This window comes from Ranitomeya imitator, chromosome 2 (genome assembly GCF_032444005.1).
Source record: "Ranitomeya imitator isolate aRanImi1 chromosome 2, aRanImi1.pri, whole genome shotgun sequence".
NCBI classification, from domain to species: domain Eukaryota; kingdom Metazoa; phylum Chordata; class Amphibia; order Anura; family Dendrobatidae; genus Ranitomeya; species Ranitomeya imitator.
Window position 1 is genome coordinate 662,498,829 of NC_091283.1, and position 72,089 is coordinate 662,570,917.

Consider the following 72,089-nt stretch of genomic DNA (forward strand, 5'->3'; position numbering starts at 1 on the left):
CATAACTTATTTATTTTTCCATCCACATCGCCGTTGGGAATTTTTTTTGTTTTGGCGGGATGTTCTTATGCCATTTTGGCGTGGATACCATGTTTTGATCACCTTTTATTTCATTTTATTGCAATGTTGCGGCGACCAAAAAAAGTTATTATGGTGTTTCGAGTTTTTTTCTCGTTATGCCGTTTACCAATCAGATTATTTTACATTTTGTTTGGTCAGACCTTTCTGAACACGTCAATTCCAAATTTGTGTATTTTTTTTTAATTGCGCAAAAGCAATATTTTTTTTCTTATATTTCTATGATATATGACGTAACTGCATCATGCGTTGTGAAGGGGTTAATACTATAATTATTGGCCAAATGGACCAGGTCCTTCTGCCAACTTGGATTTAGCCTTCTCTCTGTGAGAAAGCTAAATCACGGTCGGCTAATGGACCAGGTCCCTGTGAGTGTTTTAATACTAGATCTAGCAGGCTAAAGGACCAGGTCAGGGGCTGACTGGCAAATTTTGGCCTGGGGGGCAAGCACACAGCAGTGGCCCATGAGTAGTGGCTCATCCTTAAAGGGGTTGTCGGATCTTATGCTACATGTCTACAGTCACTATGTGTGAATCCTCATATCGTGTGCACTGTGCGCTGTGAAGATTCTCTGGTGCCGTCAACAGGTGGTCTTGTGACCACAAGCATGCAATATATATATTACCAGACACATTTCGACTAGACTGTTTTGGCCTTGTTCAATACAGTTGCATTAGGCCATGCAAGTCTACTCGGCATGTGACCGCATGTATGCAAATCACAAACTTGCAGCCAGACACCCACCAAATAACCACAGCTCTGTGAGCAATGTGAGAAGCACAAGTCTGCAGTCACATAGAATGACACAGAGTGAATGCACCAATGACACACACACACACACGCACAGCCCCACTGTATAATGACACACACGCACAGCCCCACTGCATAATTACACACACGCACAGCCCCACTGCATAATTACACACACGCACAGTTCCACTGTATAATGACACACATGCACAGCCCCACTTTATAATGACACACACACACAGCCCCACTGCATAATTACACACACGCACAGCCCCACTGTATAATGACACACACGCACAGCCCCACTGTATAATGACACACACACGCACAGCCCCACTGTATAATGACAGGCACACACAGCCCCACTGTATAATGACACACACACGCACAGCCCCAATGTATAATGACATACACACACGCAGCTCACACACACGCACACAGCTCACACACACGCACACAGCTCACACGCCCACGCAGCTCACACGCACACGCAGCTCACACGCACACGCAGCTCACACACAAACACGCAGCTCACACACACACACGCAGCATCACACATACACATGCAGCATCACACACGTAGCTCACACACACATGCAGCTCTGACACAAATGCATCACACACACACACACGCAGCTCTGACACAAATGCATCACACACATGCAGCCATCACAGACATGCAGCCATCACACACACGCAGCCACCACGCACATGCAGCCATCACACACACGCAGCCATCACATACACACCAGATACCTCATACACACATGACACACATGCAGCATCACACACACACACACACACACCAGATACCTCATACACACATCACACAATCTCCTATGTGGTGCAGGGGCAGCTGATGTCCACATGCAGCTCTTCAGTTTCTCCTGCTCACAGCTCTGCACTGTCCTGGCACCTCCCCCGTCTCTCCTTCTCTGCCGGCATAACAGATAAGAGCAGGAGAAGCTGGAGCTCCATGCACACACAGGCCGGTATGCTGATCTTTCATCTTGATTACTGCTGGCTCTGTCCCTCAGAGTGGCAGTGCCGCACAGGAGCCTGCTCATCACATACTGCTGCAGCCTACATATCGAGGCTGCTGGCGAGATGATGCCGACCCGCGCACTACAGGTGCGCTATGTATTACAATCACTGCTAGTCCTCCAGCGGCCCTGTGCAGCTGCTTAGGCACCGGCCCGGGGGGCATGTGCATTCCTGCCACCCAGCCCAGTCCGCCCCTGGACCAGGTCCTTCTGCCAACTTGGATTTAGCCTGCTCTCTGTGAGAAAGCTAAATCCCAGTTGGTTAATGGACCAGGTCCCTGTGAGTGTTTTAATACTAGATCTAGCAAGCTAAAGGACCAGGTTCTTCTGCCAACTTGGATTTAGCCTGCTCTCTGTGAGAAAGCTAAATCCCAGTCACATAAAGGACCAGGTCCTTCTGCCAACTTGGATTTAGCTTGCTCTCTGTGAGAAAGCTAAATCCCAGTTGGCTAAAGGACCAGGTCCCTGTGAGTGTTTTAATACTAGACCTAGCAGGCTGAAGGACCAGGTCCTTCTTTCAACATGGATTTATCCTGGTCTCTGTGAGAAAGCTAAATCCTAGTTGGCTAACGGACCAGGTCCTTCTGCCAACTTGGATTTAGCTTGCTTTCTGTGAGAAAGCTAAATCCGAGTTGGCTAAAGGACCAGGTCCCTGTGAGTGTTTTAATACTAGATCTAGCAGGCTAAAGGACCAGGTCCTTCTGCCAACTTGGATTTAGCCTGCTCTCTGTGAGAAAGCTAAATCCCAGTCACCTAAAGGACCAGGTCCTTCTGCCAACTTGGATTTAGCTTGCTCTCTGTGAGAAAGCTAAATCCCATTTGGCTAAGGCCTCTTTCACACTTCCTTTTCTTGCAATCCGTCGCAATCCGTCGTTTTGGGCAAAAAACGGATCCTGCAAATGTGCTCGCAGGATATGTTTTTTTGCCCATAAACTTGTATTAGCGATGGATCGCGACGGATTGCCACACGTCGCGTCCGTCGTTCGATGGAGCCATCGTGTTTTGGCAGACCGTCGTCACAAAAAAAGTTCAATGTAACGTTTTTTTGGACGTCGCGGCCGAAACTCCGTCCCCTCCTCCTCGGACTGCAGAATGGGCAGTGGATGCGTCGAAAAACTGCATCCGCTGCCCACGTCGTGCAAAACTTTCACAACGTCCGTCGGTACGTCTGCCCGACGCATTGCGACGAAAGATGATCTACTAGATCTAGCAGGCTAAAGGACCAGGTCCTTCTGCCAACTTGGATTTAGCCTGCTCACTGTGAGAAAGCTAAATCCAAGTGGGATAAAGGACCAGGTCCCTTGAAGTGATTTAATACCAGACTTAGTAAGCCAAAAACTCCAGGTCCTTCTGCCCACTTAGATTTAGCTTGCTGTATATAACAAATTCTAGATGAATGAAACTTGGCACTCAATTTTTGAGAAGAAAAGCTTCTTAGTTTATTGATGCATCCAGACAAACAAAACCGCTAAACGTTTTCGGTCCACACCGGACCTTCGTCAGAGCGTTTCTTAGACATTGACTGGATGAGGAAGCTAATAAGCCTGAATGAGCGTCAGCCAGAGCACGGGATATAGGAGCTGCAGTCTGCTGCAGGATCACAAAGGAATGTGAAGCGCCAGAGGAGAGGCACAAAGCCTGGCGGGAGTAACGGCGCTGGATCCTGAGCGCTAGTAGTGCAGAGCAGAGGAGAGCGACGCTCATTCAGGCTTATTAGCTTCCTCATCCAGTCAATGTCTAAGAAACGCTCTGACGAAGGTCCGGTGTGGACCGAAAACGTTTAGCGGTTTTGTTTGTCTGGATGCATCAATAAACTAAGAAGCTTTTCTTCTCAAAAATTGAGTGCCAAGTTTCATTCATCTTTAATATACGGGGTGGACACCCTACTTGAGCACCGCCAACCCTCATATCTACTGAGTACCGTGTTTCCTTACCATATAACAAATTCTAGTGGGCAATTCCAGTCCAACAGTGATTCATCAATCTGATGCACTGTAATGATTCCACTGGTTCACTGTCGGACTTCCGTACTGTAGTGCCCGTGTGTCACGCAGGGGGCAGTCCGGCAATCCAACCTACTACATTTTTTCCGCCAGGTTATGTGTATTGCCGGTCAGTGTGCTCCTTGAGTTCACCTCAAGTGACAGTTGACAGCTCAGAGGGTACTGTGAAAACCGCAAACTGTAATCTCCAGTGACCTCACAGGTGGCGGCTTCCATGCCACCCTTAGTGTGTGTATGGCGGACACGGGGAGGGGTCACGTTTTATGATGTCACTGTGGCTTCTGTATGTCTTGGAGCAGGGGATCGTCTTGGGACCTCGATGTGGATTACGTTGGACCTTGTGGATCTCTTTGAACCTGCAGGTGTTTTTTTTTTGGTAAATGGGTGAAAGAGGGTGTCTGTTTTTATATTTTAATTACATGTTTTTAATCTGTGTTTCTTTATTTTTACTTACAGTGTTAGTAAACAGGGTGTTTCATAGGCACTTCTCTATTACTAACCCTGGGCTTGATGTCAGCTGTGATTTTTGACAAATCACAGTTGTAATTATACTTACAGCCCTGGCAAAAATTAAGAGACCACTGCAAAATGTCCAGGTTGTCTGATTTTTCTCTTTATAGGTATATTTTTGAGTAAAATGTAAATTGTTCTTCTATTCTATAAACTTCTGACATGTCTCAGAAAAATATACTAAATTTATTGCTTGAAAATTCTAACAAAGAAAAATGGTCAAAATAAAACCCCCCAGTGCTTTCAGACCTCAAATAATGCAAAGAAAACAAGTTCATAATCATTTAGAAACAACAGTACTAATTTTTTAACTTAGGAAGAGTTCAGAAATAGTGATCAGTGAACATGCTTGCCACTACTTGTTATTCGCTTGAGTATCGGGGTACTCGGCGAGCAGCGAGCATTTCTGGGATTATTCGGCAGTAACTGCCTTCTCCACCCAGAAGTTTTGTCGGACTTTAGAGACCCAATCACGATGCAGGGATTGTCTGCTAGGCCATGAAACGTGGCAGCCATCTTTGTTGTGTCTTGCAGTGATTGGCTGGGCCGTACAGCATCATACCGAGTATAAGAGTAGGGAGAGCTGCTGCCGAAATAGGGTCACAATCGTGGTTTTTAGAGTTAGTGTAGGTCTGCAACTCTTACATCCACAACTCCTCAGAAACCAAAAGTCCTTTTTAGGGCTAATTTGTGGGTCCTGATATTGCAGCGCTAGGTAGGCAGGGCACAGCATATTCACATCAGTGCAAGGCCTGCAGGCACTGTATGTGCGTCCATTGCTCCCACTCCATCCCTCCCAAAGCTACATAACTGCCTGCTGCTGCAGCAGCTTATTTACTGTCTATGTACCTATTTTTCCTTCTTTTTTTTCCAAAAATCCCCCCTCCCCCCCCCCCAAAAAAAATACAGTCTGTTCTGTCAGACTGAGGCCTGTTGAAAAGTTATAGTTTGTCCGGCATACGTAGCATAGCGTGTGCGACCCTTGTGCCCCTTTTTTTTTTGGTGTTTTAAATTCACCGAAAAAGGCCTCATATATCTGCGTGCTCCATGTTTGATCATTGGAGGCCGGTGTACTTATTTTTTGGCTGTGTGATAGTCAAATTCTATACAGCATTATTTCGCATAAAAAATTTCAAAGGCCACAGATTTGCCAGTGTGGTATTTCCGTTACAGCCGTCATATATCTCTGTGCTCCCAGTTTGGGCATTGGAGGCCGGTGTACTTATTTTTTGGCTGTGTGATACTCAAATTCTATACAGCACTATTTTGCATAAATTAACTTAAAAAAATTGAATACAGTCTGTTAGTTCAGGCTGAGGCCTGCCTGGTGTTTGGGTTTGAAAAATCGTAGATTTGCAGGCATACTGATCACATATTATTTCGCTACTAATAAAGACATTTGTGTTGAGCATTTGAAATAGTGCAGTGGTCCATTTAAAATGGTTAAGGCAAGGGATGGGGAAGTGGACGTGATGCTGATGGTGCATCCAGAGGATGAGGCCGTGGGCAAGGTGAAAGTGGGCAACAACAAAGACCCACATCTTCTCGCTCGACATTCCTGTCCCAGTTTCTAGGGGACCGCAGCACACCACTATTGAAGCTAGAGCAGTGTGTAACGGTTGTTGGTTGGATAGTGGATAATGCTTCCAGTCACTTAGCCACCACCACCACCACCTTGTCTTCCACACGGTCAAGTCTGAGTAGCCATGAGTGTGGCCAGGATATTCCTCACCCTGATCCTCCTTCCTCCCACCATGCCGAGTGCCCTGAGACAACTGATCCCACACTTGGACACTCTGAAGAGCTGTTCAGTTTTCCATTTCAAGATTCAGAAATCTCTCCCAGTCAGCTTGAAGTGGAGAAAGATGAGATCGCATGTAGAGCTGCCTAAAGCTTTGACCAGCCCCAGTCACACGAAGGCAATGGTGGGAAAGTGTCACAAGAGGTGGACGATGATGAGACACAATTGCTAGAAAGTCAGGAGGAGGAGCAGGGTGCGGATGTGGAAGACGAGGTGGTGGATGACTTAGTAACTGACCCAACCTGGCAGGAGGACATGCGTAGCGAGGACAGCAGCACAAATGGGGAAGGAGGCATATCCCCCCAACAGGCAGGAAGAAGCAGTGTGGTGGCCACAGACAGAAGGCGTGCATCTTTTCCCCCGTAACACCAACATGAGTGAATTTGCCATTCCACCTGTGAGATCTTCCTGAGTCTGGTTATTTTTTAAAGACTCTGCCGATAACCCTAAACAGGCCATTTGCAGCACCTGCTGTGCCCGCTTCAGCAAGGGTAGCCAAACAACCAGTCTGACCACCAGCATGATCAGGCACATGCAAGCAAAGCACCCGACTTTGTTACCGTTGTTGACTACCAACATCAACAAGGCCGTCGAATTTCAGGTCAGACTCCACACATAAGACCTCAGGAGTGGACATGGATGTCAGACCTATGTAACATCCTCCAAAACTTTGAGGACTGCACTAAGATGGTGAGTGGCGATGATGCCATAATTAGCATCACTATCCCGCTTCTCAGCATTCTGAAAAACTCTCTGCTCACAATCAAAGAGGATGCATTGCAGGCGGAACACGAGGACATGGAGGAAGGAAACATACAGGGGGATTACACTCAGCCCAGCCTCATGTCTTCTTAACGTGGATTGGTAGGCAATGAGGAGGAGGAGGAAGAACAGGAACTACTTTCATGTGCTATAGATGGTACTACAAACACATCTGTATTAGCTTCTGTTCAGCGGGGATGACCTGAGGACAGGGAGGAGGAGGACAGCATCGTCAGTCGTCCTGTTGATGAGGACACGGAAGTCTTGCCTGTTAGCAGTCTGGCATGCATGGTTGGCTTTATGTTGCGCTGCTTTTCACGTGACCCTCGGATTATCAAAATTTTGGGTGACACTCATTACTGGTTGGTGACACTTCTAGACCCACGCTGCAAGGATAACTTTCAATCTCTTCTGCCTGAGGCAGAGAGGTGTACAAAAATGTTGCAGTACCACAGGGCCCTTGTAGCGGAATTACTTAGAAAATTCCCATGTGAGAACGCTGGCAGCAGACGTCAGAGTTTGTTGTACAACCAAGGACTCCAAGCAAGAGAGAGACAGAAGTACAATCCAGCTCAGACAGGAGAACAATGGCCAAGTTCTGGGACAGTTTTCTCAGAAACTCCCATCGTTGCGGCGCAGAGGCAAGGGGTGCTGTCACAAGAAGTGGAATGTTTGGGAAGATGGTGAGGGAGTACCTTGCAGATTGTACAAACGTCCTTCATGATTCCTCTGTGCCTTTGAATTATTTGGTATCCAAGCTGGACACATGGCATGAACTGGCTCTCTACGCCTTGGAGGTCCTGGTCTGCCCTGCTGCTAGCGTTCTGTCAGAGAGGGTTTTTCAGTGCCGCTGGTGGAATTATAACAAATAAGCGCATCCGCCTGTCAACTGAAAATGCTGACAGGCTGACTGTTATAAAAATGAACAAGGCCTGGATTGGCAAAGACTTCTGTACACCACCAAGTGAAAACAGCGAAACATAACTTCAAATACATTCTCTCTTTTGGGGAGGCATATTCTCATGCACCTCTTCACAACCCCACATGGGTATACGCTTCCAGATTGGGTCTGTTTGTTCTTATCTTCCTCCTTATCCTCATCCTCCTCATGCTGAACCAATATATCACCAGAGTGAACGTGATCTGTGCGGTGCATTTTGGCCAAGGGTGCTGTGATGGCACTCTTTTATTTTTTAAAAAAGGACAACACTTTGGGGAACTGGGCATGCCATTACATTGGGCCTATTTCTTAACTCGGACTCCTGCAAACTGTCCTGCACCTGCTATTAGATCACCAGGGTGAACGTGCTCTGTACAGTGCATTTTGGCTGAGGGGGCTGTTGATGGCATGCTTTTATTTTTTTAAAAAAGGATCCCACATTTGGGAAATTAGGCATGACATTCCATTGGGCCAACTTCTTAACTCCTGCACTCTAAAATGTTCCTGCCACTAGATCACCAGGGTAAACGTGCTCAGTACTGTTATAGGCCGTTGATATTTGGGCTAGGGGCATGCGATGGCACTAGTGTATTTTTAAAAAAGGTACCCCCATTGGGGAATTGTTTGGCAGATCATGCACTGCATTACAAGTCTCAGAGACCCACACCACTACATTGGCCCTAATTCTTAACTCTGTTTCCTGCAATGTCTCTTCCTTATCTACGACGACATGACCTGGGTGAACATGCTTTGTATTGTTATAGGCCCGTGAAGTTTGGGCAAGGGTGGCTGTGATGGCAATAGTATATTTTTTTAAAAGGTACCCCCATTGGTGAAACCACATCCTTGATGGCAAACACTTCACATTTGTGTACCTTAAAGAGCTCAATGGAAAAGCTCCTTTTTGTGTTGCCTGGTTGCTCAAATTGGACACAATACACTTCATATAAATTTGATAATGCAATGATGTTAGTTTGGCTCAGTAGTTTATTACAAATATTTATTTGTCCACTATATTAGTTTCTCTCCTTGAGAGCGATAACTTTGGCTGCCTCAAATGTACAAATGGCGAATATACAAATGGCGATTTGTAAACAAGATTGATATACTGTACACCGAATGCATTCAGACAATAACATAGCTGCATGTCTTGTAAAACATTTACAGATGTGACAGACAATGCTCATAGTGACAAAATCTTGATAAATGTTTGTTTTCTCACTTCATAAATAGTTCAAAGCCTCTATATGTTTGCTGTTTATCATTGTAAAACATTAAGGTTTACTGAACCTCTGCCTGTGGTGGTTTTATCTAAATCCTTGTGGCTTTTGTTTTCTAGTGGTTTATGGCCCCACGTCTGATGACTCCATGATATCTCAGTTTCATACAACCTTGAAAGCTGGCCACTTGAAGGTCTGGTTTAAACTAGAGTTACTACATAGTGTAGATCACTATATAAGACCAGAGAAACATGACTAAGACAGATGCCAAAACTGGGGTACCTGTACATGTACAGTGTGCTGATACCTGCATAATTGGGGACGCCCATGCAGTGTAGGTAATCTCCCAGGGGTTCTCTGTCTTGGTGTTGCTTCTAGGATATTCCAGACGGATGATATTTAAAAGTGTAACAACTCTGCTGGCATCACGGTATGGCCTCACATCTCTCACACAATCTTACCCACTGCTCCAGGCCATGATGTGGTTTCTGTTTCATGCCAGCTCCATGTTCTGTGTCTCTGCTCTGTGCATGCTTCATGGCTATGTGTATAGGGGGTCGGCGCCTGAACTCTCTGGTTCTTATAGGAATCAGGTGCATCTGTCTAATCAGTTCCTGACCAATTACCAAGAGGCCTCCTGTATATAGTGCAGCTCCACCCTGTGGTCTGGGCCTGTGCAATGTGTTTGCTCAGTTAGTGTTTAGCTTCTGAGTTTGCCAGGTCTTGCTCTGAGTTACTCCCTCTCTGGAGGCTTTTCTCTGTGCTATTGCCTTGATCTTGTCCGCCCTCCAGGAGGCAGTATATCCTGGTCCCTGTGTCTTTGTCCCTGTGTCTTTGTCCTTGTGTCTTGTTCCTTTGCCTTGTCTGTACTTAGTCTTATCTCGGTCTCCTTGTCTGTGGCTTCCTTCCCTGCTGTGTCTTTCCTTGTGTTCTCAGTCTGCTTACACTCCGCACTCTTGCGGCTCTGTCTGCTCTGTATCTTGGTGGCTTTACCGCTGCTCCGCACTCCTGCGGTTCTGCTCCGTCCTACTCTGCTCTGCTCCCGTTGCTGCAGAAACCTCTTTCTGCAGTTCCTCTCTGCAATTCTTGTGGTTCCACTCTGCTTAGCTTCTGCAGTATATCTTGCTGCAGCTTCTCTCCACATTCTTTGTGGCTCTGCTCAGCTTTTGTTGCTATGCTATCTCTTGCTGCTTTTCCACTCCTATCTGCAGTCTTTCACTCCTCTCCTGTGTGAACAGGTCCCAACCTGTTTCTTCATACCTCATTCCTTTCTGCTTGTTTCCTTCCCTGCACCTCCCGTGTGAACAGGTCCCTACCTGTTCCTTCATATTTCATATCTGTTCCCGCACCTCCAGTGTGAACAGGTCCCTACCTGTTCCTCCAAACTGTATATCTGTTCCTGCACCTCCAGTGTGAACAGGTCCCTACCTGTTCCTCCAAACTTTATATCTCTACCTGCACCTCCAGTGTGAACAGGTCCCTACCTGTTCCTCCAAACTACATATCTGTACCTGCACCTCCAGTGTGAACAGGCCCCTACCTGTTCCTTCATATACCACATCAACCAATCCTGTGTTCCTGCCAGTCCTGCCGTTCCTGCCCTGCCTTCCAGTCCTGTGTTCTCTGCAGTGCCTCCCAATCCTGTGTTCCTGCCAGTCCTGCCGTTCCTGCCCTGCCTTCCAGTCCTGTGTTCCTGCTGTCCTAGCCAGTCCTGTGTTCTCTGTCGTGTCTCTGCCAGCCTACTCATCTGAGTTCCAGCCATGCTCTTCTGCCAGTCCTGCCTAATGCCCGCACCAATCCTGGTGTTCCTGTCTCCCAAGTGGGATCAGCAGCTACAGCCAGATACCACCCTGGAGTAGCACCTGGCAGCTGCCTGCTGCACAAGCCTGACCTCACCATCAGAGGCTCCAGTGAAAACCCAGGCAGCTGTCATAGTCACGTCCCTTCCAGGGTAGTCTGGTTTGTGGCACTGTCACGATATGGTATGAAATATCATAAGTAGTTCTCTTGCTAGCCTGCGTGGGCTAAGCCCCCTTCTTGGAGTGATGCTGCAACAGTTTGTAGCTTCAAATTCCTTCCCTTTCACTCAGCCAAGAGCTGCTTTGCCAATGTAGATGGGGGAGGAAGAGTTTATTACCTCTAGCTGAGAGAGCCGAAGTATTTACAACCGGCATTCTTGCAGTGGAAAGTGACAGGCTAGAACTGGATTCTAACTTTCCAGAAATAATAATAATAATAATAATAATTTTATTTATATAGCGCCAACATATTCCGCAGCGCTTTACAAATTATAGAGGGGACTTGTACAGACAATAGACATTACAGCATAACAGAAATACAGTTCAAAACAGATACCAGGAGGAGTGAGGGCCCTGCTCGCAAGCTTACAAACTATGGGGAAAAGGGGAGACACGAGAGGTGGATGGTAACAATTGCTTTAGTTATTCGGACCAGCTATAGTGTAAGGCTCAGGTGTTCATGTAAAGCTGCATGAACCAGTTACCTGCCTAAGTATGTAGCAGTACAGACACAGAGGGCTAATACTGCATAAAGTGTATGAGAACATGATGCGAGGAACCTTTTTTTTTTTTTTTTTTTTTTATTATAAATAGGCCACACAGGGATCGTTAGGTTAATGCATTGAGGCGGTAGGCCAGTCTGAACAAATGAGTTTTTAGGGCACGCTTAAAACTGTGGGGATTGGGGATTAATCGTATTAACCTAGGTAGTGCATTCCAAAGAATCCATGCAGAAATGCATGGAAGTCCTTTGTCTTGTTTTGCTAAGACATTACACAACCCGTTTACGTAAAAAACACGAAAATATATATTCTTTACACCCCTCGGTGGATCTATTCACCACGTAAAACCGGAGCTTCTAACTCCATCTGGTAAAGAAGTAGGGATTTCTCTGTAAATATGTATCCCAGATAGGACATATTTGATCTCATTAGAATGCCCACGTTAATCCGAGATGAATGCTGGGTTTGTTATGACTATGACATGTTTTGTAGCGAAGTTATAGAAAGTAGATAGATTTAAGATTAAAGTTCTCAAAATGTAGAGAGAGGAGGGTCTGGATAAGCCAGCCTTTCTGTGATGTCACAGCCTTAAGGTTTTAAGTTTGTGGCAGGCTCCCCAGCTCAGTTTTCTGCTTGATTTCTTCTTCTGGACTTCTTGTCTTCTCTTGAAGCCAGCAGCACGTCCAAATGAGCTGGGACGTATGGTTGCCTGCCGTGCTTTGAACATGTGAGTGTTACATTTTCTCATTTAATCCCTGTTTATTTCATAATTACCCTTGTACATATTTGCAATTGTCTCATTTGTAACATCTTTATAAAATATTTTTGATAAAGCACTGCCTAATTTTTTATGGGATATGATATTATATATTAGTTCAATCTCCATGCTCTAAACCGTACCCTGTCTCTTGAAGGGAAATACGCTACTGTGTTGGGTTAGCTTCGGACCCGTTTAATCGAAGCTGGTGGCAGTGATACCGATAGTGTGCAGACTTTAGGGTTATGTTGTAGCGGCTGCGGCGTTGATAATTATTGTTCCTGCCTGAGTGGGAGTAGTTATCGCGTCGCTGCAGCGTGCCCAATAGCCAGTACATAGCAGGCAGCCTTTCTGGCGACTTATTACCCAGGGTGCAGTACCTAATCTGACCTGAGAGTAAGGGGGGCGCCAGAGAGCTGCAAGTGTTAAGTGGAACTGTAAGCGGGATATACATAAATCCCTGCAGTTTGTGGTATATTGAAAGCAGTGTGATACCTAGAATAAGCCCCTGCTGTAAACTAAGAGGTCTATAGCCTTGTGTGTGTTTTCTCATCACATTGTTAGCAGTGGAGGGTTAACTAAGATAAGCCCCCCTGCACATGTGATAGCCGTCTGTTGGCCTAAAGTCACCCCAACCCGTGACGTAGGGGTGACGGTCACGGTGTGAATCGTGACAAATTGGTGGCAGCGGTCAGGGGAATCCTGACAAATTGGTGGCATCGGTCAGGGGAATCCTGACAAATTGGTGGCAGCGGTCAGGGGAATCCTAACAAATTGGTGGCAAGGCGGTGGGATATCTTAGAGCATTAGTGATTTGGTTTGAGTAATCATTCCTCTCACTAAAAACTTGCAGAAAGTTCTTGCGAGGACTCTGCGCAAATAAGTTTGGAGAACGAACTCAGTGTTTTATTAGTCTTGAGACAATTGCGTACTGGTAATTATCCCCTCCCTTTCTCTTCGTTTTTCTATCCTATCTTTTATTTGGCAACCATGGCTGCAAAAGGGGAAGCCTGGTACAACCAGCAGAAGAAGGACATTCTTGCTGGGATATGCATGTACCATGGCCTGAACCCCCAGGACAAGTCCAAGGCTCAAATGGTCGCTGACCTGGTGCAATTCGAAGCCGACCAAGCCAGGTCCCAGAGGCCGCAGAAGCCAGCACCAGCGAACATGGTGCTGCAGCAGAGGTCCAACCACTGAATGCTGGCCCTGTTAGCGATCCGGGCGAATTGGACCCCCACCTGCAGGCGGCCTTGAAAGAATTCCCCACTGATGACCATGAGGGACGTCGGCAGCTGATTCAGCAATACCGGCAGGAGGCCCAGCAAGCCGAGAGAGAGGCCCGAGCTGAGAGAGAGGCCCAGCGAGCCGAGCGGCAAGCGGAGCGGGAGTACCAGCTGCAGTTAGCCCAACTGCAAATGCAGGGGTCGTCCCAGACCAACAGTGAGCCCAGCAGCGCTCAGATACCTAAGCCCCGGCCCAATCACTTCCCTGTTATGGAGAAGGACGGAGACTTGGACACGTTTCTGCGGGCCTTTGAGAAAGCCTGCAGACAGTACCGGCTGCCTACAGATGAATGGGCACGATACCTGACACCAGGGCTGAGAGGCAAAGCTCTGGAGGCGTTTGCTGCCCTCCCTCAAGAACAAGATGGTGACTATGAGGCCATCAAGCAGGCTCTGATAGCCAAGTACCAGCTTACACCCGAGGTGTACTGTAGAAAGTTCCGGACCCTCCAACGTGGCCCACACGACAGTTACAGTGATGTGGTGCATGGACTGGGGACCCACTTTGACCAGTGGACCCAAGGACTGTCAGTGACCACCTTTGCACAGCTGCGAGACCTGATGATCAAAGACCAGTTCTTTCATCTTTGCCCAGCTGAGGTGCGATAGTTCGTGATGGACAGAGAACCCAAAGACGTGACGAAAGTAGCGCAGATTGCCGATGCCTATGAGGCCAACCGTAGATCGGAAGTGCGGAAGCCAGTCACCACCAGCTGGAGAGGGGGTAAGCCTGCAACCAACGCCAGTATCCCTGCCAGCCAACACACCAGAGGTCCTGGCCCCGTGGCCAACAGCACCAGACCTACCACCGAACCTTGCAAGTGTTTCACCTGCCATCAGACTGGTCATATCAGTCCCTCCTGCCCAACCAAGCAGAAGAACACCCCAGCCAAGGCCCCAGGGCCTAATGCAGCAGTTCTTTTAGTGGGTGGTGTGGTTGGGAGGGTGTGTGACAATGTACAGCACGTCACTGTGGGAGGCCATGTTGCTACAGGCCTCAAGGACACCGGTGCTGAACGAACCCTCATCCGACCCGAACTGGCGGCCCCTGAAGAAATCATTCCGGGGAAAACCCTAACTGTCACAGGGATTGGGGGCATCAGCTGTCCCTTACCGATGGCCCGGGTTTATATTGATTGGGGTGCTGGGAGCGGGGTGAAAGAAGTGGGGCTGTCTGATAATTTGCCCACTGATGTTTTGTTGGGGACTGATTTGGGGAGGTTGGTTGCATACTACGTCCCTGACACCCCTCCCCAATCTACTAATAAGGGTAACGTTAACCCTGATGATGATGATGATGATGATGATTATGATGGGAAATTGCATGTGTTACCTGACCATGCTTTATCTTGTAATGATGCATCTAATAACCATTTTTTCCTAGGATTGATGGTGAAAATGTTGTACCTGTGCCAGCTGAACCTGATAATGATTTTTCTGTGAAGGTTAATGTGTCCATAGGTACAGGCGTGCCCAGCCACTTCGCTCTGTGGAGTGAGACGGCTGAGGAACCCCTAACAGGGGCAAGTGTCGGTGCTCCAGGAAATGGGGAGATGCATGGGAACCGTGAGGAAGGTGACGCCATGAAAGTGACCAGTACCACCGAGGAAGGTAACTGGCCCATAAGTAGCACTGCCCCTGGAGTGTTGGGGGTGGATGGGCAGGTAGAGCCCATAGCAGCGCCGGCTGATGGGTCTGTAGAAACCCCCGGGGAGACAGCCTACGTAGCTGCTGTCACCCGCAGTCAGAGTGCCCGGAACGCAGATAACTGTCAGCCTTCCGGACCCTCTTCAGTCATCACTGACTGAACCAGAGGTGGACTCAGAGCAAGTCCAAGAGGGTTCCCGTGGGGAAGGGACCCTGACGTCGCTTCTGGCTTCCCCTAGCCAGGAGTTTCAGGCCGCTCTGCACACAGATGCCAGCCTAGAGAGTTTGAGGCAACTCGCCGAGACGCCCACCTCCGAGACTGATAGGGAGAGGGTGTTCTGGGAACGAGGAAGGTTATACCGGGAGACAGTACCCGGAGAATCACAAAAGGAGTGGTTGAGGGAAAGACAGCTGGTCGTCCCGCAGCAATTCCGGGGTGAGTTGTTGCGGATTGCCCATGAGATTCCGCTAGCTGGACACTTGGGGATCAGCAAAACTAAGGCCCGGCTGTCTCAACACTTCTATTGGCCTAAGATGGAGACAGATGTGTCAAACTACTGCCGCTCCTGTATCACTTGTCAAAGAGTGGGGAAGGCGGGGCCTGCTCTTAAGGCTCCCCTGATCCCTTTGCCAGTGATAGAGGAGCCTTTCCAGAGGATCGCGGTGGACATTGTGGGCCCGCTGGCCGTCCCCAGCAGCTCTGGAAAGCAATACATCCTTACTGTGGTAGACTACGCTACCCGGTACCCAGAGGCAGTAGCTCTGTCGTCAACTAGGGCAGATAAGGTGGCGGATGCCCTGTTGGCTATCTTTTCACTTGTAGGGTTTCCCAGGGAAATGCTTACTGATCAAGGGACCCAATTTATGTCTCGCCTAATGGAGGCTCTCTGTAAGAGAATGCAGGTGAAGCACCTGGTATCGAGTGCGTATCACCCACAGACCAATGGCTTGTGTGAACGCTTCAATGGTACCCTCAAACAGATGCTACGCATGCTGGTTGAGACTCAAGGGCGCGACTGGGAGCGGTACCTCCCACACCTGCTGTTCGCTTACCAAGAGGTTCCGCAGGCCTCGACAGGGTTCTCCCCCTTCGAGCTCCTGTACGGCAGGCGAGTCCGGGGAACCCTTGGGTTGGTAAGAGAATCCTGGGAAGAGGAGCCGAACCCTTCTGAAGTGTCCATAGTGGAGTATGTCATGCGCTTCCGTGACAAGATGCAGACCTTGAAGCAGTTGGTGCACGACAACATGACGCAGGCTCAGGCTGACCAGAAGCACTGGTACGACCAGAACGCCCGGGAGCGGACCTACCACATGGGTCAAAAGGTGTGGGTGCTGGTCCCCGTACCAACGGATAAGCTTCAGGCAGCCTGGGAGGGCCCGTACGTCATCCATCAACAGCTCAACCCGGTCACGTACGTGGTAGGCGAAAGGCCTTTCACGTCAACATGATGAAGGCTCATCACGAACGTGAACCTTTCGTCCTACCGGTCTGCAGCTTGCCCGAAGATGGGGAGGAAGACACCCTCCTGGACATGCTGGCCCAAGCCAAGGCCAATGGGTCCATCGAGGACGTGGAGGTAAGCGACTGGTTAACTGAACCCCAGCGGTTGCAGTTGCAAACCACACTGGAACCCTTCCGGGTCGTGTTCTCCAACCGACCTGGGAGGACTGAGTTAGCCGTCCACGAGGTGGACACCGGGAATCACGCCTCACCATCAGAGGCTCCAGTGAAAACCCAGTCAGCTGTCATAGTCACGTCCCTTCCAGGGTAGTCTGGTTTGTGGCACAGTGGGGCCACAAAACCCCGAGCTCACGCCCACCAGTCAGGGCGCGAGCGTGACAAAAAGCCTCTTGGTGATGATCTAAGTAGACTGTATGAAGTTAATCTTCGTGTATACATAATCAGTATATTTATGCAATCCTTATATGTAATTATTAACCTTTGTATGTTATTCAAACAACAAAGAAGAATTGCAAATGCACTCACCAACTGCAGTTAAAGGTGTTTATTCAAACACAAAGCAGGACATCTTCACGGCACAGGGGAAAGGGAAATGACCAGAGGGAGTGCGGCAAACAAGACTTGGACCCGTAGAAGCGCTCTTGTGTAGCGCGAAACGGCTGTCGTCTCGTTTGCCGCACTCCCTCTGGTCATTTCCCTTTCCCCCGTGCCATGAAGATGTCCTGCTTTGTGTTTGAATAAACACCTTTAACTGCAGTTGGTGAGTGCATTTGCAATTCTTCTTTGTTGTTTGGATTCATATGGACTTTTTTTCATGCAAATAGCACCTCCTTCTCTTTCTCGGACTGCCATATTGGACCTAACGTGTTAATTTGGATTTTCTCTACGTTGATGTGGGGGGTTGTGCTGCTCCTTTCTTCTTTTGTTCTTTGTATGTTATTGTTAACATATACAAAAATGTACGCACTCACACTATTCAATCTTAATATTCCTTGAATTTTGTAGTTTGCAATGAAGTTGCTTTGTATTGCAAGGATTAGACTTTTTTAAAGCTGAACCTTTGTGTTAAAAACATGGCAAACTCAATTGCCAAATTCTCCTGTAAATAATTCTGCAAAGACGGAACCATCATACCATAAAAAATACGAGTGAATTTTCATGGGCACATCCAGTATGTGGGTTCCAAGGCCTAATGGGGTGCATATGACTATGCAGCAGGGCTGGCCTTGTCGCCAATGTGTAAAACAAAGGAGTATGGAGTACAAAATGCATATTGTGAAGTGGATTTTCATGGGCCCATCCACTATGTGGGTTCAAAGGCTTATTGGGGTGCATATGAATTGGTAGCAGGGCAGGCCTTGAATTCAATGCAACACTTTTTCAGGAGTCCCCCCTGGAAATCTTATGACAGGGGTATTGTGGTGCGTCGTAATTCTTGGCAGCCCATCCACTCACAGCATAGGCTACAACAGCTTAGGAGACCCACTGTTTCATAATGGCCCTTTAAGAAGATTAATGCCGCCTGATGCACCAGTAAAAATTGCCTCTGTGACTTTAAGAGTCCCTCCTTTGTAAATGAAACAAGATGGGTCTGCTTATGTGTCACACACCACATGGCCAGCTAGGGGTGTTGAATGTTACAATGAGATTTCCCAGTGAATGCATTTGTAGTGGTTGAAAGCAATGTTAAAGTTGAAAAACGCTGCGTCTGAACTAAGCCTAAGAGGGAGAGGAAATTTTCGGTCTGGGGTTAAATATTTGGCCTTAGAGGCAAGTCATTTACCTGCAAAGGATGTACCTTACCTACATATTTCCCAGCAAAACCCGTTTTGGTTTTGCTTTAATGTGTCTTTCGTGGCACCGGGAAAAATGGCATGAATCTTGGAAAAAAATGATTAAAGCTGTGAACTAGGAGTCAGGAATGCTTCCAGGGGCGATCTCCATGATGTTCCTGTGTCATTTGAGCAGTGTTTCTATCATTTTCAGATGTTTTTAGACATTAAAAGGACCCCCGGGGGGATCATGGCAAAAATACTCGGGTTTCTCATAGACTTACATTGGGTTCGTTGTTCTGGCCGAGTACCCGAGTATTTAACCCCTTAGCGACCGCCGATACGCCTTTTAACGGTGGCCGCTAAGGGTACTTAAACCACAGCGCCGTTAACGGCGCTGTGGAAAAAGTGAATAGCGCCCCCCAGAGGCCGATTTTCTCCGGGGTCTCGGCTGCCGGGGGTAGCCGAGACCCCAGAGAACATGATTCGGGGGGTTTTTAACCCACCCCGCATTTGCGATCGCCGGTAATTAACGGTTTACCGGCGATCGCAAAAAAAAAAAAAAAAGGCGATCTCTTTTTAATTTCTCTGTCCTTCGATGTGATCGCACATCGGAGGACAGAGAAAAGGGGTCCCAGGTGGCCCCCCAATACTCACCTATCTCCCCCGATGCTTCTCGTGTCTCCCGGTGGGCGCCGCCATCTTCAAAATGGCGGGCGCATGCGCAGTGCGCCCACCGGCCGGCACCGGGAGAATCTTTGGGGTCTCGGCTGCCGGGGGTAGCCGAGACCCCAAAGAACATGATCGGGGTCGGTTTTACCGACCCCTGTTTTGAGATCGCCGGTAATTAACTGTTTACCGGCGACCGCAAAAAAAACCGCGATCTCTTTTTAATTTCTCTGTCCTCCGATGTGATCGCACATCGGAGGACAGAGAAAAGGGGTCCCAGGTGGCCCCCCAATACTCACCTATCTCCCCCGATGCTTCTCGTGTCTCCCGGTGGGCGCAGCCTTCTTCAAAATGGCGGGCGCATGCGCAGTGCGCCCACCGGCCGGCACCGGGAGAATCTTTGGAGTCTCGGCTGCCGGGGGTAGCCGAGACCCCAAAGAACATGATCGGGGTCGGTTTTACCGACCCCTGTTTTGCGATTGCCGGTAATTAACTGTTTACCGGCGACCGCAAAAAAAAAAAGTAAAGTGTAATTCTCTGTCCTCTGATGTGATTGCACATCAGAGGACAGAGAAATAGGGGGATTCGGGGACCCTACAATACTCACCTGTGTCCCTGGATCCTCTTGCTGCTCCTCCTGGCCGCCGGCAGAAGAAAATGGCGGGCGCATGCGCAGTGCGCCCGCCATCTGTCTCCATCTGCCGGCCGGCAGGAGAACAGCAGTAGGGGCTAAAATTAGGGGTAGGGTTAGGGTTAGGGGAAGGGATAGGGTTAGGGGTAGGGTTAGGGGTAGGGTTAGGGGTAGGGTTAGGGCTAGGGGTAGGGCTAGGGGTAGGGCTAGGGTTAGGGCTATTGTTAGGGCTAGGGTTGGGGCTAAATTTAGGGTTAGGGTTGGGGCTAAATTTAGGGTTAGGCTTCTTTCACACTTACGTCGGTATGGGGCCGTCGCAATGCGTCGGCCCGACATACCGACGCACGTTGTGAAAATTGTGCACACCGTGGGCAGCAGCTGTAGTTTTTCAACGCATCCGCTGCCCAATCTATGTCCTGGGGGGAGGGGGCGGAGTTACGGCCACGCATGCGCGGTCAGAAATGGCGGATGCGACGTACAAAAAAACGTTTCACTGAACGTTTTTTTGTGCCGACGGTCCGCCAAAACACAACTGATCCAGTGCACGACGGACGCGACGTGTGGCCATCCGTCACAGTCCGTCGGCAATACAAGTCTATGGGCAAAAAAACGCATCCTGCGGGCACATTTGCAGGATCCGTTTCTTGTCCAAAACGACGGATTGCGACGGAATGCCAAACGACGCAAGTGTGAAAGTAGCCTTAGGGCTAGGGTTGGGGCTAAAGTTAGGGCTAGGGTTGGGGCTAAAGTTAGGGTTAGAGCTGGGATTAGGGTTAGGGTTTGGATTAGGGTTGGTATTAGGGTTAGGGTTGGCATTAGGGTTACGCTTGGGATTAGGGTTAGGTTTGGGATTAGGGTTAAGGTTAGGGTTGTGATTAGGGGTGTATTGGGATTAGGGTTAGGTTTGAGGTTAGGGTTGAGATTAGGATTAGGGGTGTGTTGGATTTAGGGTTTTGAGTAGGGTTATGGTTAGGGTTGACATTAGGGTTGTTTTGGGGTAAGGGTTGTAATTATGGTTAGGGTTAGTGATTAGGATTATGGATCAGGTTGGGATTAGGGTTAGGGGTGTGTTGGAGTTAGGGTTGGAGCTAGAATTGGGGGGTTTCCACTGTTTAGGTACATCAGGGGGTCTCCAAACACGACAGCCAATTTTGCGCTCAAAAAGTCAAATGGTGCTCCCTCCCTTCTGCGCTCTGCCGTGCGCCCAAACAGTGGGTTACCCCCACATATGGGGCATCAGCGTACTCGGGATAAATTGGACAACAACTTCTGGGGTCCAATTTCTCTTGTTACCCTTGTGAAAATAAAAACTTGGGAGCTACAATATCTTTTTTGTGAAAAAAAAATATTTTTTATTTTTACGACTCTGCATTCTAAACTTCTGTGAAGCACTTGGGCATTCAAAGTTCTCACCACACATCTAGATAAGTTCCTTGGGGGGTCTAGTTAACAAAATGGGGTCACTTGTGGAGGGTTTCTACTGGTTAGGTACATCTGGGGCTCTGCAAACGCAACATAATACCCGCAGACCATTCTATCAAAGTCTGCATTCCAAAACGGCGCTCCTTCCTTCCGAGCTCTGCTGTGCGCCCAAACAGTGGTTTACCCCCACATATGGGGTACCAGCATACTCAGGACAAATTGGACAACAACTTTTGGGGTCCAATTTCTCTCGTTACCCTTGAGAAAATAAAAACTTGGGGGCTAAAAAATCTTTTTTGTGGAAAAAAAAATATTTTTTATTTTCACGGCTCTGCATTATAAACTTCTGTGAAGCACTTGGGCATTCAAGGTTCTCACCACACATCTAGATAAGTTCCATGGGGGGTCTAGTTTCCAAAATGGGTTCACTTGTGGGGGATTTCTACTGTTTAGGCACATCAGGGGCTCTCCAAACGCGACATGGCGTCCGATCTCAATTCCAGCCAATTCTACATTGAAAAAGTAAAACGGCGCTCCTTCACTTCCAAGCTCTGCGGTGCGCCCTAACAGTGGTTTACCCCCACATATGGGGTATTGGCGTATTCAGGAGAAATTGCATAACAAAATTTATGGTTACATTTCTGTTTTTACACTTGTGAAAATAAAAAAATGGTTCTGAATTAAGATGTTTGCAAAAAAAAGTTAAATGTTCATTTTTTCCTTCCACATTGTTTCAGTTCCTGTGAAGCACGTAAAGGGTTAATAAACTTCTTGAATGTGGTTTTGAGAACCTTGAGGGGTGTAGTTTTTAGAATGGTGTCACACTTCATTATTTTCTATCATATAGACCCCTCAAAATGACTTCAAATGTGATGTGGTCCCTAAAAAAAATGGTGTTGTAAAAATGAGAAATTGCTGGTCAACTTTTAACCCTTATAACTCCCTAACAAAAAAAAAATTTGTTTCCAAAATTGTGCTGATGTAAAGTAGACATGTGGGAAATGTTATTTATTAACTATGTTTTGTGACATATCTCTCTGATTTAAGGGCATAAAAATACAAAGTTTGAAAATTGCAAAATTTAAAAATTTTCGCCATATTTCCGTTTTTTTCATAAATAATCGCAAGTAATATCGAAGAAATGTTACCACTAACATGAAGTACAATATGTCACGAAAAAACAATCTCAGAATCAGCAGGATCCGTTGAAGCGTTCCAGAGTTATAACCTCATAAAGTGACAGTGGTCAGAATTGCAAAAATTGGCCTGGTCATTAAGTACCAAATTGGCTCTGTCACTAAGGGGTTAAATTTGCTCGACCCGAGCAACGAGCACCCGAGCATTTTAGTGCTCGCCCATCACTATTCATAAATTAATATTTTGTGGAATAACCATGATTTTTAATCACAGCTTTCATGCATCTTGGCATGCTTTCCAGCAGTGTTTCACACTGCTTCTGGCGCAAAGATGTAAGCAGTTCTTCTTTGTTTGATGGCTTGTGACTATCCATCATCCTCTTGATTACATTCCAGAGGTTTCCAATGGGGTTCAGGTCTGGAGAATGGGCTGCCCATGACAGGGTTTTGATGTGGTGGTTTCTTAATTTTTGCCAGAGCTGTATATTATTACCCCAATTGCCACTGCACAAAAGCAATCAGGAAGAGTTGAGTCGATGCTCAAGAATTAGCGCTTCTAATAGATGCTCCATTTCTCATGCAGCTGAGGACTAGTCTTATTAGTGTTGGTAGGGGCCAATATCCATGGGCCTTCACAGCTTTTTAATATCAGCCATTAGCTGTCTGTTTTGCCTTAGCTGGTTATTAAAAATGGAGGGGGTCCCAATTAATTTTTTGGGTGAGTCCACCCATTTTTTAATAACCAGCAAAGAAAAAGCAGACAGCTGTCCACTGATTAATAGGCTGTAAAGGTAAATGTTTATTGGACGCTTCCCAGCATAATGAGACCAGCTCACAGCCAATGTGGTCTCGAACTTTCGTACTGTAAAATGGGGGTAGTAAGCGGTAAAGGTGAAAAATGGAACAAAAAGGGGGTAAGCAGGACAATAGCCCTGAAAACAAATGTGGATAGTAAGATCACTTAAAATAACAGAGAATAAAGAGTAATAAGAATAATCTTGAAAAAAGAGGCATAGGTCCAAATGTAGGAGGAGGTGTAGTAGGTGGATGAGCTTGAGGCGAATGTGGCGATAAAGGTGGAAGAGGCAGGGGGCGAGGTATCCAACTGTTGTTTTTTTTTTTTTTTTTTTGGGGGGGGGGGTTCTTGTTAATTTTTTTTTTTTTTTTTAGGGACAGCACTTAAAAGAACATAGTATAAAATAAAATAAAAAAGAACACTGTAGATACAGTAGTCGGATGTCCTAATGGAGGAGGAGGTGGTGTAGGTGGACTAGCAGTATGTGGACATTGCAGTGTAGATGGAAGAGACAGACCTGATGGTATCCAACATTATTTTTGTGGATTTTATTTCTCTTCCTTTTTGGTAAGGCCCCAAAATAAAACAAATGGCAAATAAAATATAACAATGTCTTGGTGCAGATGGTACATTTGTCTGGTCAGCCAAAGGTACAGACAAGTCCTGTGGACTCCACTCCTGGTTTCTTTTAATGAGTGTGAGAGTGCCCACGTTGGCTTTGGACAGGTGGATGCGTGTTGTGAATTCTGCTCTTGGGCTCCCTCCGGTGGTTGTTGATGGTAATGCAGTTATTCCTGAGCAGCAGTCTTGGACAGGTGTTTCTGCTAATTGCAATTCTGACTGGAGTATTTAACTGTGCAGGACTCATTAGTCCTTGCCAGTAGTCAATGTTCCTTTGGAAGTGTTGGTCCTCTGCCTGGCCTCTCCTGCTTGCTGCCATCTCAGCAAAGATAATAATAATAATAATCTTTATTTTTATATAGCGCTAACATATTCCGCAGCGCTTTACAGTTTGCACACATTATCTTCACTGTCCCCAATGGGGCTCACAATCTAAATTCCCTATCAGTATGTCTTTGGAATGTGGGAGGAAACCGGAGTGCCCGGAGAAAACCCACGCAAACACGGAGAGAACATGCAAACTCTTTGCAGATGATGTCCTGGGTGGGATTAGAACCCAGGACTCCAGCGCTGCAAGGCTGCAGTGCTAACCACTGCGCCACCGTGCTGCCCGGTGCTTGCTTCACTTTTTAGACACACGGCTGTGTTTATTTTTTTTGTGCTGATCTTGTTTCTATTTTGTTCCTGCTAGACTGTGCCAGTTGTTTTTCTCAGTCTAGTTGGACTGGCTGGAGTCGCAGATATACTCTCCACATCTTTAGTTAGGTGGTGGAGTTTTTGTATTTTTCTGCTGTGGATATTTTGTAGTGTTTTATGCTGACTGCATAGTATCCTGTACTTTCCGTTCCTATCTAGGTAGAAGTGGCCACCTTTGCTTATCCCTGTTTTCTGTCTGCGTGTGTCTTTTCCTCTCCTACTCACAGTCATTATTTGTGGGGGGCTACCTATCCTTTGGGGATCTACTCTGAGGCAAGAGAGTTTTTCCTATTTCCATCTTTAGGAATATTTAGTCCTTAGGCTATGTCGAGGTGTCTAGGTCTGGTTAGGCACACCCCACGGCTACTTCTATTTGCGGTGATAGGATCAGGGTTTGCGGTCAGTAAAGTTACCACTGCTCCAGCGAAGGTCATTTCATGCTGCTCCAAGGCCACCTGATCATAACAGTACTACTGGCCCACAATGAGTTAATTGCATCTCAGAAGAAGGGAGGAAAGATCTTGAGCCATTTTTTTTTCTCCAGTCTGTTTTGTCTTTTCCTCCCTCTTTATCTCTGGGTGGCTGAAGAGCCTCGTGTTAGCATGAATGTTCAGGAATTAGTTTCTCGTGTAGACCAGCTTGCTGCTAGAGTACAGGGTATTTCTGATCACATTGTTCAGACTCCTGTTTTAGAACCGAAGATACCTACTCCTGATTTGTTTTTTGGTAACAGGTCCAAATTTTTGAGTTTAAAAAACAACTGTAAACTGTTTTTTGCATTTAAACCTCGATCCTCCGGTGATTCCATTCAACAAGTTAAAATCATTATTTCCCTGCTGTGTGGTGATCCACAGGATTGGGCATTTTCCCTGGAATCTGGGGATCCTGCTTTGCTTAATGTAGACTCCTTCTTTCAGGCGTTAGGATTACTGTATGATGAACCTAATTCGGTGGATCAAGCTGAGAAGACCTTGTTGGCCCTGTCTCAGGGTCAAGAGGCGGCAGAATTGTATTGTCAGAAATTCAGAAAATGGTCTGTATTGACTAAATGGAATAATGATGCTTTGGCAGCAATTTTCAGAAAGGGGCTTTCTGAATCCGTTAAAGATGTTATGGTGGGGTTTCCCACACACTCCAGTCTGAGTGATTCTATGTCTCTGGCCATTCAGATTGATCGGCGCTTGCGTGAGCGCAGAACTGTGCGCGCTATGGCGTTATCCTCAGAGCAAATTCCTGAGCCAATGCAATGTGATAGCATTCTGTCTAGAACGGAACGACAAGGTTTCAGACGTCAGAATAGGTTGTGTTATTATTGTGGCGACGCTTCCCACGTCATTTTTGTCTGCCCTAAGCGGGCCAAGAGGATCGCCAGTTCATTTACCATCAGTACTGTACAACCTAAATTTCTGTTATCTGTGTCCTTGATCTGTTCATTGTCATCATTTTCTGTCATGGCGTTTGTGGATTCAGGCACTGCTTTGAACTTAATGGACTTTGAGTTTGCCAGGCTTTGTGGTTTTCCCTTGCAGCCTTTGCAGAACCCTATTCCTTTAAGGGGCATTGATGCTACACCCTTGGCTAAAAATAAGCCCCAGTTTTGGACACAGGTGACCATGCACATGGCGCCAGCCCATCAGGAAGATTGTCGATTTCTGGTGTTGCATAATTTGCATGATGCTATCGTGCTGGGTTTTCCATGGTTGCAAGTACATAATCCTGTTTTGGATTGGAAGTCCATGTCCGTGACTAGTTGGGGGTTCATAATGATGTTCCTCTGATGTCTATCGCCCCTTCTCCCTCTTCTGAAATTCCGGAGTTTTTGTCTGATTTTCAGGATGTATTCGATGAGCCCAAGTCCAGTTTCCTTCCACCACACAGGGACTGCGATTGTGCTATTGACTTGATTCCAGGCTGTAAGTTTCCTAAGGGCCGACTTTTCAACCTGTCTGTACCTGAACATACCGCCATGCGGAGCTATATTAAGGAGTCTTTGGAGAAAGGGCATATTCGACCATCTTCTTCACCGTTGGGAGCGTGTTATGAAAGGCAATTCAGTACTACAATGGACATAGCGGTCAGAGCACATACAGTGATCTGACAATAACCCAAAATCATAGAACGAGCTCTGAGACGTGGGAACTCTGCAGACCGCAATCCCTAATCCTCTCCAAACAACACTAGAGGCAGCCGTGGATTGCGCCTAACTCTGCCTATGCAACTCGGCACAGCCTGAGAAACTAACTAGCCTGAAGATAGAAAATAAGCCTACCTTGCCTCAGAGAAATACCCCAAAGGAAAAGGCAGCCCCCCACATATAATGACTGTGAGTTAAGATGAAAAGACAAACGTAGAGATGAAATAGATTCAGCAAAGTGAGGCCCGACTTTCTTAACAGATCGAGGATAGAAAAGGTAACTTTGCGGTCTACACAAAACCCTAAAGAACACCACGCAAAGGGGGCAAAAAGACCCTCTGTTCCGAACTAACGGCACGGAGGTACACCCTTTGCGTCCCAGAGCTTCCAGCAACAAATTAGACAAGCTGGACAGAAAAAATAGCAAACAAATAGCAAAGAAGAACTTAGCTATGCAGAGCAGCAGGCCACAGGAATGATCCAGGGAAAAGCAAGTCCAACACTGGAACATTGACAGGAAGCCAGGATCAAAGCATTAGGTGGAGTTAAGTAGAGAAGCACCTAACGACCTCACCAGATCACCTGAGGGAGGAAACTCAGAAGCCGCAGTACCACTTCCCTCCACCAACAGAAGCTCACAGAGAGAATCAGCCGAAGTACCACTTGTGACCACAGGAGGGAGCTCTGCCACAGAATTCACAACAGTACCCCCCCTTGATGAGGGGTCACCGAACCCTCACCAGAGCCCGCAGGCCGACCAGGATGAGCCACATGAAAGGCACGAACAAGATCGGGAGCATGGACATCAGAGGCAAAAACCCAGGAATTATCTTCCTGAGCATAACCCTTCCATTTAACCAGATACTGGAGTTTCCGTCTAGAAACACGAGAATCCAAAATCTTCTCCACCATATACTCCTATTCCCCCTCCACCAAAACCGGGGCAGGAGGATCAACAGATGGAACCATAGGTACCACGTATCTCCGCAACAATGACCTATGGAATACGTTATGTATGGAAAAAGAATCTGGAAGGGTCAGACGAAAAGACACAGGATTAAGAACCTCAGAAATCCTATACGGACCAATGAAACGAGGTTTAAACTTAGGAGAGGAAACCTTCATAGGAACATGACGAGAAGACAACCAAACCAGATCCCCAACACGAAGTCGGGGACCCACACGGCGTCTGCGATTAGCGAAACGTTGAGCCTTCTCCTGGGACAAGGTCAAATTGTCCACTACATGAGTCCAAATCTGCTGCAACCTGTCCACCACAGTATCCACACCAGGACAGTCCGAAGACTCAACCTGTCCTGACGAGAAACGAGGATGGAACCCAGAATTGCAGAAAAATTGCGAAACCAAGGTAGCCGAGCTGGCCCGATTATTAAGGGCGAACTCAGCCAAAGGCAAAAAGGACACCCAGTCATCCTGATCGGCAGAAACAAAGTATCTCAGATATGTTTCCAAGGTCTGATTGGTTCGTTCGGTCTGGCCATTAGTCTGAGGATGGAAAGCCGAGGAAAAAGACAAGTCAATGCCCATCCTACCACAAAAGGCTCGCCAAAACCTTGAAACAAACTGGGAACCTCTGTCAGAAACGATATTCTCTGGAATGCCATGTAAACGAACCACATGCTGGAAGAACAATGGCACCAAATCAGAGGAGGAAGGCAATTTAGACAAGGGTACCAGATGGACCATCTTAGAAAAGCGATCACAGACCACCGAAATGACTGACATCTTTTGAGAAACGGGAAGATCAGAAATAAAATCCATAGAGATATGTGTCCAAGGCCTCTTCGGGACTGGCAAGGGCAAAAGCAACCCACTGGCACGAGAACAGCAGGGCTTAGCCCGAGCACAAATCCCACAGGACTGCACAAAAGCACGCACATCCCGCGACAGAGACGGCCACCAAAAGGATCTAGCCACTAACTCTCTGGTACCAAAGATTCCAGGATGACCAGCCAACACCGAACAATGAACCTCAGAGATAACTTTATTGGTCCACCTATCAGGGACAAACAGTCTCTCCGCTGGACAACGATCAGGTTTATTAGCCTGAAATTTTTGCAGCACCCGCCGCAAATCAGGGGAGATGGCAGACACAATTACTCCTTCCTTGAGGATACCCGCCGGCTCAGACAAACCCGGAGAGTCGGGCACAAAACTCCTAGACAGAGCATCCGCCTTCACATTTTTAGAGCCCGGAAGGTACGAAATCACAAAGTCAAAACGGGCAAAAAACAGCGACCAACGAGCCTGTCTAGGATTCAACCGCTTAGCAGACTCAAGATAAGTCAAGTTCTTATGATCAGTCAATACCACCATGCGATGCTTAGCTCCTTCAAGCCAATGACGCCACTCCTCGAATGCCCACTTCATGGCCAGCAACTCTCGGTTGCCCACATCATAATTTCGCTCAGCAGGCGAAAACTTCCTGGAAAAAAAAGCGCATGGTTTCATCACTGAGCAATCAGAACCTCTCTGCGACAAAACAGCCCCTGCTCCAATCTCAGAAGCATCAACCTCGACCTGGAACGGAAGAGAAACATCTGGTTGACACAACACAGGGGCAGAAGAAAAACGACGCTTCAACTCCTGAAAAGCTTCCACAGCAGCAGAAGACCAATTGACCAAATCAGCACCCTTCTTGGTCAAATCGGTCAATGGTTTGGTAATACTAGAAAAATTGCAGATGAAGCGACGATAAAAATTAGCAAAGCCCAGGAACTTTTGCAGACTTTTCAGTCTGACTAAAAGTCAGATGTCGGCTGAGTCCAATCATGGATGGCTTGGACCTTAACAGGATCCATCTCGATAGTAGAAGGGGAAAAGATGAACCCCAAAAATGAAACCTTCTGCACACCAAAGAGACACTTTGATCCCTTCACAAACAAAGAATTAGCACGCAGGACCTGAAAAACTGTTCTGAACTGCTTCACATGAGACTCCCAATCATCCGAAAAGATCAAAATGTCATCCAAGTACACAATCAGGAATTTATCCAGGTACTCTCGGAAGATGTCATGCATAAATAACTGAAACACTGATGGAGCATTGGCAAGTCCGAATGGCATCACTAGATACTCAAAATGACCCTCGGGCGTATTAAATGCAGTTTTCCATTCATCTCCTCGCCTGATTCGCACCAGATTATACGCACCACGAAGATCTATCTTGGTGAACCAACTAGCCCCCTTAATCCGAGCAAACAAATCAGATAACAATGGCAAGGGGTACTGAAATTTAACCGTGATCTTATTTAGAAGGCGGTAATCTATACAAGGTCTCAGCGAACCATCCTTCTTGGCTACAAAAAAGAACCCTGCTCCTAATGGTGACGATGACGGGCGAATATGCCCCTTCTCCAGGGATTCCTTCACATAACTGCGCATAGCGGCGTGCTCAGGCACGGATAAATTAAACAGTCGACCTTTTGGGAATTTACTACCAGGAATCAAATTGATAGCACAATCACAATCCTTATGCGGAGGTAGGGCATCGGACTTGGGCTCATCAAATACATCCTGGTAATCAGACAAGAACTCTGGAACCTCAGAAGGGGTGGATGACGAAATTGACAGAAATGGAACATCACCATGTACCCCCTGACAACCCCAGCTGGACACCGACATGGATTTCCAATCTAATACTGGATTATGGGCTTGTAGCCATGGCAACCCCAACACGACCACATCATGCAGATTATGCAACACCAGAAAGCGAATAACCTCCTGATGTGCAGGAGCCATGCACATGGTCAGCTGGGTCCAGTACTGAGGCTTATTCTTGGCCAAAGGCATGGCATCAATTCCTCTCAATGGAATAGGACACTGCAAGGGCTCTAAGAGAAACCCACAACGCTTAGCATACTCCAAGTCCATCAAATTCAGGGCAGCGCCTGAATCCACAAATGCCATGACAGAATACGATGACAAAGAACAGATCAAGGTAACGGACAGAAGAAATTTTGACTGTACCGTACCAATGGTGGCAGACCTAGCGAACCGCTTAGTGCGCTTAGGACAATCAGAGATAGCATGAGTGGAATCACCACAGTAGAAACACAGCCCATTCAGACGTCTGTGTTCTTGCCGTTCAACTCTGGTCAAAGTCCTATCGCACTGCATAGGCTCAGGTTTAAGCTCAGGTAATACCGCCAAATGGTGCACAGATTTACGCTCACGCAAGCGTCGACCGATCTGAATGGCCAAAGACATAGACTCATTCAAACCAGCAGGCATAGGAAATCCCACCATGACATCCTTAAGGGCTTCAGAGAGACCCTTTCTGAACATAGCTGCCAGTGCAGATTCATTCCATTGAGTGAGCACGGACCACTTTCTAAATTTCTGACAATATACCTCTATCTCATCCTGACCCTGACAAAGAGTCAGCAAATTTTTCTCTGCCTGATCCACTGAATTAGGTTCATCGTACAGCAATCCGAGCGCCAGGAAAAACGCATCGATATTACTCAATGCAGGATCTCCCGGCGCAAGAGAAAATGCCCAGTCCTGAGGGTCGCCGCGCAAAAAAGAAATAACAATCAAAACCTGTTGAACTGGATCACCAGAGGAGCGAGGTTTCAAGGCCAGAAATAATTTACAATTATTTTTGAAACTCAGAAACTTAGTTCTACCTCCAAAAAACAAATCAGGAATAGGAATTCTTGGTTCCAACATAGCTTTCTGATCAATAGTGTCTTGAATCTTTTGTACTCTTGCCGAGAGCTGATCCACAAATGAAGACAGACTTCTAATGTCCATCGCTACACCTGTGTACTGAACCACCCAAATGTCTAGGGGAAAAAAAAGGCAAAACACAGTGCAAAGCAAAAAAAAGTGGTCTCAGAACTTCTTTTTTCCCTCTATTGAGAATCATTAGTACTTTTGGCTTCCTGTACTGTTATGAAAGGCAATTCAGTACTACAATGGACATAGCGGTCAGAGCACTTACAGTGATCTGACAATAACCCAAAATCATAGAACGAGCTCTGAGACGTGGGAACTCTGCAGACCGCAATCCCTAATCCTCTCCAAACAACACTAGAGGCAGCCGTGGATTGCGCCTCACTCTGCCTATGCAACTCGGCACAGCCTTACAAACTAACTAGCCTGAAGATAGAAAATAAGCCTACCTTGCCTCAGAGAAATACCCCAAAGGAAAAGGCAGCCCCCCACATATAATGACTGTGAGTTAAGATGAAAAGACAAACGTAGAGATGAAATAGATTCAGCAAAGTGAGGCCCGACTTTCTTAACAGATCGAGGATAGAAAAGGTAACTTTGCGGTCTACACAAAACCCTAAAGAACACCACGCAAAGGGGGCAAAAAGACCCTCCGTACCGAACTAACGGCACGGAGGTACACCCTTTGCCTCCCAGAGCTTCCAGCAACAAATTAGACAAGCTGGACAGAAAAAATAGCAAACAAATAGCAAAGAAGAACTTAGCTATGCAGAGCAGCAGGCCACAGGAATGATCCAGGGAAAAGCAAGTCCAACACTGGAACATTGACAGGAAGCCAGGATCAAAGCATTAGGTGGAGTTAAGTAGAGAAGCACCTAACGACCTCACCAGATCACCTGAGGGAGGAAACTCAGAAGCCGCAGTACCACTTCCCTCCACCAACAGAAGCTCACAGAGAGAATCAGCCGAAGTACCACTTGTGACCACAGGAGGGAGCTCTGCCACAGAATTCACAACAGGAGCGGGGTTCTTTTTTGTTGCTAGAAAAGATGGTTCCTTAAGACCCTGTATTGATTATCGCCTCTTGAATAAGTTCACGGTCAAGTTTCAATATCCTTTACCTTTGCTTTCTGATTTGTTTGCAAGGATTAAGGGAGCTAGTTGGTTTACTAAGATTGACCTTCGGTGGGCTTATAATCTTGTTCGTATTAAGCAGGGTGATGAATGGAAAACTGCGTTTAACACGCCGAGGGTCATTTTGAATACCTTGTGATGCCATTCGGACTCTCTAATGCTCCATCTGTTTTTCAGTCCTTCATGCATGATATCTTCCGGGATTATCTTGACAAATTCCTGATTGTATATTTGGACGATATTTTGATTTTTTCCGATGATTGGGAGTCTCATGTGCAGCAGGTCAGGATGGTATTTCAGATCCTTCGTGACAATGCCTTGTTTGTGAAAGGGTCTAAGTGTCTTTTTGGGGTGCAGAAGGTTTCCTTTTTGGGCTTTATTTTTTCTCCCTCGTCTATAGAGATGGATCCGGTTAAGGTTCAGGCCATTCATGATTGGATTCAGCCCACATCCGTGAAGAGCCTTCAGAAATTTTTGGGTTTTGCTAATTTTTATCGCCATTTCATTGCTAATTTTTACAGCGTGGTTAAACCCTTGACTGATTTGACGAAGAAGGGCGCTGATGTGGCGAATTGGTCCCCTGCGTCTGTCTCTGCCTTTCAGGAACTTAAGCATCGTTTTACTTCTGCTCCTGTGTTGCGTCAACCAGATGTTTCTCTTCCGTTTCAGGTTGAGGTTGACGCTTCTGAGATTGGGGCAGGGGCTGTTTTGTCTCAGAGGGATCCTGTTGGTTCCTTAATGAAACCGTGTGCCTTCTTTTCCCGTAAGTTTTCGCCTGCTGAACGCCATTATGATGTCGGCAATCGGAAGTTGTTGGCTATGAAGTGGGCGTTTGAGGAGTGGCGACATTGGCTTGAGGGAGCTAAGCACCGTATTGTGGTCTTGACCGATCATAAGAATCTGATTTACCTCGAGTCTGCCAAAAGGTTGAATCCTAGACAGGCTCGATGGTCCTTGTTTTTTTCTCGTTTTGATTTTGTGGTCTCGTACCTTCCGGGTTCTAAGAATATTAAGGCTGATGCCCTCTCTAGGAGTTTTCGGCCTGATTCTCCTGAGGTTTTGGAACCAGTCGGTATTTTGAAGGAAGGGGTGGTCCTTTCTGCCATTTCTCCTGATTTACGACGGGTTCTTCAGAAATTTCAGGCTGACAAACCTGATCGTTGTCCTGTCGGGAAGCTGTTTGTTCCTGACAGATGGACTAGTAGAGTGATTTCTGAGGTTCACTGTTCTGTGTTGGCTGGACATCCTGGCATTTTTGGTACCAGAGATTTGGTTGGTAGGTCATTTTGGTGGCCTTCCTTATCGCGTGATGTGCGGTCTTTTGTGCAGTCCTGTGGGACTTGTGCGCGGGCCAAGCCTTGTTGCTCCCGTGCTAGTGGGTTGCATTTGCCATTGCCGATCCCTGAGAGGCCCTGGACGCATATTGCTATGGATTTTATTTCCGATCTTCCCGTTTCCCAGAGGATGTCTGTTATCTGGGTTGTTTGTGACCGATTCTCTAAGATGGTTCATTTGGTGCCTTTGCCTAAATTGCCTTCTTCTTCTGATTTGGTTCCGTTGTTTTTTCAGCATGTGGTCCGTTTGCATGGTATTCCTGAGAATATTGTGTCCGACAGAGGTTCCCAGTTTGTTTCTAGGTTTTGGTGGGCCTTTTATGCTAGGCTGGGCATTAATTTGTCTTTTTCTTCTGCATTTCATCCTCAGACAAATGGCCAGACCGAGAGTACTAATCAGACTTTGGAGACTTATTTGAGATGCTTTGTGTCTGCTGATCAGGATGATTGGGTGGCTTTTTTGCCATTGGCCGAGTTTCCCCTTAATAATCGGGCTAGTTCGGCTACTTTGGTTTCGCCTTTCTTTTCTAATTTTGGTTTTCATCCTCGTTTTTCTTCTGGGCAGGTTGAGTCTTCTGACTTTCCTGGTGTGGATTCTGTGGTTTACAGGTTGCAGCAGATTTGGGCTCAGGTGGTGGACAATTTGGTGTTGTCTCAGGAGGAGGCTCAACGTTTTGCTATCCGACGTCGCGGTGTTGGTTCCCGGCTGTGTTGGTTCCCGGCTTCGGGATCTGGTTTGGTTATCTTCCCGTCATGTTCCTATGAAGGTTTCTTCTCCTAAGTTTAAGCCTCGGTTTATTGGTCCTTATAAGATTTTTGAGATTATTAATCCGGTGTCTTTTCGTCTGGCGCTTCCAGCCTCTTTTGCTATCCATAATATCTTCCATAGATCTTTGTTGCGGAAATATGTGGAGCCCGTTGTTCCCTCTGTTGATCCTCCGGCCCCTGTGTTGGTCGATGGGGAGTTGGAATATGTGGTTGAGAAGATGTTGGATTCTCGTTTTTCGAGGCGGAAGCTTCAGTACCTTGTCAAATGGAAGGGTTATGGCCAGGAGGATAATTCTTGGGTTTCGGCCTCTGATGTCCATGCCGCTGATTTGGTTCGTGCCTTTCATCGGGCTCATCCTGACCAGCCTGGGGGTTCTGGTGAGGGTTCGGTGACCCCTCCTCAAGAGGGGGGGGGGGGGTACTGTTGTGAATTCTGCTCTTGGGCTCCCTCCGGTGGTTGTTGATGGTAATGCAGTTATTCCTGAGCAGAAGTCTTGGACAGGTGTTTCTGCTAATTGCAATTCTGACTGGGGTATTTAGCTGTGCAGGACTCATTAGTCCTTGCCAGTAGTCAATGTTCCTTTGGAAGTGTTGGTCCTCTGCCTGGCCTCTCCTGCTTGCTACCATCTCAGCAAAGATAAGTGCTTGCTTCACTTTTTAGACACACGGCTGTGTGTTTATTTTTTTTTGTGCTAATCTTGTTTCTATTTTGTTCCTGCTAGACTGTGCCTGTTGTTTTTCTCAGTCTAGTTGGACTCGCTGGAGTCGCAGATATACTCTCCACATCTTTAGTTAGGTGGTGGAGTTTTTGTATTTTTCTGCTGTGGATATTTTGTAGTGTTTTATGCTGACTGCATAGTATCCTGTACTTTCCGTTCCTATCTAGGTAGAAGTGGCCTCCTTTGCTTATCCCTGTCTTCTGTCTGCGTGTGTCTTTTCCTCTCCTACTCACAGTCATTATTTGTGGGGGGCTACCTATCCTTTGGGGATCTACTCTGAGGCAAGAGAGTTCTTCCTATTTCCATCTTTAGGAATATTTAGTCCTTAGGCTGTGTCGAGGTGTCTAGGTCTGGTTAGGCACACCCCACGGCTACTTCTATTTGCGGTGATAGGATCAGGGTTTGCGGTCAGTAAAGTTACCACTGCTCCAGCGAAGGTCATTTCATGCTGCTCAAAGGCCACCTGATCATAACAGATGCTCCTATGTGTGATTATATCCCCTGCTGTGAAAAACACATTCTAACATTACACTTGCCACGGGGCATGCCAGCACTTCCAAGTCAAAAAATACAAGCCTAGGCCATGTGTCCAGTTTGGAAACCAAGAAGTTAACCCCTTAATCCCATATGACGTACTATCCCGTCGAGGTGACCTGGGACTTAATTCCCAGTGACGGGATAGTACGTCATATGCGATCGGCCGCGCTCACGGGGGGAGCGCGGCCGTTCGCGGCCGGGTGTCAGCTGACTATCGCAGCTGACATCCGGCACTATGTGCCAGGAGTGGTCACGGACTGCTCCCGGCACATTAACCCCCGGCACACCGCGATCAAACTTGATCGCGGTGTGCCGGCAGTACAGGAAAGCATCGCGCAGGGAGGGGGCTCCCTGCGTGCTTCCCTGAGACGATCGGTACAAGGTGATGTGCTCACCTTTTTCCGAGCGTCTTCTCCCTGCAGGCCCCGGATCCAAAATGGCCGCGGGGCTGCATCCGGGTCCTGCAGGGAGTACTTCCGGGTCGCCTGCAGGTGCTGGTAAGCCTGCAGCGATGTCAGTGAGATCGCCGATCTTACAGAGTGCTGTGCAAACTGTAAGATCGGCGATCTGTGATGACCCCCCCTGGGACAAAGTAAAAAAGTAAAAAAAAAAAAAAAATTCCACGTGTAAAAAAAAAAAAAAAAAAATTACTAAATAAATAAATTTAAAAAAAAATATTATTCCCATAAATACATTTCTTTATAAAAAAAAACCCAAAACAATAAAAGTACACATATTTAGTATCGCCGCGTCCGTAACGATCCGACCTATAAAACTGTCCCACTAGTTAACCCCTTCAGTGAACACCGTAAGAAAAAAAAAAAGAAAAAAAACTAGCCAAAAAACAACGCTTTATTATCATACCGCTGAACAAAAAGTGGAATAACACGCGATCAAAAAGACGGATATAAATAACCATGGTACCACTGAAAACGTCATCTTGTCCCGCAAAAAACGAGCCACCACAAAGCATAATAAGCAAAAAAATAAAAAAGTTATAGCGCCAAAACATTTAAAAAATGATATAAATGAGGTATCGTTGCAATCGTACTGACCCGACAAATAAAACTGCTTCATCCACTTTACCAAACGCGGAACGGTATAAACGCCTCCCCCAAATGAAATTCATGAATAGCTGGTTTTTGGTCATTCTGCCTCACAAAAATCGTAATAAAAAGTGATCAAAAACTGTCACGTGTCCAAAAATGTTACCAATAAAAACATCAACTCGTCCCGCAAAAAACAAGACCTCACATGACTCTGTGGACCAAAATATGGAAAAATTATAGGTCTCAAAATGTGGAGACGCAAAAACTTTTTTGCTATAAAAAAAGCGTATTTTAGTGTGTGACAGCTGCCAGTCATAAAAATCCGATATAAAAAACGCTATAAAAGTAAATCAAACCCCCCTTCATCACCCCCTTAGTTAGGGAAAAATAATAAAATTAAAAAAATGTATTTATTTCCATTTTCCCATTAGGGTTAGGGCTAGGGTTGGGGCTGGGGTTAGGTCTAGGGTTAGGTACTCAGGAAAAATTGGACAACAACTTTTGGGGTCCAATTTATCCTGTTACCCGTGTGAAAATACAAAACTGGGGGCTAAAAAATCATTTTTGTGAAAGAAAAAAAAAGAATTTTTATTTTCACGGCTCTGCGTTATAAACTGTAGTGAAACACTTGGGGGTTCAAAGTTCTCACAACACATCTAGATAAGTTCCTTGGGGGGTCTAGTTTCCAATATGGGGTCACTTGGGGGTTTCTGCTGTTTGGGTACATCAGGGGCTCTGCAAATGCAACGTGATGCCTGCTGACCAATCCATCTAAGTCTGTATTCCAAATGGCGCTCCTTCCCTTCCGAACTCTGCCATGCGCCCAAACAGTGCTTCCCCCCCACATATGGGGTATCGGCGTACTCAGAACAAATTGGACAACAACTTTCGGGGTCCAATTTATCTTGTTACCCTTGTGAAAATACAAAACTGGGGACTAAAAAATCATTTTTGTGAAAAAAAAAAAATTATTTTCACGGCTCTGCGTTATAAACTGTAGTGAAACACTTGGGGGCTCAAAGCTCTCAAAACACATCTAGATAAGTTCCTTAGGGGGTCTACTTTCCAAAATGGTGTCACTTGTGGGGGGTTTCAATGTTTAGGCACATCAGGGGCTCTCCAAACGCAACATTGCATTCCATCTCAATTCCAGTCAATTTTGCGTTGAAAAGTCAAATGGCGCTCCTTCCCTTCCGAGCTCTGCCATGCGCCCAAACAGTGGTTTACACCCACATATGGGGTTTCAGCGTACTCAGGACAAATTGTGCAACAAATTTTGAGGTCCATTTTCTCCTGTTACCCTTGGTAAAATAAAACAAATTGGAGCTGAAATAAATTGTGTGAAAAAAAGTTAAATGTTCATTTTTATTTAAACATTCCAAAAATTCCTGTAAAACACCTGAAGGGCTAATAAACTTCTTGAATGTGGTTTTGAGCACCTTGAGGGGTGCAGTTTTTAGAATGGTGTCACACTTGGGTATTTTCTATCATATAGACCCCTCAAAATGACTTCAAATGAGATGTGGTCCCTAAAAAAAAATGGTGTTGTAAAAATGAGAAATTGCTGGTCAACTTTTAACCCTTATAACTCCCTTTTAAAAAAAAATTTTGGTTCCAAAATTGTGCTGATGTAAAGTAGACATGTGGGAAATGTTACTTATTAAGTATTTTGCATGACATATCTCTGTGATTTAAGGGTATAAAAATTCAAAGTTGGAAAATTAAGAAATTTTCAAAATTTTTGCCAAATTTCCATTTTTTTCTCAAATAAACGCAAGTTATATCGAATAAATTTTACCACTAACATGAAGTACAATACATCACAAGAAAACAATGTCAGAATCTCCAAGATCCGTTGAAGCGTTCCAGAGTTATAACCTCATAAAGTGACAGTGGTCAGAATTGTAAAAATTGGCCCGGTCATTAACGTGCAAACCACCCTCAGGGTTTAAGGGGTTAAATGTGCAGACCCATCACTTACAGTACATGCAGACGTGTGGACGTGGACATGTACTCTTCCACCATGTTGTTATAACGCTGTCACCTGGTTGTATAGACCCTATCAGAAAGTGGTGCTGGATGCTGTGGCATGCTGATGCATTTTTTTTCACATTTTAGCCATGCTAACCCTCCCTTCCGAGGTGGTGCCCCAGCTGTGTTGGTGACTTCCTCCTCCTCTGCCTTGTGTTTCTTCTGTCAGGTGGGAATGCTGTCAGTAGTGCCCCTACCAGCATGTGCTTGTATTCACACATTTTGCCATCCCACCACAGTGACGGAAGTAATAATGGTACTTTGTCTTTACAGCAGGGATCCAGCAGGGTGGCCACCCAGTAATCAGTAGGGGTATGATCTGGGCAACTCTGCGGTCGTTGCACAGGCTCAGCAGACTGTATTGGTTCATCCCGCCCTCTCTCTGTTGGAGTCCCTCAAGGCTCTGTCCTGGGGCCCCTACTTTTTTCCATCTATACCCTTGGCCTAGGACAACTCAAAGTCCCATGGCTTCCAGTATCACCTGTATGCGGACGACACTCAGATTTACCTCTCTCGCCCAGATTTCACCTCTCTGCTGTCCAGAATCCCGAAGTGTCTATCAGCCATATCCTCCTTCACCTCTCGTTTCCTAAAACTCAATGTAGACAATACCAAACTCAAAATCTTTCCTCCATCTCGCGTATCCCCCCTACCTGATCTATCTATTGTGGTAAGCGGCATCACGCTCTCTCCCACACCTGAAATCCGCTGCCTCGCGGATGGGAAATTATTCTGAAAAGTTCCCAGGCTCCAGTTCATATGAGGACATCCAGCAGAGGGCGCATCACCGCGACTCAGGGTAACTACAGGTTATTCCCCTGCATTCCATTCATTCCCTGGGTTTTTACAGCCACGAGCACAGCTGCATTAGCAGAGCTCCTGGGTGTAAAATGATTTAACCCCTTCAGATGGATTTACAGTGTGGGACAAGACTGAACAACGGAAGGTATGGAATATTGTTGTTTGTTTTGTTTAACTTTGTTTCAGGTGACAAGGGTCTTCAGGTGGATTAAGAGTATAATAAAATATTAAAACACCCTGTGTCTTTATTTCATTAAATTACTTTGTAATCATGTGTGTGTGTTTTATTAACCATTTCGTACTTTTGGACTAATAATGGATAGGTGTCGTAATTGACGCCTCTCCATTATTAATCTGGCTTAATGTCACCTTACAATAGCAAGGTGACATTAACCCTTCATTACCCCATATCCCACCGCTACACGGGAGTGGGAAGAGAGAGGCTAAGTGCCAGAATAGGTGCATCTTCCAGATGTGCCTTTTCTGGGGTGGCTGGGGGCAGATGTTTTTAGCCGGGGGGGGGGGGCAATAACCATGGACCCTCCTCAGGCTGTTAATAGCTGCCCTCAGTCACTGGCTTTCCCACTATGGCGGAGAAAATTGCGCGAGAGCCCACACCAATTTTTTCCGCGATTTAACCCTTTAATTTAATAGCTAGAGCACCCAAATTTTACACCAAGACACTTCTTACATTACTAAAGAGGAATATGTAATAAAAGAAGGGATATGAGATGGTTTACTGTATGTAACCATGTCTCATATCACGTCGGGTTGGGGAAGGAGATAGGAAAAGCCGGCGCTGCATGAAATATTAATATAAATAAATAAATATATATATATATATATATATGTCTCACTGACATAGTATAGGGGTGTACAGTCATGGCCAAAAGTATTGACACCCCTGCAATTCTACATAGTTACACAGTTACATAGTTATTAAGCTTGAAGGAAGACTATAAGTCCATCTAGTTCAACCCATAGCCTAACCTAACATGCCCTAACATGTTGATCCAGAGGAAGGAAAAAAAAAACTGTGGCAAAGAGTAAGCTCCACATTGGGGAAAAAAATTCCTTCCCGACTCCACATACGGCAATCAGACTAGTTCCCTGGATCAATGCCCTATCAAGGATTCTAGTGTATATACCCTGTAACATTATACTTTTCCAGAAAGGTATCCAGTCCCCTCTTAAATTTAAGTAATGAATCACTCATTACAACATCATACGGCAGAGAGTTCCATAGTCTCACTGCTCTTACAGTAAAGAATCCGCGTCTGTTATTATGCTTAAACCTTTTTTTCCTCCAAACGCAGAGGATGCCCCCTTGTCCCTGTTTCAGGTCTATGATTAAAAAGATCATCAGAAAGGTCTTTATACTGTCCACTCATATATTTATACATTAAAATAAGATCACCCCTTAGTCTTCGTTTTTCCAAACTAAATAGCCCCAAGTGTAATAACCTATCTTGGTATTGCAGACCCCCCAGTCCTCTAATAACCTTGGTCGCTCTTCTCTGCACCCGCTCCAGTTCAGCTATATCTTTCTTAAACACCGGAGACAGATAATACTCAGTTTCTTCATGAAAATGATTGCAAACACAAATTATTTGGTATTATCTTCATTTAATTTGTCTTAAAGGAAAAAAACGCAAAAAGAATTGTTCTAAAGCTAAATTGGATATAACTCCACTTCAAACATAAAAAAGGGGGTGGACAAAAGTATTGGCACCGTTCAAAAAAAATGTGATGCTTCTCTAATTTGTGTAATTAACAGCACCTGTAACTTACCTGTGACACCTAACAGGTGTTGGCAATAACTAAATCACACTTGCAGCCAGTTGACATGGATTAAAGTTGACTCAGCCTCTGTCCTGTGTCCTTGTGAGTACCACATTGAGCATGGAGAAAAGAAAGAAGACCAAAGAACTGTCTGAGGACTTGAGAAACCAAATTGTGAGGAAGCATGAGCAATCTCAAGGCTACAAGTCCATCTCCAAAGACCTGAATGTTCCTGTGTCTACCGTGCGCAGTATCATCAAGAAGTTTAAAGCCCATGGCACTGTGGCTAACCTCCCTAGATGTGGACGTAAAAGAAAAATTGACAAGAGATTTCATCGCAAGATTGTGTGGATGTTGGATAAAGAACCTCGACTAACATCTAAGGCTACGTTCACATTAGCGTTGCGCGCCGCTGCGTCGGCGACGCGACGCACAAAAAAACGCGCAAACGCACGCAAAAACGCTGCGTTTTGAGACGCGTGCGTCGTTTATTGACGAAAATCGGACGCACGAAAAATGCAACTTGTTGCATTTTCTTGCGTCCGACGCTAGCGTCGGAAACGACGCACGTGTCGGAAAACGCAACAAAAAAAACGCACGCGTCCCCCATGTTAAACATAGGGGCGCGTCGCCACTGCGTCGCCGACGCAACAGCGACGCACATTAGCGGAACGCTAATGTGAACGTAGCCTAAACAAGTTCAAGCTGCCCTGCAGTCCGAGGGTACAACAGTGTCAACCCGTACTATCCGTCGGTGTCTGAATGAAAAGGGACTGTATGGTAGGATACCCAGGAAGACCCCACTTCTCACCTCGAGACATAAAAAAGCCTGGCTGGAGTTTGCCAAAACTAACCTGAAAAAGCCTAAAACATTTTGGAAGAATGTTCTCTGGTCAGATGAGACAAAAATAGAGCTTTTTGGGCAAAGGCATCAACATAGAGTTTACAGGAGAAAAAAAGAGGCATTCAAAGAAAAGAACACGGTCCCTACAGTCAAACATGGCGGAGGTTCCCTGATGTTTTGGGGTTGCTTTGCTGCCTCTGGCACTGGACTGCTTGACCGTGTGCATGGCATTATGAAGTCTGAAGACTACCAACAAATTTTGCAGCATAATGTAGGGCCCAGTGTGAGAAAGCTGGGTCTCCCTCAGAGGTCATGGGTCTTCCAGCAGGACAATGACCCAAAACACACTTCAAAAAGCACTAGAAAATGGTTTGAGAGAAAGCACTGGAGACTTCTAAGGTGGCCAGCAATGAGTCCAGACCTGAATCCCATAGAACATCTGTGGCGAGATCTAAAAATGGCAGTTTGGAGAAGGCACCCTTCAAATATCAGGGACCTGGAGCAGTTTGCCAAAGAAGAATGGTCTCAAATTCCAACAGAGCATTGTAAGAAACTCATTGATGGTTAACGGAAGCGATCGGTCGCAGTTATTTTGGCTAACGGTTGTGCAACCAAGTATTAGGCTGAGGGTGCCAATACTTTTGTCTGGCCCATTTTTGGAGTTTTGTGTGAAACGATCAATGTTTTGCTTTTTGCTTCATTCTCTTTTGTGTTTTTTTCATTTAAGACAAATGAAATGAAGATAATAATACCAAAGAATTTGTGATGCAATCATTTTCAGGAAGAAACTGAGTATTATCTGACAGAATTGCATGGGTGTTAATACTTTTGGCCATGACTGTGTGTATGTATGTATATATATATATATATATATATATATATATATATATATACACACCCCTATACTATGTATAGACATTTATTTTAGCTATTGTATTCTAACCTGTCAGTGTGATTTTACTGTACACCGCACTGAATTGCCGGCTTTTCTCAGAACACCGCTGCGTATTTCTCGCAAGTCACACTGTTGGTCCGTGTGTAATCCGTATTTTTCTCGCCCCCATAGACTTTCATTGGCGATTTTTTTGCGCAATACGCTGACAAACGCAGCATTCTGTGATTTTCTACAGCCGTAGACCGTATAATACGGATCAGTAAAATACGGCAGATAGGAGCTGGGCCATAGAGGATCATTGTACCGTGTGCAATCCGTATTTTCTGCACCTCTCATACGTCCGTAAAACTCGCGAGTGTGACACCGGCTTAACTCTCGACTCTGCCCTGTCCATCAAACCGCACGTCCAAACTCTTGCCACCTCCGCCCCGCAACTCACAATGGGGCAGTGAATGCGTTGTAATAATGCATCCGCTGCCCCCGTTGTGTGGCACAATCACAGGATGCGTCGGTACGTCGGCCTGACGCACTGCGACGGGCCGACGCTAGTGTGAAAGTAGCCTAACTCTCTTGCACCACTCCAGTCTGTCCTGAACTCTGCTGCCCGGCTAATCCACCTCTCTCCTCCCCTCCACTGGCTCCAAATTCCCCAACGAATCCAGTTCAAACTACTAACACTGATCTACAAAGCTATCCACAACCTGTCCCCTCCCTATATCTCTGAACTATTCTCCCAATATCTTCCCTCACGTAATCTTCAATCGGCCCAAGACCTCCTACTCTCCTCCACACTTATTCGTTCCTCACACAACCGCCTCCAAGATTTCTCCCCAATATCCCCCATCCTCTGGAATTCAACGCCTCAACACGTCCGATTAGCCACCACCCTCGGATCCTTCAGACAGAACCTGAAAACCCATCTCTTCAGGAAAGCCTACAGCCTGCAATAACCATTCTGCCGCCTCACCACCACCTGAGCTGCTGCACCCCCGACCTTCTGTCTCTTCCCCATTATCCCATAGAATGTAAATCCGCAAGGACAGGGTCCTCTCCCCTCTGTACCAGTCAGTCATCGTAAATTTGTTCACTATAAATGATATCTATAACCTGGTATGTAACCCCTTTCTCATGTACAGCACCATGGAATTAATGGTGCTATATAAATAATAATTCATGCCAGGCTGCCCAGAGGCCAAGACAAACTGTCCTCTGTGGGAGGTGTATGGTCTATGTCCTCCCTGCCATGCTGCAGTGATGCCCGTGAGCTACTTTGAGTGCCACCCTGTTGTGTTCACGACATGATGAAGTGTTGTTCCACAGAGCTACTCACCCGTGCGTGCTGCAGCTGAAACTCCAGTATTGCTTCTGCTCGCACAGCCTATACAGCGTATTCAACTTTTGAGTTCCACCTTGTTGATATGTCACATATGAGGCGCTGAACGAGAAGGCAGAAGTGACGCTGCAGCGCAGACCGTCGAGCAGCTGCAGGGTGTGAACGTCATAATCGTGCACAGGGGTCATTCCATGTCAAGTGGACCAGTGGTCCCCACTCGACCTTCTCCGATTTTGCTGAAAATTTATAAGGATGTACATGTATGTTTGAAAAGAGGTTCTGTAAATTTTTAGGGCCAGATCTCAAATACAATAGGCACTGTTGACCTTTCTTAGAGTTCTATACTGGCTATGATGTTGAAATGTGGCATACTAACTCAACTTTTGCTGCTAAACACGATAAAATTATTACCGGCTATGACAAAACAATATTTCGGCCGCAATTTTGTGTCAAAATAGCTTGAAAAAATGCGTCACATACAATTTATGCCACACTTTGCCCATATATAACTCAAGACCAAAAACCAATAGTAACTGGTGCTTTGCCCTGGACACCAAACATCTACATGACTTTGCATTGCTGCAATATCACGGTCAAAGCATATGTATTTGTGGAAATATTCACACCCACATATGATGAAAAACTTAAAAAAAACGAATTTGACCTATTTTTCAGTCAAATTTCTCAAAAAGGGTACCCCTAAAATATATTACTTCTGATATCATTAGAAAGAGCACATTTTTCTCTACAAGGATCATTGTTTTTTTTTTGGAGTCTATCAGTTTAAGAAATGAAAAATGCCACTGAACATGGTGTTATTTATTAATACGCAATGAATGGTAACTGCTAGTGTTGAGCATTCCGATAACGCAAGTATCGGGTATCGGCCGATACTTGCGGTATCGGAATTCCGATACCGAGATCCGAAATTTTTGTGATATCGGGTATCGGTATCGAAAGTGTAAAATAAAGAATTAAAATAAAAAATATTGTTATATTCACCTCTCCGGCGGCCCCTGGACATCAGCGCGAGGAACCGGCATCCGACACGGCTTCTTTGTTCAAAATGAGCACCTTTAGGACCTGCGGAATGACGTCGCGGCTTCTGATTGGTCGCGTGCCGCCCATGTGACCGCCACGCGACCAGTCAGAAGCCGCGACGTCATTCCTCAGATAAATTCCTAGAATGATCGCCTTAAGGACCTGAGGAATGACGTCGCGGCTTCTGATTGGTCGCGTGGCGGTCACATGGGCGGCACGCGACCAATCAGAAGCCGCGACGTCATTCCGCAGGTCCTAAAGGCGCTCATTTTGAACAAAGAAGCCGTGCCGGACGCCGGTTCCTCGCGCTGATGTCCAGGGGCCGCCGGAGAGGTGAATATAACAATATTTTTTATTTTAATTCTTTATTTTACACTTTAATATGGATCCCAGGGCCTGAAGGAGAGTTTCCTCTCCTTCAGACCCTGGGAACCATGAGGATACCTTCCGATACTTGGTGTCCCATTGACTTGTATTGGTATCGGATATCGGTATCGGCGATATCCGATACTTTTCGGGTATCGGCCGATACTATCCGATACCGATACTTTCAAGTATCGGACGATATCGCTCAACACTAGTAACTGCACTATTCAAACCCTTGCGTTGGTCCATGGTGGTTATACCACAACCAATTTCCTAAGAATTGGTATTACAATCCTATTAAGAATTATTATTATTATTTATTTATATAGCACCATTGATTCCATGGTGCTGTACATGAGAAGGGATTACATACAAGTTACAAATATCACATACAGTAAACAAACTAACAATGACGGACTGACAGAGGGGTGAGGACCCTGCCCTTGCGGGCTTACATTCTACAGGATTATGGGGAAGGAGACAGTAGGTTGAGGGTTGCAGGAGCTCCGGTGTTGGTGAGGCGGTAGCTCCGGTGTTGGTGAGGCGGTAGCTACGGTGTTGGTGAGGCGGTAGCTTCGATAGTGATGAGGCAGCAGCGGTGTCAGTGCAGGCTGTAGGCTTTCCTGAAGAGATGAGTTTTCAGGTTCCGTCTGAAGGATCCGACTGTGGTTGATAGTCGGACGTGTTGGGGCAGAGAGTTCCAGAGGATGGGGGATATTCGGGAGAAGTCTTGGAGGCGATTGGATGAGGAGCGAGAAGAATTGTAATAATGCTGTCTTTCGAGAATTGGCAGCCCCATCGCCTAGGAGCCATGGCCGATAGTCGTGCAAGGCGCTGAAGCCGCAGGATTGGTGGAACCTCCAGTGAAACGTCAACAGTGCCCATTGTATTTGAGATCTGGCCCTAAAAATTTAAAGAACCTCTTTTCAAACATACATGTACATCCTTATAAATTTTCAGCAAAATCGGAGAAGGTCGAGTGTGGACGATTTTCAAAACTGGTCCACTTGATGTGGAATGACCCACAGACTACCTCTCACATATGGGTAATTTTTAAGAAATATTTGCACCACCAAACTTGACACATGTGCCAGGCAAGGGATGTGGTCAAACCAGCTAGGCCTAGAGCTGCTACCAGATTTCACCCGTTATCGCACACCACCAGCGGCACCAACCACTCATCAGTCTCGTTTATTCCTCGTCCACAGCTCTTGCGCAGTATGGAACTTGTCCCCCAAAATGATGAGTTTGAGAACAGCCTACTGTCTTTTCCCCCTGGCTGTGTTGAAGTTGCTAGTGCAAGTCTTACTGCTAGGTGATGGAGTAAGCGGAGTAGGCCACATGGGCAGAGCAATGTCCAACAATAGATGTAGGACAGGCGCTAGAACGCCTTCCTCCTCTGTCCCAGCTGCCACATTTACCCAGTGTGCAGATAGGGAGATGTAACATCCCTGCCCATACTTACTGGTCCACGTATCGGTAATCGGTAGATATCTGGACCTTGCCACTGATGGCGTTGCACAGTGCACACCTGATTTTGGTTGCAACATGTGTGTGCTGGGCAGGGATGGCCAACTTGAAACATTAGTGGTGGATGAGAATCACATACTTCGCAACAGCCACCACCATCATTTTTTAAAATGTTTTTTCTCCATCAGCTAGAATGGCAGCATTTCAAAGGCCAGGAATTGGTAAATGCTGTTATTCAGGACCAGGGCCTGTGGGCGCGTAGTGGGCTATTTCCTTTCTCTATGGGGTTTGGGTGATGGAGAGATGAACACTTCTATGGGACAGGGTGGAGATGCTTGGTGACACTGAAGATCAGAAGAGACAGCTTCATGACTTTGGGCTGATACTGCTTGGCCAATTTGCAAGGGGGTAAGGTGGTAGAAAGATGCCCACGGTCCTCAGGTGAAAACTGCACTTTCAGCAGTGGACCAAGTGGAAGGAACTGGAAGCGCTCTCAGCCATCCAATCTAACACCGACTGCACATGTTCTTGCCTCACTATCCAGCGGTGCTCGTGCCTAGGATATGGTGCACAACATCCCGTGGACTGCATGCACCAGAGGAACGTGTTTCATGTAGACACGTAATGGGCACAGATCAACTATGTCATCTCCTTGGAGCAGGTACACCTCCACCACGACCTTCATTTGATGCTCTCCTCATGTCACTCACTCAAGAATAATTCCCAGTAGAGGAACACTGAACCATGCTTCATTACTGGCAGCGTGCATCAGGTCGTTACGGCATGCTGCACAAGGGTGGCAAATAAACAGTATATGGTAATTGTCTACATTTTTCTTTAAAAAAAAGTAAAATATTAAAATTTGAGAATCATCAGTGGTTGATACCCTTTTAAAGGACAAGTGTAGCCCAGTTTTTATTCATCTTACAGGACCATTTCCAGTTTTCCATATTACAGAATTGTATCTTTATAAATGTCGCACTGATGGGCTGTACGGCATCCAATGTTTTCTGCTCACACCCATCTGATTTCATTCAAATTGCAGCTGAATACAGATCTGCCCGGCCTGATAGAAGAACATTGCTCCGAGGGCAGGCTGACATTTACAGGATTGCACTCAACTGATTTTTATGCTAACAAACGCGAGACAGGCAGGGGCACAAGTGCGGGCTAGGCGTAAGGCAGGGGCACAAGTGCGGGCTAGGTGTAAGGCAGGGGCACAAGTGCAGGCTAGGCGTCAGGCAGGGGCACAAGTGCAGGCTAGGCATAAGGCAGGGGCACAAGTGCAGGCTAGGCATAAGGCAGGGGAACAAGTGCAGGCTAGGCATAAGGCAGGCGCACAAGTGCAGGCTAGGCATAAGGCAGGGGCACAAGTGCAGGCTAGGCATAAGGCAGGGGCACAAGTGCAGGCTAGGCATAAGGCAGGGGCACAAGTGCAGGCTAGGCATAAGGCAGGGGCACAAGTGCTGGCTAGGCATAAGGCATGGGCACAAGTGCTGGCTAGGCATAAGGCAGGGGCACAAGTGCTGGCTAGGCTTAAGGCAGGGGCACAAGTGATGGCTACACATAAGGCATACGGCTAACTTTGCACTCTTTGCATAAAGGGATAGGCACCCTTGGGGGTGAAGAGCTAGCTTTCACCCCTCTACTCTGTACTTGGACATTTAGAACTAGATCCTTTGTTGTACAGTGCGGAGCCACTCCATAACCCCCATGCTCCAAGCGACCAGGCACATCTTGTCTGTCCTCCGTAAATGGGTAATGCCTTCGTCCCCAATTACAGTCGTGCATGTGCATTCAGACAGGACAGGAGAGAAAAGTGTAAAGCCTGCCCTGTGTGCATAACCAACATGAAGCTAAAGACAAAAAAACAATAAAGCAAGGGGCTCAAAAGTGCTGGCTAGGCATAAGGCAGGGGCACAAGTGCAGGCTAGGCATAAGGCAGGGGCACAAGTGCAGACTAGGCATAAGGCAGGGGCACAAGTGCGGGCTAGGCATAAGGCAGGGGCACAAGTGCGGGCTAGGCATAAGGCAGGGGCACAAGTGCGGGCTAGGCATAAGGCAGGGGCACAAGTGCGGGCTAGGCATAAGGCAGGGACACAAGTGCGGGCTAGGCATAAGGCAGGGGCACAAGTGCGGGCTAGGCATAAGGCAGGGGCACAAGTGCGGGCTAGGCATAAGGCAGGGGCACAAGTGCGGGCTAGACATAAGGCAGGGGCACAAGTGCGGGCTAAACATAAGGCAGGGGCACAAGTGCGGGCTAGGCATAAGGCAGGGGCACAAGGGCGGGCTAGGCATAAGGCAGGGGCACAAGTGCGGGCTAGGCATAAGGCAGGGGCACAAGTACGGGTTAGGCATAAGGAAGGGGCACAAGTGCGGGTTAGGCATAAGGCAGGGGCACAAGTGCGTGTTAGGCATAAGGAAGGGGCACAAGTGCGGGCTAGGCATAAGGCAGGGGCACAAGTGCGGGCTAGGCATAAGGCATGGGCACAAGTGCGGGCTAGGCATAAGGCATGGGCACAAGTGCGGGCTAGGCATAAGGCAGGGGCACAAGTGCGGGCTAGGCATAAGGCAGGGGCATAAGGCAGGGGCACAAGTGCGGGCTAGGCATAAGGCAGGGGCACAAGTGCGGGCTAGGCATAAGGCAGGGGCACAAGAGTGGGCTAGGCATAAGGCAGGGGCACATGTACGGGCTAGGCCTAAGACAGGGGCACATGTACGGGCTAGGCATAAGGCAGGGGCACAAGTGCTGGCTAGGCTTAAGGCAGGGGCACAAGTGCTGGCTAGGCTTAAGGCAGGGGCACAAGTGCTGGCTAGGCATAAGGCAGGGGACCAAGTGCTGGCTAGGCATAAGGCAGGGGCACAAGTGCTAGCTAGGCATAAGGCAGGGGCACAAGTGCTGGCTAGGCGAAAGGCAGAGGCACAAGTGCTGGCTAGGCGTAAGGCAGGGGCACAAGTGCAAGCTAGGCGTAAGGCAGAAGCACCTGTGCGGGCTAGGCGTAAGGCAGAGGCACCTGTGCGGGCTAGGCGTAAGGCAGAGGCACCTGTGCGGGCTAGGCGTAAGGCAGAGGCACCTGTGCGGGCTAGGCGTAAGGCAGAGGCACCTGTGCGGGCTAGGCGTAAGGCAGGGGCGTAAGGCAGGGGCACAAGTGCAAGCTAGGCGTAAGGCAGGGGCACAAGTGCAAGCTAGGCGTAAGGCAGAGGCACCTGTGCGGGCTAGGCGTAAGGCAGGGGCACAAGTGCGGGCTAGGCGTAAGGCAGGGGCACAAGTGCGGGCTAGGCGTAAGGCAGGGGCACAAGTGCGGGCTAGGCGTAAGGCAGGGGCACAAGTGCGGGCTAGGCGTAAGGCAGGGGCACAAGTGCGGGCTAGGCGTAAGGCAGGGGCACAAGTGCGGGCTAGGCGTAAGGCAGGGGCACAAGTGCGGGCTAGGCGTAAGGCAGGGGCACAAGTTCGGGCTAGGCGTAAGGCAGGGGCACAAGTGCGGGCTAGGCGTAAGGCAGGGGCACAAGTGCGGGCTAGGCGTAAGGCAGGGGCACAAGTGCGGGCTAGGCGTAAGGCAGGGGCAAAAGTGCGGGCTAGGCGTAAGGCAGGGGCAAAAGTGCGGGCTAGGCGTAAGGCAGGGGCACAAGTGCGGGCTAGGCGGAAGGCAGAGGCACAAGTGCGGGCTAGGCGTAAGGCAGGGGCACAAGTGCTGGCTAGGCGTAAGGCAGGGGCACAAGTGCTGGCTAGGCGTAAGGCAGGGGCACAAGTGCTGGCTAGGCATAAGGCAGGGGACCAAGTGCTGGCTAGGCATAAGGCAGGGGCACATGTGCTGGCTAGGCATAAGGCAGGGGCACAAGTGCTGGCTAGGCATAAGGCAGGGGCACAAGTGCTGGCTAGGCGTAAGGCAGAGGCACAAGTGCGGATAGGCATAAGGCAGGGGCACAAGTGCTGGCTGGGCATAAGGCAGGGGCACAAGTGCTGGCTAGGCATAAGGCAGGGGCACAAGTGCTGGCTAGGCATAAGGCAGGGGCACAAGTGCGGATAGGCATAAGGCAGGGGCACAAGTGCTGGCTGGGCATAAGGCAGGGGCACAAGTGCGGATAGGCATAAGGCAGGGGCACAAGTGCTGGCTGGGCATAAGGCAGGGGCACAAGTGCTGGCTAGGCATAAGGCAGGGGCACAAGTGCTGGCTAGGCATAAGGCAGGGGCACAAGTGCTGGCTAGGCGTAAGGCAGGGGCACAAGTGCGGATAGGCATAAGGCAGGGGCACAAGTGCTGGCTGGGCATAAGGCAGGGGCACAAGTGCTGGCTAGGCATAAGGCAGGGGCACAAGTGCTGACTAGGCATAAGGCAGGGGCACAAGTGCGGATAGGCATAAGGCAGGGGCACAAGTGCTGGCTGGGCATAAGGCAGGGGCACAAGTGCGGATAGGCATAATGCAGGGGCACAAGTGCTGGCTGGGCATAAGGCAGGGGCACAAGTGCTGGCTAGGCATAAGGCAGGGGCACAAGTGCTGGCTGGGAATAAGGCAGGGGCACACGTGCTGACTAGGCATAAGGCAGGGGCACAAGTGCTGGCTAGGCGTAAGGCAGGGGCACAAGTGCTGGCTAGGCGTAAGGCAGGGGCACAAGTGCATGCTAGGCGTAAGGCAGGGGCACAAGTGCTGGCTAGGCGTAAGGCGGGCACAAGTACTGGCTAGGCATAAGGCAGGGGCGCAAGTGCTGGCTAGGCATAAGGCAGGGGCACAAGTGCTGGCTAGGCATAAGGCAGGGGCACAAGTGCTGGCTAGGCAGAAGGCAGGGGCACAAGTGCTGGCTAGGCAGAAGGCAGGGGCACAAGTGCTGGCTAGGCAGAAGGCAGGGGCACAAGTGCTGGCTAGGCGTAAGGCAGGGGCACAAGTGCTGGCTAGGCGTAAGGCAGGGGCACAAGTGCTGGCTAGGCGTAAGGCAGAGGCACAAGTGCTGGCTAGGCAGAAGGCAGGGGCACAAGTGCTGGCTAGGCAGAAGGCAGGGGCACAAGTGCAGGCTAGGCGTAAGGCAGGGGCACAAGTGCTGGCTAGGCGTAAGGCAGAGGCACAAGTGCTGGCTAGGCGTAAGGCAGGGGCACAAGTGCAAGCTAGGCGTAAGGCAGAGGCACCTGTGCGGGCTAGGCGTAAGGCAGAGGCACCTGTGCCGGCTAGGCGTAAGGCAGGGGCACCTGTGCGGGCTAGGCGTAAGGCAGGGGCACAAGTGCGGGCTAGGCGTAAGGCAGAGGCACAAGTGCGGGCTAGGCGTAAGGTAGGGGCACAAGTGCGGGCTAGGCGTAAGGCAGGGGCACAAGTGCGGGCTAGGCATAAGGCAGGGGCACAAGTGCGGGCTAGGCATAAGGCAGGGGCACAAGTGCTGGCTAGGCATAAGGCAGGGGCACATGTGCTGGCTAGGCATAAGGCAGGGGCACAAGTGCTGGCTAGGCATAAGGCAGGGGCACAAGTGCTGGCTAGGCGTAAGGCAGGGACACAAGTGCTGGCTAGGCATAAGGCAGGGGCAAAAGTGCTGGCTAGGCAGAAGGCAGGGGCACAGGTGCGGATAGGCATAAGGCAGGGGCACAAGTGATGGCTGGGCATAAGGCAGGGGCACAAGTGCTGGCTAGGCATAAGGCAGGGGCACAAGTGCTGGCTAGGCATAAGGCAGGGGCACAAGTGCTGGCTGGGCATAAGGCAGGGGCATAAGTGCGGATAGGCATAAGGCAGGGGCACAAGTGCTGGCTGGGCATAAGGCAGGGGCACAAGTGCTGGCTAGGCATAAGGCAGGGGCACAAGTGCTGGCTGGGCATAAGGCAGGGGCACAAGTGCTGAGTAGGCATAAGGCAGGGGCACAAGTGCTGGCTAGGCGTAAGGCAGGGGCACAAGTGCAAGCTAGGCGTAAGGCAGGGGCACAAGTGCAAGCTAGGCGTAAGGCAGGGGCACAAGTGCTGGCTAGGCGTAAGGCAGGGGCACAAGTACTGGCTAGGCATAAGGCAGGGGCACAAGTGCTGGCTAGGCATAAGGCAGGGGCACAAGTGCTGGCTAGGCATAAGGCAGGGGCACAAGTGCAGGCTAGGCATAAGGCAGGGGCACAAGTGATGGCTACACATAAGGCATACGGCTAACTCTTTGCACTCTTTGCATAAAGGGATAGGCACCCTTAGGGGTGAAGAGCTAGCTTTTAACCCTCTACTCTGTACTTGGACATTTAGAAATAGATCCTTTGTTGTACAGTGTGGAGCCACTCCATAACCCCCATGCTCCAAGCGACCCAGGCACATCTTGTCTGTCCTCCGTAAATGGGTAATGCCTTCATCCCCAATTACAGTTGTGCATGTGCATTTAGACGGGACAAGAGCGAAGAGCGTAAAGCCTGCCCTGTGTGCATATCCAACATGAAGCTAAAGGCAAAAAAACAATAATGCAAGGGGCTCAAAAATGCTGGCTAGGCATAAGGCAGGGGTACAAGTGCTGGCTAGGCATAAGGCAGGGGCACAAGTGCTGGCTAGGCATAAGGCAGAGGCACAAGTGCGGGCTAGGCATAAGGCAGGGGCACAAGTGCGGGCTAGGCATAAGGCAGGGGCACAAGTGCGGGCTAGGCATAAGGCAGGGGCACAAGTGCGGGCTAGGCATAAGGCAGGAGCACAAGTGCGGGCTAGGCATAAGGCAGGGGCACAAGTGCGGGCTAGGCATAGGGCAGGGGCACAAGTGCGGGCTAGGCATAAGGCAGGGGCACAAGTGCGGGCTAGGCATAAGGCAGGGGCACAAGTGCGGGCTGGGCATAAGGCAGGGGCACAAGTGCGGGCTGGGCATAAGGCAGGGGCACAAGGGCGGGCTGGGCATAAGGCAGGGGCACAAGTGCGGGCTGGGCATAAGGCAGGAGCACAAGTGCGGGCTGGGCATAAGGCAGGGGCACAAGTGCGGGCTGGGCATAAGGCAGGGGCACAAGTGCGGGCTGGGCATAAGGCAGGGGCACAAGTGCGGGCTAGGCATAAGGCAGGGGCACAAGTGCGGGCTAGGCATAAGGCAGGGGCACAAGTGCGGGCTAGGCATAAGGCAGGGGCACAAGTGCGGGCTAGGCATAAGGCAGGGGCACAAGTGATGGCTAGGCATAAGGGAAGGGCCACAAGTGCGGGCTAGGCATAAGGCAGGGGCACAAGTGCGGGCTAGGCATAAGGCTGGGGCACAAGTGCGGGCTAGACTTAAGGCCTGGGCACCAGTGCAGTGCTGGCTAGGCATAAGGCAGGGGCACAAGTGCAGGCTAGGCATAAGGTAGGGGCACAAGTGCGGGCTAGGCATAAGGCAGGGGCACAAGTGCGGGCTAGGCATAAGGCAGGGGCACAAGTGCGGGCTAGGCATAAGGCAGGGGCACAAGTGCGGGCTAGGCATAAGGCAGGGGCACAAGTGCGGGCTAGGCATAAGGCAGGGGCACAAGTGCGGGCTAGGCATAAGGCAGGGGAACAAGTGCGGGCTAGGCATAAGGCAGGGGAACAAGTGCAGGCTAGGGATAAGGCAGGGGCACAAGTGCGGGCTAGGCATAAGGCAGGGGCACAAGTGCGGGCTGGGCATAAGGCAGGGGCAGAAGTGCGGGCTGGGCATAAGGCAGGGGCACAAGTGCGGGCTGGGCATAAGGCAGGGGCACAAGTGCGGGCTGGGCATAAGGCAGGAGCACAAGTGCGGGCTGGGCATAAGGCAGGGGCACAAGTGCGGGCTGGGCATAAGGCAGGGGCACAAGTGCGGACTAGGCATAAGGCAGGGGCACAAGTGCGGACTAGGCATAAGGCAGGGGCACAAGTGCGGACTAGGCATAAGGCAGGGGCACAAGTGCGGACTAGGCATAAGGCAGGGGCACAAGTGCGGGCTAGGCATAAGGCTGGGGCACAAGTGCGGGCTAGGCATATGGCAGGGGCACAAGTGATGGCTAGGCATAAGGGAAGGGCCACAAGTGCGGGCTAGGCATAAGGCAGGAGCACAAGTGCGGGGTAGGCATAAGGCTGGGGCACAAGTGCGGGCTAGACTTAAGGCCTGGGCACCAGTGCAGTGCTGGCTAGGCATAAGGCAGGGGCACAAGTGCAGGCTAGGCATAAGGTAGGGGCACAAGTGCGGGCTAGGCATAAGGCAGGGGCACAAGTGCGGGCTAGGCATAAGGCAGGGGCACAAGTGCGGGCTAGGCATAAGGCAGGGGCACAAGTGCGGGCTAGGCATAAGGCAGGGGCACAAGTGCGGGCTAGGCATAAGGCAGGGGCACAAGTGCAGGCTAGGCATAAGGCAGGGGAACAAGTGCGGGCTAGGCATAAGGCAGGGGAACAAGTGCAGGCTAGGGATAAGGCAGGGGCACAAGTGCGGGCTAGGCATAAGGCAGGGGCACAAGTGCGGGCTGGGCATAAGGCAGGGGCAGAAGTGCGGGCTGGGCATAAGGCAGGGGCACAAGTGCGGGCTGGGCATAAGGCAGGGGCACAAGTGCGGGCTGGGCATAAGGCAGGAGCACAAGTGCGGGCTGGGCATAAGGCAGGGGCACAAGTGCGGGCTGGGCATAAGGCAGGGGCACAAGTGCGGACTAGGCATAAGGCAGGGGCACAAGTGCGGACTAGGCATAAGGCAGGGGCACAAGTGCGGACTAGGCATAAGGCAGGGGCACAAGTGCGGACTAGGCATAAGGCAGGGGCACAAGTGCGGGCTAGGCATAAGGCTGGGGCACAAGTGCGGGCTAGGCATATGGCAGGGGCACAAGTGCGGGCTAGGCTTAACCCTCCGTCACATACAATATTCGGACTAACGAGTTCACATACAATGTGCCTGTCAGGCGCCTGCTGGAAAAATACCTATAATATCTAATGTTTGCAATTTCAGTGCTCCAAAAGTGATCAGTGACCTTCATAGGGATGTAATAAAAGAGACTACACATAATCAGTTGCAAAAAAAAACATTTACTTAACATAAAACTAATAACTATGAAATACAAACTTTTCAAAACTCCCGCCAAATAGTCCCCAGTTCGACTCTCTCAAAAAAATGTACAAAAAAAATTTTTGAACACAAACTTAATTTTAAGGTACCTTAAGTACTATTAAAAACATATTCAATCAGAAGTAGATGCTGAGGTTTCCCCAGAAAAGTCACACTTGCAGAGCAAATAGCAAGAATTACACACCATTTTTGCATGTGTCAGGCAAATTGCTTTATGACATTTGAGACATTCATAATTTGAAAGCCTTCTGGTTCCGCTTTCCGTTTGGCAGGTGGTGCATCTCCTTCTTTTGTGAGGTGGTGCAGATGGTGACTTTTCACCATCATCTTCTGGGCGGAACCTTTTGAGCTGAACTTGAAGGCGAGAGGGAATACCGATTGTTTTCACGCTTCTCCTGCGTAGCTCTCCAAGTACTAGTTCATTGGCCAATTTTTTCAGATACAATCGTCTACGGAGTGGTTCAAGCTTGTTTTCAAGATAAATTACTTGTGAATTTATACCACCCAAATTCAACATAGCAAAAAATATGACCATTGGCCAGCGTTTGATGTTTCTGCTGCCGTTGAAAGTGGAGCACATCTGATCTGCTGTATCCACACCCCCTTTGGTGGCATTGTAAAATGTAATTATCTCCGTTTTTTTTTCTGCCCCAGTCCCAGGATCGATGGCAGCATCATCATGAAGTGTTGATAGAAGAAGTACGATTTTTTTGGCATGTGGTACATAGGAAACTAAAGCCTTTCCATTATGGAATGCAAACATACTGCTGTACTGTTGTCTCTCTTTCACACTTACAAACTGTGGCGGCAATTCCCTTTTGTTTTTTCTTACAGTTCCCACATATGACAGCTTCTGAATTTTCAGATAATCAATCAGATCACAACTTGTAAACCAATTGTCAGCTGTAATATTGCGACCCGATCCAAATAAGGGTTCAGCCAGTCTTTTTACAACATCAATGGGTTTGTTGCTCACACAGTAAGGACCTTCTGGTTGATTTCCTGCATAAACTTCCAGGTTGTAAGTGTAGGTCTTACTGGCATCAACAAGGGCATAAATTTTTATTCCATATTTGTTTGGCTTTGATGGAATATATTGACGAAAGGCACATCTACCACGAAAACCAGGGAGCATTTCGTCAATAGTGAGATTCTCTCCAGGGTAATAACTTTGTTTACAGTTTACAACAAATCTTTGAAATATATCACGAATTGGAGCAAGTCGGTCATGTGTTTTGCGTTCGTTCGGGTAGTTCTGTCGTCAAACTGAAGGCAACGAATTAGAATCTTGAATCTGTTTATGGACATAAGGCTAAATTTTTCAACTCCATCCCCATCTTTACCCCAAAGTTCCTCCAAACTTTGTCTATTTGCCCTATAAGCTCCTGCAAGGTACAGTAATCCAAAAAAAGCACGCAGTTCTATTTCATCTGTGGGCTTGATGGTTCTGTTGCAGATGTACTTGTCCTTTATAATGTCTATATATTGGTTGGTATATGTGACAATAGAGTCCAGAATCTCATCTGTAAATATACTGTTCCAGCATTCAACTGCAGTTTTTGCATTATGTGCAGTTCCTATTACTGCAGGAAGGTGAGTAATAATGTTTAAAGGTTCCCTACGTTTTTTCTGGAATGGCTTCTTGTTCCATTTAGTATTTTTATCTTTTCCAATATAATATGATCCAACTTCTTCATCCTCACCACTGTCACCATCTTGCTCTGTTTCAGAATCCAGGACACATTCTTCCACCTCATCATGAGAATCAATCTCACTTTCCTCTCCTAAATCCTCATTCAGTGTGAGGTCTCTATCATCTAACAGCATATTTGTTACTTCCTCAACATCAAGTTGTTTGGATAAATTGTACATTTTCCTCTCCATTTCAGCAGATAATCTGAAGCAAGAGAAGGAATATGTTAGGGAACTACTTTATATGCCTGAGCAGCACACTTTCTTTTATAAAATCTCCCTTATTTCTATTAAATATCCTCACATTTTGTGCTATACATTCATAAAACAAGCTAAATAAACTATTGTGATGAATAAAAACATAAAATACCAACCTTACTGAATGTGACGTATTCACATACAATGAGCCTGAGAGATCTGTGCAGCTATATCCTCTCCCCTGAAGCTCTGAAATCCAACTGTGATATCAGATTTCACAGACCTTCAAGAGACAGGAGACTACCTGGAGGGAGGGGGTTTCCTCACAATCTGGTGAGGAAGGAGAAATGAAAGTAAAAGAGAAGCGCCTGTCAAATCAGTTGTATGTGAAGGAGGGTTAAAGCCAGGGCACAAGTGCGGGCTAGGCTTAAGGCCGGGGCACAAGTGCAGCGCTGGCTAGGATCAAGGCAGGGGGCACAAAAGCTGGCTAGGCTTAAGGCATGGGCACAAGTGCCAGCTAGGTTTAAGGCCTGGGCACAAGTGCAGGCTAGGCTTAAGGCCTGAGCAAAAGTGCAGGTTAGGCTTAAGGCCTGGGCAAAAGTGCAGGCTAGGCTTAAGGCCTGGGCACAAGTGCGGGCTAGGCTTAAGGCATGGGCACAAGTGCAGTGCTGGCTAGGATCAAGGCAGGGGGAACAAGTGCAGGCTAGGCTTAAGGCATGGGCACAAGTGCTGGCTAGGCTTAAGGCATACAGATAACTCTTTGCACTCTTTGCATAAAGGGTTAGGCACCCATAGGTGTGAAGAGCTAGCTTTAACCCCTCTACTCTGTACATTGACATTTAGGACTAGATCCTTTGTTGTACAGTGCGGAGACTCTCCATAACCCCATGCTCCAAGCGACCAGGCAATTCTTGTCTATCCTCCGTAAATGGGTAATGCCTTCTTCCCCAATTACAGTCGTGCATGCGCATTCAGACGGGACAAGAGCGAAGAGCGTAAAGCTGGCCCTATGTGCATAACCAACATGAAGCTGAAGACAAAACAAACAAACAAGCATTCAAGGGGCTCAAAAGTGCGGGCTAGGCTTAAGGCCTGGGCACAAGTGCGGGCTAGGCTTAAGGCCTGGGCACAAGTGCGGGCTAGGCTTAAGGCCTGGGCACAAGTGCGGGCTAGGCATAAGGCCGAGGCACAAGTGCGGGCTAGGCTTAAGGCCGGGGCACAAGTGCGGGCTAGGCTTAAGGCCGGGGCACAAGTGCGGGCTAGGCTTAAGGCCGGGGCACAAGTGCGGGCTAGGCTTAAGGCCGGGGCACAAGTGCGGGCTAGGCTTAAGGCCGGGGCACAAGTGCGGGCTAGGCTTAAGGCCGGGGCACAAGTGCGGGCTAGGCTTAAGGCCGGGGCACAAGTGCGTGCTAGGCTTAAGGCCGGGGCACAAGTGCGGGCTAGGCTTAAGGCCGGGGCACAAGTGCGGGCTAGGCTTAAGGCCGGGGCACAAGTGCGGGCAAGGCTAAAGGCCGGGGCACAAGTGCTGGCTAGGCTTAAGGCCGGGGCACAGGTGCGGGCTAGGCGTAAGGCCGGGGCACAGGTGCGGGCTAGGCTTAAGGCCGGGGCACAGGTGCGGGCTAGGCTTAAGGCCGGGGCACAGGTGCGGGCTAAGCTTGAGGCCGGGGCACAGGTGCGGGCTAGGCTTAAGGCCGGGGCACAGGTGCGGGCTAGGCTTAAGGCCGGGGCACAGGTGCGGTCTAGGCTTAAGGCCGGGGCACAGGTGCGGTCTAGGCTTAAGGCCGGGCACAGGTGCGGGCTAGGCTTAAGGCCGGGGCACAGGTGCGGGCTAGGCTTAAGGCCGGGGCACAGGTGCGGGCTAGGCTTAAGGCCGGGGCACAGGTGCGGGCTAGGCTTAAGGCCGGGGCACAGGTGCGGGCTAGGCTTAAGACCGGGGCACAGGTGCGGGCTAGGCTTAAGGCCGGGGCACAGGTGCGGGCTAGGCTTAAGGCCGGGGCACAGGTGCGGGCTAGGCTTAAGGCCGGGGCACAGGTGTGGGCTAGGCTTAAGGCCGGGGCACAGGTGCGGGCTAGGCTTAAGGCCGGGGCACAGGTGCGGGCTAGGCTTAAGGCTGGGGCACAAGTGCGGGCTAGGATTAAGGCTGGGGCACATGTGCGGGCTAGGCTTAAGGCCGGGGCACAAGTGCGGGCTAGGCTTAAGGCCTGGGCTCAAGTGCGGGCTAGGCTTAAGGCCTGGGCACAAGTGCGGGCTAGGCTTAAGGCCTGGGCACAAGTGCAGTGCGGGCTAGGCTTAAGGCCAGGGCACAAGTGCAGTGCTGGCTAGGATCAAGGCAGGGGGCACAAAAGCTGGCTAGGCTTAAGGCATGGGCACAAGTGCCAGCTAGGTTTAAGGCCTGGGCACAAGTGCAGGCTAGGCTTAAGGCCTGAGCAAAAGTGCAGGCTAGGCTTAAGGCCTGGGCAAAAGTGCAGGCTAGGCTTAAGGCCTGGGCACAAGTGCGGGCTAGGCTTAAGGCATGGGCACAAGTGCGGGCTAGGCTTAAGGCATACAGATAACTCTTTGCACTCTTTGCATAAAGGGTTAGGCACCCATAGGTGTGAAGAGCTAGCTTTAACCCCTCTACTCTGTACTTTGACATTTAGGACTAGATCCTTTGTTGTACAGTGCGGAGACTCTCCATAACCCCATGCTCCAAGCGACCAGGCACTTCTTGTCTGTCCTCCGTAAATGGGTAATGCCTTCTTCCCCAATTACAGTCGTGCATGCGCATTCAGACGTGACAAGAGCGAAGAGCGTAAAGCTGGCCCTATGTGCATAACCAACATGAAGCTGAATACAAAAACAAACAAACAAGCATTCAAGGGGCTCAAAAGTGCGGGCTAGGCTTAAGGCGTGGGCACAAGTGCGGGCTAGGCTTAAGGCGTGGGCACAAGTGCGGGCTAGGCTTAAGGCGTGGGCACAAGTGCGGGCTAGGCTTAAGGCCTGGGCACAAGTGCGGGCTAGGCTTAAGGCCTGGGCACAAGTGCGGGCTAGGCTTAAGGCCTGGGCACAAGTGCGGGCTAGGCTTAAGGCCTGGGCACAAGTGCGGGCTAGGCTTAAGGCCTGGGCACAAGTGCGGGCTAGGCTTAAGGCCTGGGCACAAGTGCGGGCTAGGCTTAAGGCCTGGGCACAAGTGCGGGCTAGGCTTAAGGCCTGGGCACAAGTGCGGGCTAGGCTTAAGGCCTGGGCACAAGTGCGGGCTAGGCTTAAGGCCTGGGCACAAGTGCGGGCTAGGCTTAAGGCCGGGGCACAAGTGCAGTGCTGGCTAGGATCAAGGCAGGGGGCACAAGTGCTGGCTATGCTTAAGGCATGGGCACAAGTGCTGGCTAGGCTTAAGGCATACAGCTAACTCTTTGCACTCTTTGCATAATGGGTTAGGCACCCATAGGGGTGAAGAGCTAGCTTTCACCCCTCTACTCTGTACTTGGACATTTAGGGCTAGATCCTTTGTTGTACAGTGCGGAGCCTCTCCAGAACCCCATGCTCCAAGCGACCAGGCAATTCTTGTCTGTCCTCCGTAAATGGGTAATGCCTTCTTCCCCAATTACAGTCGTGCATGCGCATTCAGACGGGACAAGAGCGAAGAGCGTAAAGCTGGCCCTATGTGCATAACCAACATGAAGCTGAAGACAAAAACAAACAAACAAGCATTCAAGGGGCTCATAAGTGCGGGCTAGGCTTAAGGCCGGGGCACAAGTGCGGGCTAGGCTTAAGGCCGGGGCACAAGTGCGGGCTAGGCTTAAGGCCGGGGCACAAGTGCGGGCTAGGCTTAAGGCCGGGGCACAAGTGCGGGCTAGGCTTAAGGCCGGGGCACAAGTGCGGGCTAGGCTTAAGGCCGGGGCACAAGTGCGGGCTAGGCTTAAGGCCGGGGCACAAGTGCGGGCTAGGCTTAAGGCCGGGGCACAAGTGCGGGCTAGGCTTAAGGCCGGGGCACAAGTGCGGGCTGGGCTTAAGGCCGGGGCACAAGTGCGGGCTGGGCTTAAGGCCGGGGCACAAGTGCGGGCTAGGCTTAAGGCCGGGGCACAAGTGCGGGCTAGGCTTAAGGCCGGGGCACAAGTGCGGGCTAGGCTTAAGGCCCGGGCACAAGTGCGGGCTAGGCTTAAGGCCGGGGCACAAGTGCGGGCTAGGCTTAAGGCCGGGGCACAAGGGCGGGCTTGGCTTAAGGCAAGGGCACAAGGGCGGGCTTGGCTTAAGGCAGGGGCACAAGGGCGGGCTTGGCTTAAGGCAGGGGCACAAGGGCGGGCTTGGCTTAAGGCAGGGGCACAAGGGCGGGCTTGACTTAAGGCAAGGGCACAAGGGCGGGCTTGGCTTAAGGCAGGGGCACAAGGGCGGGCTAGGCCTAAGGCCTGGGCACAAGTGCGGGCTAGGCTTAAGGCCTGGGCACAAGTGCGGGCTAGGCTTAAGGCCGGGGCACAAGTGCAGTGCTGGCTAGGATCAAGGCAGGGGGCACAAGTGCTGGCTAGGCTTAAGGCATGGGCACAAGTGCTGGCTAGGCTTAAGGCATACAGCTAACTCTTTGCACTCTTTGCATAATGGGTTAGGCACCCATAGGGGTGAAGAGCTAGCTTTCACCCCTCTACTCTGTACCTGGACATTTAGGGCTAGATCCTTTGTTGTACAGTGCGGAGCCTCTCCAGAACCCCATGCTCCAAGCGACCAGGCAATTCTTGTCTGTCCTCCGTAAATGGGTAATGCCTTCTTCCCCAATTACAGTCGTGCATGCGCATTCAGACGGGACAAGAGCGAAGAGCGTAAAGCTGGCCCTATGTGCATAACCAACATGAAGCTGAAGACAAAAACAAACAAACAAGCATTCAAGGGGCTCATAAGTGCGGGCTAGGCTTAAGGCCGGGGCACAAGTGCGGGCTAGGCTTAAGGCCGGGGCACAAGTGCAGGCTAGGCTTAAGGCCGGGGCACAAGTGCGGGCTAGGCTTAAGGCCGGGGCACAAGTGCGGGCTAGGCTTAAGGCCGGGGCACAAGTGCGGGCTAGGCTTAAGGCCGGGGCACAAGTGCGGGCTAGGCTTAAGGCCGGGGCACAAGTGCGGGCTAGGCTTAAGGCCGGGGCACAAGTGCGGGCTAGGCTTAAGGCCGGGGCACAAGTGCGGGCTAGGCTTAAGGCCGGGGCACAAGTGCGGGCTAGGCTTAAGGCCCGGGCACAAGTGCGGGCTAGGCTTAAGGCCGGGGCACAAGTGCGGGCTAGGCTTAAGGCCGGGGCACAAGGGCGGGCTTTGCTTAAGGCAAGGGCACAAGGGCGGGCTTGGCTTAAGGCAGGGGCACAAGGGCGGGCTTGGCTTAAGGCAGGGGCACAAGGGCGGGCTTGACTTAAGGCAAGGGCACAAGGGCGGGCTTGGCTTAAGGCAGGGGCACAAGGGCGGGCTAGGCCTAAGGCCTGGGCACAAGTGCGGGCTAGGCTTAAGGCCTGGGCACAAGGGCGGGCTTGGTTTAAGGCAGGGGCACAAGGGCGGGCTTGGCTTAAGGCCGGGGCACAAGGGCGGGCTTGGCTTAAGGCAGGGGCACAAGGGCGGGCTAGGCTTAAGGCCTGGGCACAAGTGCGGGCTAGGCTTAAGGCCTGGGCACAAGTGCGGGCTAGGCTTAAAGCCTGGGCACAAGTGCGGGCTAGGCTTAAGGCCTGGGCACAAGTGCGGGCTAGGCTTAAGGCCTGGGCACAAGTGCGGGCTAGGCTTAAGGCCGGGGCACAAGTGCAGTGCTGGCTAGGATCAAGGCAGGGGGCACAAGTGCTGGCTATGCTTAAGGCATGGGCACAAGTGCTGGCTAGGCTTAAGGCATACAGCTAACTCTTTGCACTCTTTGCATAATGGGTTAGGCACCCATAGGGGTGAAGAGCTAGCTTTCACCCCTCTACTCTGTACTTGGACATTTAGGGCTAGATCCTTTGTTGTACAGTGCGGAGCCTCTCCAGAACCCCATGCTCCAAGCGACCAGGCAATTCTTGTCTGTCCTCCGTAAATGGGTAATGCCTTCTTCCCCAATTACAGTCGTGCATGCGCATTCAGACGGGACAAGAGCGAAGAGCGTAAAGCTGGCCCTATGTGCATAACCAACATGAAGCTGAAGACAAAAACAAACAAACAAGCATTCAAGGGGCTCATAAGTGCGGGCTAGGCTTAAGGCCGGGGCACAAGTGCGGGCTAGGCTTAAGGCCGGGGCACAAGTGCGGGCTAGGCTTAAGGCCGGGGCACAAGTGCGGGCTAGGCTTAAGGCCGGGGCACAAGTGCGGGCTAGGCTTAAGGCCGGGGCACAAGTGCGGGCTAGGCTTAAGGCCGGGGCACAAGTGCGGGCTAGGCTTAAGGCCGGGGCACAAGTGCGGGCTAGGCTTAAGGCCGGGGCACAAGTGCGGGCTGGGCTTAAGGCCGGGGCACAAGTGCGGGCTGGGCTTAAGGCCGGGGCACAAGTGCGGGCTGGGCTTAAGGCCGGGGCACAAGTGCGGGCTAGGCTTAAGGCCGGGGCACAAGTGCGGGCTAGGCTTAAGGCCGGGGCACAAGTGCGGGCTAGGCTTAAGGCCCGGGCACAAGTGCGGGCTAGGCTTAAGGCCGGGGCACAAGTGCGGGCTAGGCTTAAGGCCGGGGCACAAGGGCGGGCTTGGCTTAAGGCAAGGGCACAAGGGCGGGCTTGGCTTAAGGCAGGGGCACAAGGGCGGGCTTGGCACAAGGGCGGGCTTGGCTTAAGGCAGGGGCACAAGGGCGGGCTTGGCTTAAGGCAGGGGCACAAGGGCGGGCTTGACTTAAGGCAAGGGCACAAGGGCGGGCTTGGCTTAAGGCAGGGGCACAAGGGCGGGCTAGGCCTAAGGCCTGGGCACAAGTGCGGGCTAGGCTTAAGGCCTGGGCACAAGTGCGGGCTAGGCTTAAGGCCGGGGCACAAGTGCAGTGCTGGCTAGGATCAAGGCAGGGGGCACAAGTGCTGGCTAGGCTTAAGGCATGGGCACAAGTGCTGGCTAGGCTTAAGGCATACAGCTAACTCTTTGCACTCTTTGCATAATGGGTTAGGCACCCATAGGGGTGAAGAGCTAGCTTTCACCCCTCTACTCTGTACTTGGACATTTAGGGCTAGATCCTTTGTTGTACAGTGCGGAGCCTCTCCAGAACCCCATGCTCCAAGCGACCAGGCAATTCTTGTCTGTCCTCCGTAAATGGGTAATGCCTTCTTCCCCAATTACAGTCGTGCATGCGCATTCAGACGGGACAAGAGCGAAGAGCGTAAAGCTGGCCCTATGTGCATAACCAACATGAAGCTGAAGACAAAAACAAACAAACAAGCATTCAAGGGGCTCATAAGTGCGGGCTAGGCTTAAGGCCGGGGCACAAGTGCGGGCTAGGCTTAAGGCCGGGGCACAAGTGCGGGCTAGGCTTAAGGCCGGGGCACAAGTGCGGGCTAGGCTTAAGGCCGGGGCACAAGTGCGGGCTAGGCTTAAGGCCGGGGCACAAGTGCGGGCTAGGCTTAAGGCCGGGGCACAAGTGCGGGCTAGGCTTAAGGCCGGGGCACAAGTGCGGGCTAGGCTTAAGGCCGGGGCACAAGTGCGGGCTAGGCTTAAGGCCGGGGCACAAGTGCGGGCTAGGCTTAAGGCCGGGGCACAAGTGCGGGCTGGGCTTAAGGCCGGGACACAAGTGCGGGCTGGGCTTAAGGCCGGGGCACAAGTGCGGGCTAGGCTTAAGGCCGGGGCACAAGTGCGGGCTAGGCTTAAGGCTGGGGCACAAGTGCGGGCTAGGCTTAAGGCCGGGTCACAAGTGCGGGCTAGGCTTAAGGCCGGGGCACAAGTGCGGGCTAGGCTTAAGGCCGGGGCACAAGTGCGGGCTAGGCTTAAGGCCCGGGCACAAGTGCGGGCTAGGCTTAAGGCCGGGGCACAAGTGCGGGCTAGGCTTAAGGCCGGGGCACAAGGGCGGGCTTGGCTTAAGGCAAGGGCACAAGGGCGGGCTTGGCTTAAGGCAGGGGCACAAGGGCGGGCTTGGCTTAAGGCAGGGGCACAAGGGCGGGCTTGACTTAAGGCAAGGGCACAAGGGCGGGCTTGGCTTAAGGCAGGGGCACAAGGGCGGGCTAGGCCTAAGGCCTGGGCACAAGTGCGGGCTAGGCTTAAGGCCTGGGCACAAGGGCGGGCTTGGTTTAAGGCAGGGGCACAAGGGCGGGCTTGGCTTAAGGCCGGGGCACAAGGGCGGGCTTGGCTTAAGGCAGGGGCACAAGGGCGGGCTAGGCTTAAGGCCTGGGCACAGGTGCGGGCTAGGCTTAAGGCCTGGGCACAAGTGCGGGCTAGGCTTAAGGCCTGGGCACAAGTGCGGGCTAGGCTTAAGGCCTGGGCACAAGTGCGGGCTAGGCTTAAGGCCTGGGCACAAGTGCGGGCTAGGCTTAAGGCCGGGGCACAAGTGCAGTGCTGGCTAGGATCAAGGCAGGGGGCACAAGTGCTGGCTATGCTTAAGGCATGGGCACAAGTGCTGGCTAGGCTTAAGGCATACAGCTAACTCTTTGCACTCTTTGCATAATGGGTTAGGCACCCATAGGGGTGAAGAGCTAGCTTTCACCCCTCTACTCTGTACTTGGACATTTAGGGCTAGATCCTTTGTTGTACAGTGCGGAGCCTCTCCAGAACCCCATGCTCCAAGCGACCAGGCAATTCTTGTCTGTCCTCCGTAAATGGGTAATGCCTTCTTCCCCAATTACAGTCGTGCATGCGCATTCAGACGGGACAAGAGCGAAGAGCGTAAAGCTGGCCCTATGTGCATAACCAACATGAAGCTGAAGACAAAAACAAACAAACAAGCATTCAAGGGGCTCATAAGTGCGGGCTAGGCTTAAGGCCGGGGCACAAGTGCGGGCTAGGCTTAAGGCCGGGGCACAAGTGCGGGCTAGGCTTAAGGCCGGGGCACAAGTGCGGGCTAGGCTTAAGGCCGGGGCACAAGTGCGGGCTAGGCTTAAGGCCGGGGCACAAGTGCGGGCTAGGCTTAAGGCCGGGGCACAAGTGCGGGCTAGGCTTAAGGCCGGGGCACAAGTGCGGGCTAGGCTTAAGGCCGGGGCACAAGTGCGGGCTAGGCTTAAGGCCGGGGCACAAGTGCGGGCTGGGCTTAAGGCCGGGGCACAAGTGCGGGCTGGGCTTAAGGCCGGGGCACAAGTGCGGGCTAGGCTTAAGGCCGGGGCACAAGTGCGGGCTAGGCTTAAGGCCGGGGCACAAGTGCGGGCTAGGCTTAAGGCCCGGGCACAAGTGCGGGCTAGGCTTAAGGCCGGGGCACAAGTGCGGGCTAGGCTTAAGGCCGGGGCACAAGGGCGGGCTTGGCTTAAGGCAAGGGCACAAGGGCGGGCTTGGCTTAAGGCAGGGGCACAAGGGCGGGCTTGGCTTAAGGCAGGGGCACAAGGGCGGGCTTGGCTTAAGGCAGGGGCACAAGGGCGGGCTTGACTTAAGGCAAGGGCACAAGGGCGGGCTTGGCTTAAGGCAGGGGCACAAGGGCGGGCTAGGCCTAAGGCCTGGGCACAAGTGCGGGCTAGGCTTAAGGCCTGGGCACAAGTGCGGGCTAGGCTTAAGGCCGGGGCACAAGTGCAGTGCTGGCTAGGATCAAGGCAGGGGGCACAAGTGCTGGCTAGGCTTAAGGCATGGGCACAAGTGCTGGCTAGGCTTAAGGCATACAGCTAACTCTTTGCACTCTTTGCATAATGGGTTAGGCACCCATAGGGGTGAAGAGCTAGCTTTCACCCCTCTACTCTGTACTTGGACATTTAGGGCTAGATCCTTTGTTGTACAGTGCGGAGCCTCTCCAGAACCCCATGCTCCAAGCGACCAGGCAATTCTTGTCTGTCCTCCGTAAATGGGTAATGCCTTCTTCCCCAATTACAGTCGTGCATGCGCATTCAGACGGGACAAGAGCGAAGAGCGTAAAGCTGGCCCTATGTGCATAACCAACATGAAGCTGAAGACAAAAACAAACAAACAAGCATTCAAGGGGCTCATAAGTGCGGGCTAGGCTTAAGGCCGGGGCACAAGTGCGGGCTAGGCTTAAGGCCGGGGCACAAGTGCGGGCTAGGCTTAAGGCCGGGGCACAAGTGCGGGCTAGGCTTAAGGCCGGGGCACAAGTGCGGGCTAGGCTTAAGGCCGGGGCACAAGTGCGGGCTAGGCTTAAGGCCGGGGCACAAGTGCGGGCTAGGCTTAAGGCCGGGGCACAAGTGCGGGCTAGGCTTAAGGCCGGGGCACAAGTGCGGGCTAGGCTTAAGGCCGGGGCACAAGTGCGGGCTAGGCTTAAGGCCGGGGCACAAGTGCGGGCTGGGCTTAAGGCCGGGGCACAAGTGCGGGCTGGGCTTAAGGCCGGGGCACAAGTGCGGGCTAGGCTTAAGGCCGGGGCACAAGTGCGGGCTAGGCTTAAGGCTGGGGCACAAGTGCGGGCTAGGCTTAAGGCCGGGTCACAAGTGCGGGCTAGGCTTAAGGCCGGGGCACAAGTGCGGGCTAGGCTTAAGGCCGGGGCACAAGTGCGGGCTAGGCTTAAGGCCCGGGCACAAGTGCGGGCTAGGCTTAAGGCCGGGGCACAAGTGCGGGCTAGGCTTAAGGCCGGGGCACAAGGGCGGGCTTGGCTTAAGGCAAGGGCACAAGGGCGGGCTTGGCTTAAGGCAGGGGCACAAGGGCGGGCTTGGCTTAAGGCAGGGGCACAAGGGCGGGCTTGACTTAAGGCAAGGGCACAAGGGCGGGCTTGGCTTAAGGCAGGGGCACAAGGGCGGGCTAGGCCTAAGGCCTGGGCACAAGTGCGGGCTAGGCTTAAGGCCTGGGCACAAGGGCGGGCTTGGTTTAAGGCAGGGGCACAAGGGCGGGCTTGGCTTAATGCCGGGGCACAAGGGCGGGCTTGGCTTAAGGCAGGGGCACAAGGGCGGGCTTGGCTTAAGGCAGGGGCACAAGGGCGGGCTTGGCTTAAGGCCGGGGCACAAGTGCGGGCTAGGCTTAAGGCCGGGGCACAAGTGCGGGCTAGGCTTATTGCCTGGGCACAAGTGCGGGCTAGGCTTAAGGCCTGGGCAAAAGTGCGGGCTAGGCTTAAAGCCGGGGCACAAGTGCGGGCTAGGCTCAATGCCTTGGCACAAGTGCGGGCTAGGCTTAAGGCCTGGGCACAAGTGCAGGCTAGGCTTAAGGCCTGGGCACAAGGGCGGGCTAGGCTTAAGGCAAGGGCACAAGGGCGGGCTTGGCTTAAGGCAAGGGCACAAGGGCGGGCTTGGCTTAAGGCAGGGGCACAAGGGCGGGCTTGGCTTAAGGCAGGGGCACAAGGGCGGGCTTGGCTAAAGGCCGATGCACAAGTGCGGGCTAGGCTTAAGGCCTGGGCACAAGTGCGGGCTAGGCCTAAGGCCTGGGCACAAGTGCGGGCTAGGCTTAAGGCCTGGGCACAAGTGCGGGCTAGGCTAAAGGCCTGGGCACAAGTGTGGGCTAGGCTTAAGGCCGGGCACAAGTGCGGGCTAGGCTTAAGGCCGGGGCACAAGTGCAGTGCTGGCTAGGATCAAGGCAGGGGGCACAAGTGCTGGCTAGGCTTAAGGCATGGGCACAAGTGCTGGCTAGGCTTAAGGCATACAGCTAACTCTTTGCACTCTTTGCATAAAGGGTTAGGCACCCATAGGGGTGAAGAGCTAGCTTTCACCCCTCTACTCTGTACTTGGACATTTAGGACTAGATCCTTTGTTGTACAGTGCGGAGCCTCTCCATAACCCCATGCTCCAAGCGACCAGGCAACTCTTGTCTGTCCTCCGTAAATGGGTAATGCCTTCTTCCCCAATTACAGTCGTGCATGCGCATTCAGACGGGACAAGAGCGAAGAGCGTAAAGCTGGCCCTATGTGCATAACCAACATGAAGCTGAAGACAAAAACAAACAAACAAGCATTCAAGGGGCTCAAGTGCGGGCTAGGCTTAAGGCCTGGGCACAAGTGCGGGCTAGGCTTAAGGCCTGGGCACAAGTGCGGGCTAGGCTTAAGGCCTGGGCACAAGTGCGGGCTAGGCTTAAGGCCGGGGCACAAGTGCGGGCTAGGCTTAAGGCCGGGGCACAAGTGGGGGCTAGGCTTAAGGCCGGGGCACAAGTGCGGTCTAGGCTTAAGGCCGGGGCACAAGTGCGGGCTAGGCTTAAGGCCGGGGCAAAAGTGCGGGCTAGGCTTAAGGCCGGGGCGCAAGTGCGGGCTAGGCTTAAGGCCGGGGCACAAGTGCGGGCTAGGCTTAAAGCCGGGGCACAAGTGCGGGCTAGGCTGAAGGCCGGGGCACAAGTGCGGGCTAGGCTGAAGGCCGGGGCACAAGTGCGGGCTAGGCTGAAGGCCGGGGCACAAGTGCGGGCTAGGCTGAAGGCCGGGGCACAAGTGCGGGCTAGGCTGAAGGCCGGGGCACAAGTGCGGGCTAGGCTGAAGGCCGGGGCACAAGTGCGGGCTAGGCTTAAGGCCGGGGCACAAGTGCGGGCTAGGCTTAAGGCCGGGGCACAAGTGCGGGCTAGGCTTAGGGCCGGGGCACAAGTGCGGGCTAGGCTTAAGGCCGGGGCACAAGTGCGGGCTAGCCTTAAGGCCGGGGCACAAGTGCGGGCTAGGCTTAAGACCTGGGCACAAGTGCGGGCTAGGCTTAAGGCCGGGGCACAAGTGCGGGCTAGGCTTAATGCCGGGGCACAGGTGCGGGCTAGGCTTAAGGCCGGGGCACAAGTGCGGGCTAGGCTTAAGGCCTGGGCACAAGTGCGGGCTAGGCTTAAGGCCTGGGCACAAGGGCGGGCTAGGCTTAAGGCAGGGGCACAAGTGCGGGCTAGGCTGAAGGCCGGGGCACAAGTGCGGGCTAGGCTGAAGGCCGGGGCACAAGTGCGGGCTAGGCTTAAGGCCGGGGCACAAGTGCGGGCTAGGCTTAAGGCCGGGGCACAAGTGCGGGCTAGGCTTAGGGCCGGGGCACAAGTGCGGGCTAGGCTTAAGGCCGGGGCACAAGTGCGGGCTAGCCTTAAGGCCGGGGCACAAGTGCGGGCTAGGCTTAAGACCTGGGCACAAGTGCGGGCTAGGCTTAAGGCCGGGGCACAAGTGCGGGCTAGGCTTAATGCCGGGGCACAGGTGCGGGCTAGGCTTAAGGCCGGGGCACAAGTGCGGGCTAGGCTTAAGGCCTGGGCACAAGTGCGGGCTAGGCTTAAGGCCTGGGCACAAGTGCGGGCTAGGCTTAAGGCCTGGGCACAAGGGCGGGCTAGGCTTAAGGCAGGGGCACAAGTGTGGGCTAGGCATAAGGCCGAGGCACAAGTGCGGGCTAGGCTTAAGGCCGGGGCACAAGTGCGGGCTAGGCTTAAGGCCGGGGCACAAGTGCGGGCTAGGCTTAAGGCCTGGGCACAAGTGCAGTGCTGGCTAGGATCAAGGCAGGGGGCACAAATGCTGGCTATGATCAAGGCAGGGGGCACAAATGCTGGCTAGGCTTAAGGCATGGGCACAAGTGCCAGCTAGGCTTAAGGCCTGGGCACAAGTGCAGGCTAGGCTTAAGGCCTGAGCAAAAGTGCAGGCTAGGCTTAAGGCCTGGGCACAAGTGCGGGCTAGGCTTAAGGCATGGGCACAAGTGCAGTGCTGGCTAGGATCAAGGCAGGGGGCACAAGTGCTGGCTAGGCTTAAGGCACGGGCACAAGTGCTGGCTAGGCTTAAGGCACACAGCTAACTCTTTGCACTCTTTGCATAAAGGGTTAGGCACCCATAGGGGTGAAGAGCTAGCTTTCACCCCTCTACTTTGTACTTGGACATTTAGGACTAGATCCTTTGTTGTACAGTGCGGAGCCTCTCCATAACCCCATGCTCCAA